At 48.1% G+C, this 70,101-nt stretch overlaps 3 protein-coding genes across 12 annotated transcripts in view; 1 reads left to right on the top strand and 2 right to left on the bottom strand.

The window, feature by feature from the left end:
- Window positions 1-10,047, bottom strand: part of nr1h4 (nuclear receptor subfamily 1, group H, member 4) — a 15,281-nt gene extending 5,234 nt beyond the window's left edge. The window contains exons 1-7 of the mRNA XM_036520378.1: window positions 9,970-10,047; window positions 8,279-8,410; window positions 3,722-4,087; window positions 1,359-1,499; window positions 1,060-1,202; window positions 879-977; window positions 318-417 (exon numbers count right to left, since the gene is read on the bottom strand). Coding sequence (XP_036376271.1) covers window positions 318-417; window positions 879-977; window positions 1,060-1,202; window positions 1,359-1,499; window positions 3,722-4,087; window positions 8,279-8,375 — 946 coding nt within the window. The 5' untranslated portion in view covers window positions 8,376-8,410; window positions 9,970-10,047. The remainder of the gene's footprint in view (window positions 1-317; window positions 418-878; window positions 978-1,059; window positions 1,203-1,358; window positions 1,500-3,721; window positions 4,088-8,278; window positions 8,411-9,969) is intronic.
- An 8,736-nt stretch (window positions 10,048-18,783) lies between these two features.
- si:ch211-245j22.3 (uncharacterized protein LOC563798 homolog) lies at window positions 18,784-23,225 on the bottom strand. Its single transcript, XM_036519639.1, has 5 exons — window positions 23,155-23,225; window positions 21,672-21,804; window positions 20,314-20,463; window positions 19,586-19,691; window positions 18,784-18,908 (listed from the first exon to the last, which is right to left on the bottom strand). Exons 1-5 carry the CDS (start codon window positions 23,223-23,225, stop codon window positions 18,784-18,786), a joined length of 585 nt encoding a protein of 194 aa, XP_036375532.1.
- A 3,044-nt stretch (window positions 23,226-26,269) lies between these two features.
- Window positions 26,270-64,201, top strand: LOC118771795 (liprin-beta-1-like). Of its 10 annotated transcripts, XM_036519835.1 has the most exons (31): window positions 26,270-26,443; window positions 41,043-41,126; window positions 42,150-42,355; window positions 45,767-45,853; window positions 45,964-46,077; window positions 46,555-46,686; window positions 47,916-48,008; window positions 48,259-48,351; window positions 49,222-49,321; window positions 50,758-50,802; window positions 52,381-52,442; window positions 52,548-52,632; window positions 52,918-53,054; window positions 53,239-53,348; window positions 53,922-53,981; window positions 54,109-54,169; window positions 54,335-54,367; window positions 54,477-54,506; window positions 55,183-55,351; window positions 56,006-56,038; window positions 58,288-58,429; window positions 58,991-59,122; window positions 59,575-59,725; window positions 60,010-60,121; window positions 60,386-60,474; window positions 60,564-60,686; window positions 60,790-60,915; window positions 61,157-61,345; window positions 61,966-62,139; window positions 62,767-62,832; window positions 62,914-64,201. In XM_036519835.1, the coding sequence occupies exons 2-31, from the start codon at window positions 41,063-41,065 to the stop codon at window positions 62,998-63,000; spliced, it is 3,105 nt and encodes a 1,034-aa protein (XP_036375728.1). In that variant the 5' UTR covers window positions 26,270-26,443; window positions 41,043-41,062; the 3' UTR covers window positions 63,001-64,201. The 10 variants fall into 10 exon arrangements, with proteins under 10 accessions (XP_036375728.1, XP_036375734.1, XP_036375731.1 ...); XM_036519841.1 differs by lacking the exon at window positions 48,259-48,351; XM_036519838.1 differs by lacking the exon at window positions 50,758-50,802.
- Window positions 64,202-70,101: the final 5,900 nt, after the last annotated feature.

Here is a 70,101-nt window from a genome sequence, read left to right as displayed (position 1 = left end):
CACCTGTACATTCACACAGGAACTTACTGCTGCACCTTTGGCTCACAATCCATCATGCTTTCCTGCTATCTGTGCTTTGATTATCTCCCTTTGGTTCTGATGTTTTCTCTCCTGTAACAACACATGTATCTATTTTCTCTTTTCTGAACTACTGAACTCATTGTATTACATAACAGATGGAAGATTGCATAATCTAATATTGACAAAAGAATGGTTGTACATATTCATCTACAGATTGAAAAGCACCGTGGCAAGTCTCACTTTTCTTATCAGTTAAGAAACCTTGGATGGTGATCTCATTTCAACACGGGACACACCTGGAATGTTTTTGGTGAACTCCACCAAAACTTGTACGTGGCTAGTGGCCATTTCTGTTAGCAGAAGGAAGTTTTCTTCTGCGCTGAACTTCTCCTGAAGCTGGAAAGACAAACGAGAGGAAGCTTTTCAACACCTCTCCTCATTACTTACACACCATGACAGCAGGTGTTAAGCAGGTACGTAGCCGTAATTAGGGCTAAAGTGCTTCATCTATGCGTGTTTTTATTCTGCTGGACTATGAGGGGAAACAATCATTTCTGAAATATGGAGAAGAGTTATATGTGTGTTTGTTGATGTAAACACATGCATAGTAACTGGTTTAATGTTTTTGCTTGGGAAGATGCTGTGTGACATGGCAAGGCTTGGCAATACTGAGCACATGCAGGAAATCTGACCCAAACCGAAGGTCCCTCTTACATTTGCAAGCAAGAACAAGATGCTGAAACATGTAAGCCATTCCAATGATCAGGACTAAAGCAGCAACTGTTCTTAAACATTGATTTTGTACTTTTAGTCTGGATTTCGACTTTGCATCGATGGTGCTGAGCTTTTTAACTCACCAGCTGTTTGGCCATGTCCTGGGGAATGCGGTGCTTATTGTAAGCATCTAGGATATAGTTTAGGAGGGTGAGCTGGTCTGGGCTGAACTCCACTTTCTCCTGTGGAGAGAGAGGTGAGTTCAGAATCAGACTGCAATGCTCTGGCAGGCATTATTCTCAGCACTCAGCAAAGGGAGGACACCTTGGCCAGCTGGGTGGTGGAGGTGACTTGCTTGGCGTCTCCGCCGTCTCCCCCCTCTGCCTCCTCCCCCATGGACTCCTCCGCTGAGGCCTTGCTGTTCTTACGCAGCCGCTTGGACTTGCACTGGATCTCAGTGAGCAGGCCTGTGAGGGTGTACCACACACACGCTGAAAGCAGCCAGCTCTGCCAGCACCCAACAGCAACATTACAGCCATATCACCGAATCTCCCTCGATGTTATGGAATGGACTCAGCACTGGTCACCTGACAGGGCTGGCTCATTAACAGGCAGACACTCACACTCGGCCAGCATGCCCATCTCTCGGCACTTCCTGAGCCGGCACTCCTGGCACTTCCTGCGCATGTACATGTCCATCTCGCAGTTGCCCCCGCTCTTGCACTTGTACACTGCGTTCTTAGTGATGCTCCTCCTGAAGAACCCTGCAGGGAGGAAGCACAGCGCGCGTTTGTGAAGCAGCGGCTCTCACAGGGGACCTGGCTTCATCGAGACCATCCACCTAAAGTCCTCCATGGGGAGTCTCGCTTGATGGCTCAAGGCACAAGCTGCTGTGTGCCATGCCTTGCAATGCCATATGCAATGGCCAATGACTCATTCGCTGTTAAATGCGCTTTGCTTTTGTTAAAGGTCAATACCAGGTGCGCTTGATTTCTTCTGCAAAGTTACAGGGTACCAACAGAGAACCCACATAATTTCTTGGCCATGAAATTCTTTACATGCTGCGCTTCGGCTGCTTCTCTCCTATTCCTGAGCAGGGCTGTGGCTGCCACGTTGCTCTTTATTACAAATGAGCACAGCTAGCTCATGTGTCATTCTTCAGAATCTATTTTTTATACCTCCATGTTTCCTAGGCCACGAGTATGTCCTTCAAAATAGAGTCCTCTGATGATCATAAAAGTGATATTACTTAAGATCAGTATTCAGTGATGAATTGGGCAAAATGTGATTGATTAGAAACCCTGCTGGAAAGAAAGTGAGTGTACATGCTATGCCCCTAGGGCCAGGTTAATATATATTGTAGTTAAACAACACATTCTGCTCATCTATAATTAAAATACCATTGATTTTGTGTGAGTTTATGCACTTAATTGGAAATCTTGTCAGCTTGCTTAACTCAGGTTTTGGCATGTGAAGCGGAACTAGTGTGATGTTCTCCTCAGGTCCTCTGTGCTGGTGCTGTTTCTGTCATTCTGAGCATGTGCAGAGGCTCTGGTACAGGTTTGCCTTTTCAAAGCACCCCTGAGTGAGAGAGGTAACAGCTGTAGGGCACCACATATTTACAGACTCTCACCCCTGTACAGGTGGCCTCCCGTCCTTTCCCCTCCACCTCAGACCTGTGCCCCACATCACAGGCCTGCTCACCCTCAGCACTGCCCCCTAGTGGTGGAAGGAACTCCCTGACTCCCATCAGATCACTGGCCTCACTGTTCAATACCTGACCTTAGTTTATGATTATAATTAATATTAGATTTAGGTTAGGTTAAGGTTGTAAACATGAGTAAGTACCTTTTATCTGGATGCATGCTCAAGGTCACAGTGTACCTGCTGTTGGTATGCTGCACTGTAAACTTTATTGCTCTATAGGTCTCCTAGAATAAGGGAGTGTAACAAATCACTACTTTGACAAAACAATCAACAGCACCAAACCAGCATTTTCTTCATTTGAATGTAACATCTGACAATGAAAGATTGTGGTTTTAATTCCAGAGTAAATGCACATTATCAGCCTGAGGGTTGTGTTAACCCATGTCAGATCTATACTTTTTAAAAAGTTTAACCTTAAAAACCAGACATTTTGACAAAATCTTGACATATTTAGGGTTATATTCTGTATAACTATGCATTGCAAGGCGTAGGATTGATGAGTGTTAAGAGGCTGTTTTTTGCTGTTATTGTAGGGGATATTGAAAGAGAGACACTGTATCAGATCCAGTATTGATTGAGAGGGTAGCTGTACTGATTGAGGTGGTGGCTGTACTGATTGAGGGGGTAGCTGTACTGATTGAGGGGGTAGCTGTACTGATTGAGGGGGTAGCTGTACTGATTGAGGGGGTGGCTGAGGGGGTAGCTGTACTGATTGAGGGGGTAGCTGTACTGATTGAGGGTGTAGCTGTACTGATTGAGGGGGTGGCTGAGGGGGTAGCTGTACTGATTGAGGGGGTAGCTGTACTGATTGAGGGGGTGGCTGAGGGGGTAGCTGTACTGATTGAGGGGGTAGCTGTACTGATTGAGGGGGTAGCTGAGGGGGTAGCTGTACTGATTGAGGGGGTAGCCGTACTGATTGAGGGGGTAGCTGTACTGATTGAGGGGGTAGCTGTACTGATTGAGGGGGTAGCTGTACTGATTGAGGGGGTGGCTGAGGGGGTAGCTGTACTGATTGAGGGGGTAGCTGTACTGATTGAGGGGGTAGCTGTACTGATTGAGGGTGTAGCTGTACTGATTGAGGGGGTGGCTGAGGGGGTAGCTGTACTGATTGAGGGGGTAGCTGTACTGATTGAGGGGGTAGCTGAACTGATTGAGGGGGTAGCTGTACTGATTGAGGGGGTAGCTGTACTGAATGAGGGGGTAGCTGTACTGATTGAGGGGGTAGCTGTACTGATTGAGGGGGTAGCTGTACTGAATGGTGCTGGATGGTGGTCCATACCTTTGCATCCCTCGCAGGTCAGGGCATTGTAATGGTATCCAGAGGCCTTATCGCCACACACTACGCATAGCTCCTCCCCTTTCACCCTCCCAGGGTGTGGTCCCAGTCTGGGCCTCTTTCCCATTGGCACAGAGACTTCCTCTATGTCTGTGTCATAGCTGTTCTCTGTGGGCACTCTCCTCAGTTCATACATCCCAGGGGAGCCGTACCACTCCTCACTGCAGGGGGCATAGCTGTTCTGACTGGAGAAGAATGGTGGTGAGGCCATGGGCGTCTCCATGGGGGAGAACTGCATGCTGGGATAGCTGCTGAAGGGTAGTACCTCCTGGTCCTGGAGCAGTGGGTTACCCTGATCCGCCAGTAAATCTGGGTATTGGACAAGACCAAACAAAAAAGTGTTGTAGAGAGACAGAATGCAATGGAAGCATGGTCTAGATCATGGAGAGCTGTCTCTCTGTACGATGACGTTACAAGACATTACAGGTAATATTACAGATTTGAGAGAGTACTACTAATGAATTAGCAGCTAACTAGACTAGCCCCTGGACTCAAAACCACCACAACATTGTAAAGAGAACAATAATTAATAAGAATATGAAGACTAGTTGGACCTAGACATGTTCACTTAACCAGACCCAGGCTATTTTCAGGAGCAAAAATGCGCTTTTGTCCAAACAGCTGAGCAGTCATGAGGATGGCATTAATTTAATCACCTAATGTAATCCAGCCTCGTTGTCATTTAATGTCATCTACACTAATTTCCGTAATAACTGTAGAAAAAATAGATCATTTTAATTTGACTTTCATTATAGCAGCAGAACAGCAAAATTTTGTCAGCAGAACTCTGTTGACAGATTTGTAGATTAATAAAAATAATGATTCAATAAGAGTTGTTCAAAAAGGAAAGCAAGTACTGCATCAAGAAAACTGAATGTAAACACATTAAGTTTTCCTGCCCCGATTCCACTCTATGGAAATCTAATGCACTGACGCAGAACGACCGCAACTAAAGCAACTCACTTCAACTCATTCGGATATTGCTGGGTAATTCTTTGTTTTTCAATCGAGTCCCTTTAGAGAGAACAATGTCAAAATGTAGACATAGTCTGGCCCATCCAGAGGCTGTCAGTCTGTTGGATAAAGTTAGTCTTGAAAGCCCAGCGTGAGCAAAATACAAAGATATTAACTACAACCAGAAGACACAATGATATGTTTCATATATGTCTAAAAAAGGAAGTCTAAAGAGAAATCCTGACAGATGGGCCACCAGCTTACAGCTCCTTTAGACAATTTCACTAAAACCATGAATTTACCAATATGTCATGCCTAAAACACTATCTGAAATGGAATCTGTTACAGACAGTAAGGCTATACCTGATATTGTATATTAAGTAGAGATGAGAGCTGATGGAAGTCTTGGCTGATGTCACACAGAGACCCAGAGCTCTGGGCCCTGAGTGCAGTGCTGACCTCCTGAAGGCTTCTTCTGCACCATGGTCATTTCCCCCAGAGACCCTGAGGTCACACAGTCCTCCTCTCCCTGCTCTCCCTGCAGTGCTCCCACCTCAGATTCCTTATTCTCTGTGATTCCCTCTGAATTTGTAAAAAAACCTCACCTGTTCCTCACTCCTCTACCTGCTTTTACTGGAACACCTTATTACGCAGCTGAGGAGACCAAAGGTTGCCTAAATTACTGATTAACTTCCATTGCTGGCAGTAGCTGGTGCCTCCAGAGTCTTAGCAGGCAGGTTAACTGCCCCCCACCTCCATCTCCAGGCATATCATCTCCAAATGATTTTCATCTCTTCTTTGCTGCTACTGTAAGGGTTGTACTGGACAGCAGTGCACACATATATCAGTTAAAAATGCAGTTATAATTGATCTACATAATCTGCGTGAATACAAATTATGAGCTAAATATGATTATATGATTTAAATATGATTAATGAGGTAATTTACCCTACAGACCATAGGGCCTGTAACAGTACTGCAGCAATAACCAACAGTGATATTAATGAGGCATATATGTTCATACTTTGTCTCCCACAGTTCCAGCTCTCACACTGAGGGGAAAACGCACTGTAATTTAATGCCAGCTAGACTGCTGGGCACCCAGAGGCTGCATTCCTTACGTATTAATGTATGTCAGTTATAAGTTCTGAACGTTTCATTTCAACCATGTCCTGAAATATTGTGGATCAAGGCTGTGTTTAACAGTAACATAACAGTACTGCCAAGCTTAATATCCAGCAGGTGTTGCAGATCACACACTGCCATGCATGGGCACACCTGGTACAGCAAAGCACAGTACACTGGAAGAATAGCTGACTGTCTTTACACCCAGCACAGCGGAGGCAGTATGCAGCGGAGGCAGTATGCAGCGGAGGCAGTATGCAGCGGAGGCAGTATGCAGCACAGCGGAGGCAGTATGCAGCACAGCGGAGGCAGTATGCAGCGGAGGCAGTATGCAGCGGAGGCAGTATGCAGCACAGCGGAGGCAGTATGCAGCGGAGGCAGTATGCAGCGGAGGCAGTATGCAGCACAGCGGAGGCAGTATGCAGCGGAGGCAGTATGCAGCGGAGGCAGTATGCAGCACAGCGGAGGCAGTATGCAGCGGAGGCAGTATGCAGCGGAGGCAGTATGCAGCGGAGGCAGTATGCAGCACAGCGGAGGCAGTATGCAGCACAGCGGAGGCAGTATGCAGCGGAGGCAGTATGCAGCGGAGGCAGTATGCAGCACAGCGGAGGCAGTATGCAGCGGAGGCAGTATGCAGCGGAGGCAGTATGCAGCACAGCGGAGGCAGTATGCAGCGGAGGCAGTATGCAGCACAGCGGAGGCAGTATGTTTGTGCACGGAGCTCCATCAACAGTAGCACATCAAGCAGACAGACAGGTATCACTTCAGCATAGGTGTAGGACACCGATTTCGGCTTGGCTGACAACATCATCAATTAGACACTTTTGGTTCAGCCTCAGGACGGAGCTCACCGTGACCAGCTTCCAGCCAAGAGTAAAATGGCATATTTCTGCAACAGCAAACACTAACAGTGTGGCCCTTTCCAGATGGAGGCAGCTTCAGTGAGACTTCAGTGGGGCAGCCAACATCAAAGGCTGTGAATTCTGCTGCTATCACACTGCATTGTCTGCAAATTAACTTCAAAGACTGCTCTTTGATTAACTTCCAAAAGCATAAGGAGCCCAGCAAAGCATACTGTCAATATTGCATGTGCAATTCCCTGTTAAACCTTGACCAACATTGGAGCACAGCAGGGGAAAGCTTTACGAGTGGAGTCATATGATCCCTCTGTCAGCATACAGTGGAGTTATCTCTCTGTTTGGTTATCCATTCCTCGTCTTTACGCCAGTGCAGTGCTGGCAGCAGCAACAATATTACTGCAGGTGCCACACTGGCTCTCTTTATCTACCCATCTCAGTGGGAGGCTGCTTTAACCAGCTTTAACCAGCAAGCTTTAACCTGCCTTAACCAGCTGTAACCAGCCTTAACCAGCAGAATCCTGAGATGATACAGGGAAGATTCTGTATTCCTGGTTTTATTTTACTGCAGGCAGAATTATGGCAAATATTCCCACCATGCCTACTACCTGAAACTTTCAGGGCAATTCACCTGGACACATGGATAGATTACATTGTAGCTGATGTTGGGGATCCAACCAACATTTGAAAGAAATGGCTTTTTGTGTGTTGGTTAAACATAAGATTCCAAATCCTAATGTTTTTTCTCTTTGGATATATGAATTGTTATTCATGCTATTTTCATGTTTGGTTTGTGCCATTGCATGTCAGTACACAGAACTGCCCCCCAGCCTCACCTTCCAGTCTCCAGTAAGCATAAAGGTGACCCTTATTAACATAAGACCGAATTAATTGAATGGGACTCAGCTTAATTCTTATTTAATTGAATTGCGTTCTCCCTTAATGTAACCTGGTAATCCTAGTGTAAATCTCTTTTTATTTCATTTCCACCTTCATCTTCTTATTGTCCTCGCTATGTCTGTGAAAATAGTTTAAAGGCCAGCAATGTGTGATTGTCTTATTTTGTGTAGGAAATCGGTGACCACAGTAACAATAAGAGAGTGTAATGCAGGACTGCATATCCAGTGCAAAATAATTCCTCATTTTGGTCATACAAATAAATCACATCACCACATTTAATCATGATTTGCACTCAGAGTGAGGATATGATAGTGCAGACTAAGTCAGGCATGGATATCTATGGCTTAGGTAGCTTTGTCTTTCCAAAGTTTCATCAAATAAGCAATATGTTAATTAAATATGTAATACGTGAGTTAAATCAATAATAGAACACGAAAGGGGAAGCAGTGTTATATCATACAATGTATTAAACTGAAAAGAAACTAAATATGAATTCTGTTCTCAAAATAGTGATTATGTTTATGCAGAGCTTTCTGTGAGGGCTCTGATCAGTCATGTAGCACTGCTATATGAGGGCTGATGAAAGAGATACTCTCAGGAAGGTCAGTCCATCATAATGAGACCGGGGAAGGGCCTCAGAGCAGGGCGCCAGTGGGAGTCTTACCAAAGAAGTGTGAGCTCTCGGAGAGCGGGAAGCCATCGCCGGGGGGAACCTGCAGGGGCCCCGCCACGCTGATGTCAGGGACCATCCACTCGCTCATTCAGGATGCTTTCCCAGGCAGCACAGACAGAACTCCTGCCAGGAGCAGTCACATGTCAGTGAGGAGCGCCTCATCAACCAATCCCCACTCTGCCCAGTTACTCTGATCAACCAAACCCCACTCTGCTCGGTCACTCTCATCAACCAATCCCCACTGCTCAGTCACTCTCATCAACCAATCCCCACTCTGCTCGGTCACTCTCATCAACCAATCCCCACTCTGCTCGGTCACTCTGATCAACCAATCCCTACTCTGCTCAGTCACTCTCATCAACCAATCCCCACTCTGCTCGGTCACTCTCATCAACCAATCCCCACTCTGCTCGGTCACTCTGATCAACCAATCCCTACTCTGCTCAGTCACTCTCATCAACCAATCCCCACTCTGCTCGGTCACTCTCATCAACCAATCCCCACTCTGCTCGGTCACTCTGATCAACCAATCCCTACTCTGCCCAGTTACTCTGATCAACCAATCCCCACTCTGCCCAGTTACTCATCAACCAATCCCCACTCTGCTCGGTCACCCTGATCAACCAATCCCCACTCTGCCCAGTTACTCTGATCAACCAATCCCCACTCTGCCCAGTTACTCTCATCAACCAATCCGACTCTGCACAGTTCCTCCACGTGCCATATGGCTATTCAGTGGCATACATACAGTACTGCATGAGAGTTACATGACAAAGCAGGTTCTTCACCCTTTGATATCTGAATGATTTATATTTAATCCATGTTGGCCATTAAATATACAGATTTCTTTGTGATCTAAACTGTGGCATGAGGTCATCAGCACATCTGAAGGAAAGTATAAAGTTCCACACTTTAAGCTTCTCAGGATTTGTTGAACTTCACTGTTCTCAGTGTATGCAGAAACTACATTCTCAGAAGATCTGTGCTTGGTCAGCATGAGTAAAGATGTTTACACATTCACATATAACCAAGAAGTATTAAGGCCTGTCACTCAAGGTTCAAATATGCAACACATAATATAGCCTTCATTAAATTCATCTGAATACTTAAAGGAGGTGATATGCAAAATCCCATCCCAGTGTGAGTGGTGCGAGTGCTGTCATCTCAGTCACGCACATGCGTGTGTTGGTCTGCAGGTATCCAAGGCACCTGGTGAGGCTTCCTGCCTCCTGCAGTAGGACCACCTGGTCTTCAGTGACCACAGCAGCAGTGCAACATCGCATGGAATTCAGATGCCGCTGCATTAGACTGTCTTCACTCCAAAACCCCTGCGTTTGATACTGTGCCACAGTACTCCACAGTTTAACTGGAAGGTTTAATTGATCCGATTTTCATAAGTATAATTAAATCAACATTGTATAAACTGGAAACAAATAGCACAGATGAATATATATGAAGAGCAGTATATTAGTGATGTCCCTACGCTAAATACCCCCTCAGGGCTTAGTTATGCTTTTCCCTGCACCAAAATGAGGCCCACACGATAACTACAGAGACTCAAAACCAAGCGCCATTCCACATAGCATGCTGACGCACTTCACACAAACAGCTATGAGACATCGTGGGGACCACATACCCCCATGCGCCCCTCTCTAATGTAAATGTGGGAGTTTGACCGTTACCTTTTCCGGTGGTGTTCGCAGGGGCGTGTGTGCTTCTCGCCTCTCTGCTGCTCTGGATAGGTTTGACGGCGTGGTGTGTGCCAGCAAGTGCCCTGGTGCTGTCGGGGCTCCAGCAGGGCAGCTGCTGGGGAGGGGGTGATGAGCAAAGGGGACAGTAGTTACTAATTAAACTGCCCTGTTCCTCTCTGAGAGGCCATGGCTGGAGCTGCAGCAGCTCCCTAATTGGAAGATAAGCAGCCCACCCCCGCCCCCCCCCCCCCCGTGGAAGATTGTTTTCACGGGAATTCTCTCATTTCAAGCTTATCTTTTCTCAGGTAGTTCTCGATCCCTTTTTTCGCTGTCTCTTTGGTTTGAGAGCATTGATTCACCTAAGAATATTCATACACAGGCCCATTACAGCATACACAGACCAATTACTGTCAGGGGTAGACAGAGAAAGGACTCAGGTGCAGACAACAGGCAGTTAAAGACATTTTATTTACTGTGCCAAAACGCACAGGCAAAGTCATAAAACCAGGGAAACAGGGTACATATACACGTGGGCTGGTGATGGAACTGGGAACAGGTGCGCAGGAAGAAGGGCAGAGGCAGGGCTCCAGGCGGCGTTGCAGAAGGGCAGAGGCAGGGCTCCAGGCGGCGGCGTTGCAGAAGGGCAGAAGCAGGGCTCCAAGCGGCGGGTGTTGCAGAAGGGCAGAAGCAGGGCTCCAAGCGGCGGCGGGCGTTGCAGAAGGGCAGAGGCAGGGCTCCAGGCGGCGTTGCAGAAGGGCAGAGGCAGGGCTCCAGGCGGCGGCGTTGCAGAAGGGCAGAAGCAGGGCTCCAAGCGGCGGGTGTTGCAGAAGGGCAGAAGCAGGGCTCCAGGCGGCGGCGTTGCAGCAGGGCAGAAGCAGGGCTCCAGGCGGCGGCGTTGCAGAAGGGCAGAAGCAGGGCTCCAGGCGGTGGGCGTTGCAGAAGGGCAGAGGCAGGGCTCCAGGCGGTGGGCGTTGCAGCAGGGCAGAAGCAGGGCAGAGGCAGGGCTCCAGGCGGCGGGCGTTGCAGAAGGGCAGAAGCAGGGCTCCAGGCGGCGGCGGGCGTTGCAGAAGGGCAGAAGCAGGGCTCCAAGCGGCGGCGGGCGTTGCAGAAGGGCAGAAGCAGGGCTCCAGGCGGCGGCGTTGCAGAAGGGCAGAGGCAGGGCAGATGCAGGGCTCCAGGCGGCGGGCGTTGCAGAAGGGCAGAAGCAGGGCTCCAGGCGGAAGCAGGGCAGAGGCAGGGCTCCAGACGGCGGGCGTTGCAGAAGGGCAGAAGCAGGGCTCCAGGCGGCGGCGGGCGTTGCAGAAGGGCAGAAGCAGGGCTCCAGGCGGCGGCGGGCGTTGCAGAAGGGCAGAGGCAGGGCTCCAGGCGGCGGCGTTGCAGCAGGGCAGAGGCAGGGCTCCAGGCGGCGGCGTTGCAGCAGGGCAGAAGCAGGGCTCCAAGCGGCGGCGGGCGTTGCAGAAGGGCAGAAGCAGGGCTCCAGGCGGCGGTGTTGCAGAAGGGCAGAGGCAGGGCTCCAGGCGGCGGCGTTGCAGAAGGGCAGAAGCAGGGCTCCAGGCGGCGGCGTTGCAGAAGGGCAGAAGCAGGGCTCCAGGCGGCGGCGTTGCAGAAGGGCAGAGGCAGGGCTCCAGGCGGCGGCGGGCGTTGCAGCAGGGCAGAAGCAGGGCTCCAGGCGGCGGCGTTGCAGAAGGGCAGAAGCAGGGCTCCAGGCGGCGGGCGTTGCAGAAGGGCAGAAGCAGGGCTCCAGGCGGTGGGCGTTGCAGCAGGGCAGAAGCAGGGCAGAAGCAGGGCAGAGGCAGGGCTCCAGGCGGCGGGCGTTGCAGAAGGGCAGAAGCAGGGCTCCAGGCGGCGGCGTTGCAGAAGGGCAGAGGCAGGGCTCCAGGCGGCGGGCGTTGCAGAAGGGCAGAAGCAGGGCTCCAGGCGGCGGCGGGCGTTGCAGAAGGGCAGAAGCAGGGCTCCAAGCGGCGGCGGGCGTTGCAGAAGGGCAGAAGCAGGGCTCCAGGCGGCGGCGTTGCAGAAGGGCAGAGGCAGGGCAGATGCAGGGCTCCAGGCGGCGGGCGTTGCAGAAGGGCAGAAGCAGGGCTCCAGGCGGAAGCAGGGCAGAGGCAGGGCTCCAGACGGCGGGCGTTGCAGAAGGGCAGAAGCAGGGCTCCAGGCGGCGGCGGGCGTTGCAGAAGGGCAGAAGCAGGGCTCCAGGCGGCGGCGGGCGTTGCAGAAGGGCAGAAGCAGGGCTCCAGGCGGCGGCGTTGCAGAAGGGCAGAGGCAGGGCTCCAGGCGGCGGCGTTGCAGCAGGGCAGAGGCAGGGCTCCAGGCGGCGGCGTTGCAGCAGGGCAGAAGCAGGGCTCCAAGCGGCGGCGGGCGTTGCAGAAGGGCAGAAGCAGGGCTCCAGGCGGCGGTGTTGCAGAAGGGCAGAGGCAGGGCTCCAGGCGGCGGCGTTGCAGAAGGGCAGAAGCAGGGCTCCAGGCGGCGGCGTTGCAGAAGGGCAGAAGCAGGGCTCCAGGCGGCGGCGTTGCAGAAGGGCAGAGGCAGGGCTCCAGGCGGCGGCGGGCGTTGCAGCAGGGCAGAAGCAGGGCTCCAGGCGGCGGCGTTGCAGAAGGGCAGAAGCAGGGCTCCAGGCGGCGGGCGTTGCAGAAGGGCAGAAGCAGGGCTCCAGGCGGTGGGCGTTGCAGCAGGGCAGAAGCAGGGCAGAAGCAGGGCAGAGGCAGGGCTCCAGGCGGCGGGCGTTGCAGAAGGGCAGAAGCAGGGCTCCAGGCGGCGGCGTTGCAGAAGGGCAGAGGCAGGGCTCCAGGCGGCGGCGGGCGTTGCAGAAGGGCAGAAGCAGGGCTCCAAGCGGCGGCGGGCGTTGCAGAAGGGCAGAAGCAGGGCTCCAGGCGGCGGCGTTGCAGAAGGGCAGAGGCAGGGCTCCAGGCGGCGGCGTTGCAGCAGGGCAGAAGCAGGGCTCCAAGCGGCGGCGGGCGTTGCAGAAGGGCAGAAGCAGGGCTCCAGGCGGCGGCGTTGCAGAAGGGCAGAGGCAGGGCTCCAGGCGGCGGCGTTGCAGAAGGGCAGAAGCAGGGCTCCAGGCGGCGGCGGGCGTTGCAGAAGGGCAGAAGCAGGGCTCCAAGCGGCGGCGGGCGTTGCAGAAGGGCAGAAGCAGGGCTCCAGGCGGCGGCGTTGCAGAAGGGCAGAAGCAGGGCAGGGAGTGAGGCAATGGCTGAAAAAGCACATGCACGGGAAAACCAAACACACCCCCACACTGACAGACAGGGAGAAACCAGCTGCGCAGGCTGGAGTACTGACAATTACAGCATACACAGAGCCATTACAGTATACACAGAGCAGGTCCGTTACAGCATACACAGAGCCATTACAGTATACACAGAGCAGGTCCGTTACAGCATACACAGAGCCATTACAGTATACACAGAGCAGGTCCGTTGCAGCATACACAGAGCCATTACAGTATACACAGAGCAGGTCCGTTACAGCATACACAGAGCCATTACAGTATACACAGAGCAGGTCCGTTACAGCATACACAGAGCCATTACAGTATACACAGAGCAGGTCCGTTACAGCATACACAGAGCCATTACAGTATACACAGAGCAGGTCCGTTACAGCATACACAGAGCCATTACAGTATACACAGAGCAGGTCCGTTACAGCATACACAGAGCCATTACAGTATACACAGAGCAGGTCCGTTGCAGCATACACAGAGCCATTACAGTATACACAGAGCAGGTCCGTTGCAGCATACATAGAGCAATTACAGTATACACAGAGCAGGTCCGTTACAGCATACACAGAGCCATTACAGTATACACAGAGCAGGTCCGTTACAGCATACACAGAGCCATTACAGTATACACAGAGCAGGTCCGTTACAGCATACACAGAGCCATTACAGTATACACAGAGCAGGTCCGTTACAGCATACACAGAGCCATTACAGTATACACAGAGCAGGTCCATTACAGCATATACAGAGCCATTACAGTATACACAGAGCCATTACAGTATACACATAGCAGGTCCGTTGCAGCATACATAGAGCAATTACAGTATACACAGAGCAGGTCCGTTACAGCATATACAGAGCCATTACAGTATACACAGAGCCATTACAGTATACACAGAGCCGGTCCGTTACAGCATACACAGAGCCATTACAGTATACACAGAGCAGGTCCATTACAGTATACACAGAGCCGGTCCGTTACAGCATACACAGAGCCATTACAGTATACACAGAGCAGGTCCATTACAGCATATACAGAGCAGGTCCATTACAGTATATACAGAGCCATTACAGTATACCCAGAGCCATTACAGTATACCCAGAGCAGGTCCGTTACAGCATACACAAGGCCATTATAGTATACACAGAGCAGGTCCATTACAGCATACACAAGGCTGTTATAGTATACACAGAGCCAGTCCATTACAGCATACACAGAGCCATTACAGCATAAACAGAGCAGGGCCCTTACAGCACACACAGATCCATTACAGTATACACAGAGCAGGGCCGTTACAGCATATACAGAGCCATTACAGTATACACAGAGCAGGTCCATTACAGCATACACAAGGCTGTTATAGTATACACAGAGCCAGTCCATCACAGCATACACAGAGCCATTACAGCATAAACAGAGCAGGGCCCTTACAGCACACACAGGGCCGTTACAGCATACACAGAGCAGGGCCGTTACAGCATACACAGAGCCATTACAGTATACACAGAGCAGGTCCGTTACAGCATACACAGAGCCATTACAGTATACACAGAGCAGGTCCGTTACAGCATACACAAGGCTGTTATAGTATACACAGAGCCAGTCCATCACAGCATACACAGAGCCATTACAGCATAAACAGAGCAGGGCCCTTACAGCACACACAGGGCCGTTACAGTATACACAGAGCAGGTCCGTTACAGCATACCCAGGGAAAGGACCCAGGTGCATAAGAAACCAGCAGTACTTACAGGCCAGAACGCACAGGCAAAGTCATAATGAAGAAAACCAGTGCAAAATTCAGTGACCAACAATCCACAAGAAAAACACGCTTTCAAAAGCGGCAGGAAAAAGGGAGAATCAGGGCCTTCGGGGCCGATATATACATGGGCTGGTGATGAGGGAACTGGGAACAGGTGCGCAGGGTGGCCTTCCAGCCTCTTCCTCTTTATCCTCCTTGATTCACAATAAAACAAATAATTCACACTATAATTCACACCAATCGTAAATAAATGATTACGCTCGCGAAAGCGCAGATTGTCTGTAGTTTGTGTGCTTGCGAAAGCGACAACGTGAGACAACGTTGTTTAATTAACAAGAATAGCATTTATCGGGTATGTACTTATGTATTTATGTAAATTACGTTAAATGCTCATGACACATCGCAGCTTTTGTGAGGTCTGTGTTCTAAACGTTATTGTTCATTGCACTCAACCTAACCTGAAAGTTTATTCTCAGTAATTTAAATCGATTTAACTAAATTTGGCTCCGTTTTGTAATTTGAATTTTTTAACACAAGAAAGCTATAACTTGAAACATTTAAGAGAAAGCTTTGGGATTACTTGCCACTTAATTATTCAAATTGCCATCCTTGTTATTTTGAGCATTTAAAGTGATTTAAATCGATAAATGCCATCCTTGTTAATTAAACAATCTCACGTTGTAGCTTTCGCAAGCACACAAACTACAGACAATCTGCGCTGTTTCGCGAGCGTAATCATTTATTTACGATTGGTGTGAATTATTCTGTGAATTATTTGTTTTATTGTGAATCAAGGGGGATACAGGGGAACAGGATGATAGATTTAAAGGTAGTGTTTCCGCCTCCCCTGTTTCCAGCTCACCCGCAGCCACTGAAAAACATACGGGAAAAAACCTAACGCCACATACCGGGGATAGCTGTTATTGCGCTAAAAATAGCTGTGCGATACATCGCGATGGCTGTATCGTTCAGCCCTAATACATAGGGCCATTACAGCAGACACAGGGCCATTACAGCGCTGGATGGTTCTGGAGTATATTCATTTTTAAATTAATTATTTATCTTTCTGTAATTTTGTTCCTTCTGTCTTTTTATTTGAGAAGCCATCGCCAGATTCTTTACAGTCCTGTATTGACATGCATCTTATTTTATTAAGCTCTATGGAAGACATTGTAATTTATAATAAATCATTAACATTAATAGGCCTCTTTAACAACATTCATGATGATTCGTGAACATAGGTCACTACATATTACAGTGACCTTGTGTACATTGATACACTGTACAGGCATGCATGTCTGTCTACACAGGAAGTTATTCTGTGTTCTCGAGACATAGAATTTTTGTAAGCTTTTATTATTAAATGAAAATAGCCAAGGTAATGAATCTGATTTTCAAATACATCTTAAAAGCTTCAGTAAAATTGTCATTTTAACACTTTCCAGGAAAGTGTTATTGTGATGTAACCCTCACTCCTAACTGTGGCTGTCACTGAGACTCACTGTGGCTTCAGGGGAGTCATGCTCCCTGACAGGAAGGCACTCTGAGATCCATAATCCATTCTTATTTTTGTTGTTGAGTCTCAAATAGCCTGATAGTGTATAGTTTCGGGCTTCAGGACAGGATGGTAGTATGGAATGACAGTAGGAACCCATTTTGGCCCTGGGAGGTCCTGTTGCCTGTGTTCCAGGGAGAGGACAGTACAGGGTGTCTGTGGAGGTGAGGACAGCCTGTATTCCTCCAGGTTACCTAACGCAGAGGAGCTGCTCCCCTCCCTCGCGTGGGTGATACCCACCTGAGTGACACGGCTGACACACGGAGGCAGAGTGCTCATTATACATTCATTGAGTGGAGAGGAAGGGAGATGATCTCTCGGTGATAGGTGTGATGGTAGATGGAGAGATGGCTGTGCGATGATGAGAGCACTTGTACAGGAAGCTCCCGAGTGGAGCTGCTTTCACACAGACCTGCAGCTCTCTGAAAACAGCTGCTTAATAATTGATGGGATGTTGCTCCATCTCCAGCCTGCTCCAAACACAGCCCTTCTGAGTCAACAGACAGAAATAAACAAAACCTTTGCCACTGACTGCCATCCCAGACTCCAGCAGGGAGGGGGCGGCCTCTGTGTGTCACACGTATCCTCAGAGGGCCCCCCCCTACGAGAGAGGGCGGGGCCACAGGGACACACAACTCACTGTGAGGGTAACCAGCTGGAATTATGCACAGTCCCCACTGATAGATTTGCAGGTAGATTTGGCTGCTGCTGGTTCCTATTATAGTACCATAATACACAGTGTTGGGTTTGTTCAGGTGTGTCAGTGATGCTGCTGTTTATCTGGCCATATTACATGTGCTAATGTGGGCTACATTTTTTTAGTCGCTCTGGATTAGTGTCTGCTACATGACTAAATGTGATATACATTAAATGTAACATATGCATGCCAAACTGATTTACAACTACAACTACAATGTGAAACGGGATTCTTAGAACATTAAAAAACACACGCACATACCCATACAAACACTGTACTTTTGTGACATCTAGTGGGGAAACATGCATTTTTTACAGTTAAACTGTCCTTACTAATCACATTTTGTAATATACAGAGCCTTTTTAGGCTGTTTTGGAGAGCTCAAGGATTATATGAATAACATAAAAAATATGTTTGTCCTCCACAATGTAGGAGGAGGATATTGTTGCGCTCAGATGTAGACTTTAGGACAGGTGCGTAAAAACCAGTTGTAGAAAAATGAAGTGGAAAAGGTTCGCACTCTGAGTGACTAAAGACAAAGTCTTTTTATTAATGAATACAGATAACAGAGCAGACGTTTCAGCCCTCTGGCTTTTCTCAATGCTTATAAGGCTGCAACTACAGACATTGGCTAAAAAAGACCCAGTGGGATCTAAGTTAACAAGAGACAGGTGTAGGGGAGGGACTTCCACCAGATGCAACTTCATTCCTCCAGACGATTTTATGGAAGGTGCTATATTTTAATGGATGTTATTCAATGGGATCAGGACCGGCTTTCCAAGACCTCAGAACAGAGAGGGGTCCAGAGGCTGGACCCTGTAACTCAGAGCAACTGGTCAGATACGCCAGGTGCTGTTTCACAGGTCAAACACACAGACGAATGTAGAAAAGAGAGCTGCTGGTTTAATGGTACTTGGTGAGGAAGGAAAGGACTACACCTTTTGTTGATCAGCAATGCTGCTTTTCAGAGTGGCGTGAGGGGTGTCGCTATGCATACTGAATAAGGCAGGAAGTGCACCTGCACCATTAATGAGTCAATTTCACAGCATTAATGTTATCTTCTTTCCTTTTATTTATATCATTCAGTTTCCCCTGACCCAGACTTTCACCACTTATCACAGTTATCTGCTCCAGTTGCTAGCCACCCCGGTCATGAAACGCCCTGCAAACACAGGCACATCCAGGTGGACCGCCCACCATCCCGCTCTTCTGATGAACAGATACAAAGCACCAAACATATGTGACTGATTTACATTGCATCTCTATATTAACATGTAGGTCACTTAATAGAAATAGTTTGCTCTTTACCACTGACCATTGCTGCAACACTGATAAGCTGCTAGAGGCAGAGACTTGATCTGCGTTATCCACTAAATACTACAATGGTTATGTATTCAGTAAAAATAAAATAGCTGTCTATGTATAAACACATTTCGAACAATCAGTGTCAGTGGTCATAACAAGGCAAAGCATTAAGTCTGTAGTTTGATTCCTGCAGGTTCTTCTCTGTGGTCTTTAGGAACAGAGAGTGGGAGCTGGACCGTGTGGTCTCTGTGGCTGAGCTGGGAAGGTTCTAGAGTGGTCCTGGGGTCTTTAGGGGCCTCTCCACCTTCACGGTGTGGGGGTCACACTCCAGCATCTCCCGGATCCACACGTCGTTCAGAGCACCCTCGATGAACTCCTCTAAGGTGATTATGGCTAAATGGCAGCCAACACAAAGAGACTCTATTTATCTTCACATGAAAATGTATAGCATCACCTTTCTCTCATCACAAAATGTATCTGTGGCTGATATTTTTCTCCAGCACAAATGTTTGTCTTTTGAAACAAGATTTTTTCATCAGTTTGTTTCTGTCTGCTGCGGGAAAGCTGCTGGGGGAAAATGTGAACTGGTGACCTGCAGTAAGATGCTTAAGAAAATCATTTTAGGCAAGATTTCTTATTTCCCATTTTAAAGCAGAGCTACAGATAGAGTGGTTATGGTTTTCAGCTGTGTCCATAAGCTTTATTCTGTCAGCAAAGCTGATGTGAGCCGGAGCCCACAGCTGGTACACAGGCCTCAGTGCAGGCAGTCCAGGCCCACAAGGCTTCTCTCCTCAGGGGAAAGGGCTGAGACGATAGACTGTCTGCTGCCCCCTGCCTATTTTTACTACAAAGGGCCCCGTGCTGAATTAGCTTCCACTGGCAGCGGCAAACCCTCCAGCGACGGATGGCAAGCGCTGCGCATGTGTCACATGCCACTGTCACTCATACTCACACTGCTGAGGGTACTGTGTACATTTTAATACATATATATGCTCGTACTGATGACAGAATTAACCCGTAGTATCGTATGAGGAATGGGATATGTTCTTGTTAACCTTGAGTGTTCTTACCGTTATTGTCTTTGTCCAGCCTGACAAATATCCTGTTGGTGCACTCCTCAGCAGTCAGGGGGTTGGGCTGCGTTATGGAGGCTGCAACGCTCATCTTATACACAGCCTGGGTTAGAGTGAAGGGGTCAGAATCATCACACAGTGTGCTGGCATTCCAACACGTGTGCTGGCATTCTAACACGTGTGCTGGCATTCCAACACGTGTGCTGACATTCTAACATGTGTGCTGACATTCCAACACGTGTGCTGGCATTCCAACACGTATGCTGGCATTCTAACACGTGTGCTGGCATTCTAACACGTGTGCTGGCATTCTAACGTGTGCTGGCATTCTATCACAAAATCCGAGAATACATGGATGCAAAAATTCCTACGACAAAAGTATGAAACCAGTGCAGTCTTGTTTATCTTGACCTAAATACAGAGTTTACATCATGTTGCTTCAGCGGTGACTGAAGAGCATTAGTGCTCCACAGGGGCGCCTGCCTCAGACATACTGCACTCATTTTAAAATGTCCTCCAGGGTTCATTCTGCACACTTTTCCCATTGGCCCAGTCGTTTGCTCTTCCCGCCGTTATGGCACTGAATGGAATCAGTCGTCAGTTAGCCTGTTTGTGAGGGAAGAGCAGCGGTCCCAGGCTGCTCAGTAACAGCAGAGTGAGTCGTATGAGCACAGGGTGATGTATAATGAGGGGAGCGGGGTCCCGCCCAGGTGAGACAGGTGTACCTGCATGATCTCCAGCATCTCTCCGTGGGTGATGGCCCCGTCTTTGTCCTTGTCGTAGAGCTTGAAGGACCAGCGCAGCTTCTCCATGGGCGAGCCCTCGATCAGCATGCTGATGGCCGTCACGTATTCTCGGAAGTCCACCACGCCGTCCTGAGAGGACGCGGGAACGAGGAGAAAAGGCCGTTCATTCTGCCTGCAGTCCACACTGTGTCTGTGACTGTATAGAGCCTGGCCTGGAGCAAGCCAAGGGGCTCTGCTTTCACTGCCAGTCCCGCTAAGCTATTTCATGCATTAACAGCTGTGTGTGTGACTCGCTGGTGTCAGTGTTTACCTTTACGTGAACAGCTTGTGTAATCCACTTACAGAAACAATCCATTAATCGCCTTTCAAATTTGAGAAGCTCAGCCAAATCCCCCTGAGTCTGCCTTTGCTGAGACTACAGAGATTAAGAGTCTCAGGTTTCTCTCCATAATTCAGGGACCTGTGCATTCTCCCCTAAGGACTCATTTACACACTGTGCAGATTGCTCAATGAATTTATTTCACCTTCATTCTGAGGCTCATTTACAATGCAGGTCCAGACTACAATTTTCAATTTGCACAATTTCTCATTCAGAGTTCTGCTGGCTAGAAGTTGTACCCAGTCTATGCTTAAATTATCATTCATCTCACTATAATTAGCTCATCTAATTGTGCATAATACATTGTAATAACATTATTGCAATACATCTGATGAAGGAAGAAATTAAAGTTACCCATCATCTGAGGTTACTGTAGAGCGTAATGTTAATGCTCCAGTGTAACCCTGACAGCCTAATGTGTATTCTTACATTCCCCCAAGGCTCTCTCACTTACACCCACTCATTTAGCACAAATATCCTCACAGAGATTTACAGGGCAGATCCTGCAAGATCCTGCACATCTGAGTTTCCTCTTACATGCAGGGCTCCTTTGTTAGTTCTGTCTTTTCTGAACAGTTTATACCCAGCCATGACATACTCATCTCTAACCTTTCTATTTCTCCAAGCCTCTGCAATGCTAACAATGTCATTGCCCTAAGTTACCATAAACATATGAGTTTACACCTCTAGTATTCAGTAAAGCACACTTCAGATATTACCTGTGCTGCCTCTCCCCCCTCTTCCCTGGCCCTGTTGCAGGGAACCCCACACCTGTGCTGGTTTCTGGGCAGAGTGTGTCACCCCCTCCCTGGTGACAGCGCACCCCTGTGCTGGTTTCTGGGCAGAGTGTGTCACCCCCTCCCTGGTGACAGCGCACCCCTGTGCTGGTTTCTGGGCAGAGTGTGTCACCCCCTCCCTGGTGACAGCGCACCCCTGTGTGCGGGAGGTGCCAGCCTACCCCGTTGTTGTCCAGTGTGCGGAATATCTGCTCGGCGTATTCGGCCGACTCCGTGCCCACCGTGCCGTTGCAGAAGTGTCTGCGGAACTCGTGCAGCGTGATCAGGCCGCTCGGACACTCGTTCATGAACTTCCTGCCAGAGTGGAGAAAACAGAGAAACCCTCAGTACTGCAGCTGCAGACTCACTGCCTCAGGTGAGTGCAGGCAACCTCACTGAGCCACTTTGCAGCCTCTCACTCCTCATTCAGACCTTTGTGGGTAAAGGTCTGTGTTCCCTTTATTGATATTGGGTAAGTGGGTAAGTATTGCATCTCACCGTTTCACCATTAACACTTGTTTAAGGCTGATTTAAGGTAAGACACAGTACCAAGACACAGTAAAATATCCATACAAAATTAAAAGGGGAAAATATTACTCCATAAGTCTTTTGAACGTAGTTCTGAAAGTCTGAGATCAAGTTGGAAAAAGATGAATATTGATAATGTGTTAATGTCTGTTTCCGTTTATGCAGAAATGGAAAGGGCACACAGGCATACATTACCGAGACATTATGTGTTCATTATAATCTGCTCCTCTAATGATGCTGACAACTGACTGTGTTAGCCAGGTAATGATTGACAGCTCACTTTCACTCCACAACCCAATCCGCATCAACAAATGCTGTTATTTCAATTTCAAAACTTGACACATCATTGCAGAAAAAGAGGCTCAAATGGCCACTTTCAGAATGGGGACCGCCCCCTCAGACCGTGCTGCCCCGCCCCCTCAGACCCTGCTGCTCCGCCCCCTCTGACCCTGCTGCTCCGCCCCCTCTGCCCCTCAGACTGATTTGCCCACAGAGTAAAACTCTAGCAAGGAAAAAAATCGTTGTATATGCTGTTGAATTAATAACACATTGTTATTAATGTTAGTCACTGCAAGAGCCCAGGGAAAACGCTACAAGTCATTGATTCCTGCTCATGGTGAAGGATACTGCCAGCTTTATGGCAACCCAAGAGTTTCTTATAAGAAATGTTATACAATATATATAATATATCATACAAACCAATTCACCATGTAATTCACCATGTTGGTCTAGAAAGCACAATCACAGATCCACAGTATCCACAGGACACAGCATGCATCCTTTCTAAGGATCCCTGCAGTTGGGTCCAGGACAGATGAAGTGACCGTACCTGGCCTCTGCTCGTCTGATCAGAGAGCTGTGGAATCACTCTGTTTTAAAACAGCTGCTTTCGCTTCACTCATCCTCCTGTGAGTTACGCCAACACAACTATCACCGTCCATTACATAACAATGGGATAATGACAACAGCCACAGATTGCTCTGTAATTCAATCAAGAATGACCTGGATTTACTAATTTACTATAATGACATACATAGATATTATTCTTCACCCGTACATTTATATATGCGTGTGTGTGTACATATATAAATATATATATATACATATTGACATTTTAGATTTTAAATAAAGCCTTACCTGAACCATTCATAGAGCTCCATGACATAGGTGCCCCCTCTTCTGCAGGGTAAGGTTGCAGCTTGCCCCATCCTTGACTTGATACAGTCTACTCCTCTACACGTAACCAACATTATATAGCCTGTCCAGCACCCTGTCACTCACTCACAGCGTAGCCAATCACACGTAACAGCACCCTGTCACTACTCTCCACATAGCCAATCACATTTAACATCACCCGGTTGCATTTGAGGAATTGGGTTTTAGGTAAAGTAATCTGCAGGCCAGGGGCTGGAGTGTGACGCAGATGCAATTATCCAGAAACGCTCTGGAGTGAAGCGGCTGGATTTGCAGATGTAGGAACAGACAGGACGACACAGGGCCTCAGCCGCTGATTTGGCTTGTTTCAGTGATCTTATGGGACATTGAACACCTTAAAAGATGGGATTTCACACACACACACACACACACTCTCTCTCACACACACACACAGTCTGACATACACACACACACACACACACACACACACACACACACACACACACACACACACACACACACACACACTCACACACACACACACACAAACACACACAGCACTCTCTCTCACACACACACACACACACAAACACATGCGCACACACACGCATACACACACACATTTTGGTGTGTATGCATAGATGGCAAAGCATACTATAGTTTTTCATAGCACTGTGTAATTGAGTTCAGAGCACGAAACTGAGTGTGTCTGTTGTGTTCTGTTTAGGATCTGTGAATAAAAGTCTGTATGTGTTTTAAATTACATCTGCATCATTACGTCTGGAGTTTCAGCCCGCACAAACAGAAACATTCACCACTGTGGGTAACACAGTTAGCCTCCTGATTTAAACTTGAAATTGAATAATTATCTAAGATGGTGCTTCAGCATAATTCAAACATTACACACACGCACTCTATTTATTTCTTAAATAACATTTTACGTCGTCTGCTCAACAAGGTAGGTTCATTAGCTATTGCTGTTGCATTAGCTATTAGTTATCTATATCTATGTGAAGCAGCTCTTCTACAATCTCAGTCTGTTTCAGTTGCTCCACCCCCTTGCATGCTCTTGGCCAATGGGCATAAAGCATGCTGCAAGTGTCTCTGGCCTCTCCTCAGGACTTGGAGCTTTTTTAAAGCCAATGCAATGGTCCTGGAGACCCGGGAGCTGCAGGGGCACTGACACGGCCAGGGGCACTGACACAGCCAGGGGCACTGACACAGCCAGGGGCACTGACACAGCCAGCGGCAATGACACAGCCAGGGGCACTGACACAGCCAGGGGCAATGACACAGCCAGCGGCACTGACACGGCCAGGGGCAATGACACAGCCAGCGGCACTGACACGGCCAGGGGCACTGACACGGCCAGGGGCACTGACACAGCCAGCGGCACTGACACAGCCAGGGGCACTGACACAGCCAGCGGCACTGACACGGCCAGGGGCACTGACACGGCCAGGGGCACTGACACAGCCAGCGGCACTGACACAGCCAGGGGCACTGACACAGCCAGGGGCACTGACACAGCCAGGGGCACTGCTCCCAATGGAGGCAATGTAATGTTATATTCTTCTCCTCAAAGCAGAGCTCATTTTCTCAAGATATATTGAGAGAGCAAGGGCCTGCAGTCCTTAGCAGAGGTGAAGAGAGGGGATTTGTGCTAGGGGATTTAATTGGAAACCATCTGAAAGTGTCCCAGCATCCCTTTAAAGGCGAACTGCAGTTAGTGTTCAGGTATACTGCGGAGAATGACGAGGGCCTGACCAGTCAAAGTTCCCCTCAAAACGAAGGTGCATGTGTCAACATGATGTAGATTCAGTGGTCCTGAGTATTTTGAACTTCACACTCAACAGTACCATCTTGTGGTGAAAGGGACTCATGGCAGTAGATAAAAAATGTACTTGTGATGTAAATGTGATTTTCAACCCCATTTTTGAAAACCCCACAACTCAATATTTTTAAAAATTATTTATTTCATGTTAAATTATCTATCTCTTCTTTTTCATTGAATTCCACATGTTGAATAACTTGCTCATTACTCACACAGTAATGACAAGCATAACCAATTTAAGGTTGAATATTCAATAATACCTCCTTTCTTCAGTGGGATGTTTGTGATTTTTTTCCTTTTCCATGAGAGAATACAGAGCCACTGACTACCATGTGGCCCTGTGAAAGTCCTGCTTTATCCACTGCAGCTCCACCTGCTGTATCTGCAGGCAGGGTTAGTATTATCATGAGCTAAAGGTCTCCTGGCATATACATTTACTTTGAAAATAGAGAGTGTTCAAGAAAGTTCTACATGTAGGACAAAATGTATTTTATTTACATTGCTTGAGCTTTTGACACTTTGAACCCTGCAACAAACCCAACCCAAGATCAGTCTGCCCAGGCCACATCCAAATGTCAACCATCATGAGAAAAAAACAAAATTGATCCAGCATCAGTGAGTCGGGGGTAAGTCCTACCTGGGTTTCCCAGATGGAGACCCCTGTAGCATTGAATTAATAGTTTTTACAGATACCTTTTCTCAATTCAATATTCAATACAGGTTAATTGAAAAACGATACAACCTATATTATTTCTTGGTTGCACACCACCTTGATCGGCAAATATTACAAGAGTAACTAACGATAAAAACTGCATATCCTCTGTAGATGTTTAAACGAGAAGAGACACTGACTTTCTAATAAACAAGATTTCAGAACACTCACACTTTTAGTTCAGTTGTTTGGACAGAAATGCCTAGAAAACAATCTAGAGCAGAATTTTAAGAAAAATGTCACAGTATTCATACTTTGAAATGGAGTTCGCTACCGATTGGCGGCTTTTATTTGCTGATGTAGGCTTACGTAGTTTTCACAGTTCATTTACATTTTGGACAGCTGCTTCTGCAACGATGGTGAGGTCTGTTTCCAACGCACAGCACAATATCAGCTGTCCGCATGAGTTTCACGGTCCCTGGAATACTGAAACCACGTGACGGCGTTTTACTACTCCATTGACTGTGATTGGCAGCCGAGCTCGGCACTTTTTCCTGGGGAAATCCAAAGTTCCACAGCGATCCGGGAGGAAGTGGGGGCGGGATGTGCGCCGCTGATGACGTCTCCAGCGCCTCGGAGCGCACTGCCGACATGGCGTAAGAGAAAAAAGACTGGACACGGCGTTTGGGAAATCCGATTTAACAGAAGGAAAACACCGAGGGAAGTTTGAAGCCTCTGGATTTATGCACTTCGAATTCTGTACCGTTGTTTTGAGCTAAGTTTTGGTAAGTGCGTCATTTTTGGTCTGAACACTGATAGTTATCTAACTCTGGATCCCATCACTTTTCAGACTTCGCTAGTTTTGATTCCTTTTAGCTGCCTAGCTAAAGTTAACTGCAAGTGGATCTACGTTGTGTTAACTGTTTAGAAAATAACAAACCGATAACGACTGACTGGAATGAGATTTGGGTGGGGCAGTTTTACCGAGATTATTTCAAATAACAAAATTTATAAATCAGTGGGTTGTGAGTTTTCTGCTGGCCCGGGCAAGCCGCTTTAGTCGAGGTTTCCCCCATTTTCTCATTCTTGGCAAACACTGCGTACATGAAAATGGATTGTTATTTAAGAATCAAATCTTGAGATTTGAAATGTTTCAGGTGGCATTTGACTGTGCGTGTACGAGAAGGAGGCTGAGAGCGACTCCCCCGAAAACAGCCGATACATCTGAATGAATCGCGAAATGGAAGATTCGAACTTATAACGGGGTGGTGCGAGTTGTTGGCTAATTGCCTAAGAGAGGGCAAAACGTCTGCCTTCGGGCTAATTGAAAGCACATGCAAAAGCGTGCAATTGCTTTGAAACAACGTCTCCGTTCGGATATTTCATAAGTCACGTAGCACGTCGCGGTGCTGAGACAGACAAAGCGGACGCGTTTTGTTTCATGCTGTAATATTGCGTGTTTGATTGACAGCCTAACTGCGACCAACTTTCCTGGCAGCGGGGAAATGTGCGTGAGCAGAGCGCGTTGAGGTGGCACAGCTGGTTCGCGGCTCCGATGCAAACCTGCCGTGTAATGGAGGTTACCTGTGTTTTAAACAGCCATTTCACTTTGGAGTGATGTGCGCAATGGCCAGCACCGTATGGAAGAGCTTTTCCACAACCTGGTATGATTCTGCGTAAGCAAGTAAATATTTATTAATGTGCCGTTGTTACGTAAGAATTTCTGCACGGTAGCGTCATTGTGCGTTGAGGTGAAGAGAGGACAGCAGTCAAACATCATTTCACCATTTAAAATGTTAAATTATCAATGAAATTCAACAATGATAAGAATAAAAGTAAATATCAGTACGGTTCTTGGTATGACCATTAAAGGAGGACCTTGCTGTGAAAATCGCCATAGTTTGAGGTTGGTTTTATTTATCTCAGAGGAAATAATTCCTCTGTTGGGTTGAACATCCACTTCCATTGTGTGTGAGGAATGTGACCCTGTTCCCCAGAGACATATATTTTTTTTCTGTGAAGGGATTTATGTGTTTGTGACATTTGTGAGAGAGCAGCCAGGCAGGGTGGCTGCAGCACAGAGCCTCAGTGGCACTTTGTGGCAGCTGGCCGAGGGAGCCGGGTAACGGCAGGCCTTTGCCTCTCTGGCAGAAGCGCCGGTGCGGTCACTTCCTGTGTGTGGAAGCTGTGCACTGGAGAGCATTCTGCACTGCCATACAGGGGCCCGCTGCCGCGACTCTGCGAAAGCAGGGCCTGCACCTCCACTCTAATCACCAGGTATCACCGCCTCTGCTGCGCTTTTTAGGGGCAGAGGAATTCAAATGCACTGAGGATGCACAGAAATGCGCATGTGATTCTGGGAGGCAGTGAACAAGTTGTTTATTTTGAGAGGAGTCTGTCCCAGGGCAGCCCGCGTTATCTGTGAGGACGTGTGTCTGGTGTTAGGCTTTGTAGCTGGTGTGAGCCAGGGAGACTGGAAGCCTGTGGTGACTGAGCCAGTGGCTGTACGTTCATCTGTATTTACATCGTTTTTTCCTAAGTATGATCAGGACACGACAGGTATTGCTTACAGCTAGTATTGCTTACTACTCTGTAGGATGGTCCTTACCTGATGTTTCCCCGTATTCCTCTAATGTGTTCTTTTCATTTCAGTTTTGGTAAAAGCATGAATTAAATGGCACACAGAGAACACAGATTTCCTGTGTGATCTGAATGTTTTAAGCAGAGGGAGATTTTTTAACTGCCCTCCTGAGAAAGATCCAGTGTTTTCCATACTGCACCCCCCTGATCCTGGTGCAAACCCAAGGATATGTTTTACCAGGGATGTGTTTTGTAAGCTATTGATAGTACAGCAGTGAAGCTGTCTGTCCATCTTCAAGCCATCTGGATAGAGAATTCTTTCTTTTCAGGGGTCTGCTTGAAATCTCCTAACCGAAAGCAGCACTATTTTTAATCAGATGGGACACTTCCCTAATGCGACGTAAACATTGGCTTTCAGATGTGGAATGTTGGTTTGCTGTTTTTTCCGGCATGTTCCCAGGCCCCTGTTAGGGACAGCGCGGAATCAGTGTGCTCTATCACAAGTGTATTTGACATGTAACTGCTTCTACCATGTTTACACGGCTCCCAGATTGGCTGCGTAAACTATAATCTTAGCAGCCTCTCTGTTTGGAAACAGGCAGGGAGTTAGTGGAATCCTGCCAGGTTCGGGGCTTGCTGGACCCCCAGACTCAGTGAAGTAAGCGGGGATCCCCCACAGCTTAGTGCTAGGCCCTACACGTGGCGCTCTGTGCTGTAATTGGGCCCAGTTGACTGTAGTGTCTGTTGCTTGAACACCACCATCTCTTAATCAAACAGTCAGTTTGCTTTAAAACAAATGTAAGCTTGTTGTTTTGTTTGACAGAATGATAGCTGTGCTCAGTAGGAGTTATGCAGTAATGCTTTCCCACTCGTACTTGTGTTGCTTTGGGTCTGTGTTTTCTTTACTCTTGTGTGACATTAGGAGGCTTAGGCTTGGCTGCAGGTGTGGGCAGGTGTCAGTCGGAGGCCCTGAGCCGCAGGTGGGAGGAGTGACCGGGAGAAGGGACAGCGCTGGCACCAGGAGCACAGCTTGGCCGTCTGTGGAGACATGCTGTAGATTTGCCTGTAAGACTCAAGGATGAGAATCTATTCTCACAGAACAAGTAGATGCTCAATACATTTAGCAGGATGTTCTCAGGTCTTGCATTCGATATTTAAAGCTGTGTTGTCTTCTTGTCAGGTGACTTTGCAGTCAGTGTGGCTTCCTGCCCTCATTGGACAGTAGGCCCTCTGTAGTGCTCACCTCCTGTGACTCTCATACCTCAGCTGAGGGCTCGCACAGGTTCGGACTGATGCTGACTGGCTCGCTGTATCGGCCTGTGAGACGCCCGTATTGGGCCAGGGGTGTTCCTCTCCCTCAGTGCCAGCTACACAGCTTGGCCATTGGTGAATGATGCCAGCCCGTGATGCAGCTGTGAGCAGTTCAGCCATATCCAGGGTCTTGTGGATTTAGCTAGAACTAGCTGATAACCTCTGAGGCAACACATTTCACTGAGCTTATTAAACACCATGATGTTTGTATACCTTCATTTGCCAACTCTCTGGCATATACTGTACAGACCTTTTAGTGGGTAGAGCAACAGCCAGCTTTGGTATGCAATGACTTATTTTCTGCTCAGTAATTTCAGTCAGTGCTCCAACAGGAAGTACCAGGAGGAGGATGTATATATTAACTCTCCATATTTGACAGCTCTAGTGCTGCATAGTGCTTAGCGTCACACCAAAAATGTGCTTCAAAGGCGTGTGTAAAGAGCAAAGGAGATTTTTTACAGTGCCACGTCTTTAGTAGTCTCTGTTTAAGTTAAACTTCCTTTGGCGAATATACTGTAATTACCAAAGCTGTCATTTTGGGCACTGACGACAAGCCTTACGTTAAAGGATAAAAATAGCTGAAAGGACTTGTTAAATTTGGCATAATTTCTGTTTGGTTGTACTGAATAATTGTTTAATTTGACACTAAGCCAGTATGTCGGGTTTGTTTGTAATGGAGAAACCCATGGAAGCTGGTTGATTTGACAGAACTGTGCCGTTATGCTATATGATCACAGCTTTCCATGCTGTTCTCCCGGGTAAACAGGATGTGGCTGCTGAGAGTTGCCTTGCTCTGCTGCTACAGGCCTTCTCCCCTCTCAGTGCTGCTGTGTACATCAATACAGCTGAGACATTCCACACATAGCTCACAAATAAAGTGATAAAGTCTCTAATCAAGGCTTTCTGATTCAGTGGTGCTGCTGGAGGAGACAGTTCTGCTCAGAGCAGCATGCTTCAGTAAGCCAGGGAAGCTTCTAGAGAAAGAGGTCGTCTGACTGAGACAGGGAGCCCCTTCGCATTCAGGCCGCTGAGAGGAGTGTAAATTTAGAGGTTTTCCCTGTCTCCTGGTCTGAAATAGCGCAGGGTTATTGCAGACCGGCGGCTAGCAGCCGGGCACTCACATGCCTGGGATGTGTTCTGTCCTGTGCTGGCTCAAAGCACAGATCTGGGATGTGTTCTGTCCTGTGCTGGCTCTAAGCTCAGATCTGGGATGTGTTCTGTCCCGCGCTGGCTCTAAGCTCAGATCAGGGATGTGTTCTGTCCCGCGCTGGCTCCCAGCTCAGACCTGAACACACTCACACAGCTCCACAGCTCTGTGACCTGGCAGGGTCTTCGCACGGACCCCGCTCCGCTGCTGACGTCATGGCTGACGGACAGGTCACCAAACGCACGTCATTAGCTGTCCAATCACAGCCATAGCCTGAGGCTGTCGGAGCGAGAGCCATGGAGAGAGAGAGGAGACGTGAGACAGGCCAAGGCCCAGTCACCTTCTCAGTGTATTTCTCTTAACAGCGGCTGTCCGGCCCCCCACCACACCCAGCCAATCAAGACATTTCTGTATCAAATTTCTCCAAAAATATGCCATTACTGGTGCTGGAAGAAATGTCTGCTCTTAGGTTGTTAGCAGTATGGAGTGCTTATCTTTGTGTGTTGACATTGGCTTACTGTAGCATGTTAGAATTGTAAAATGGCTGTTCTGTAGAAAGCCAGTGTGAGATTGCTTTTACACAGGTGGTGACTCATAGCTAAGATTAGTGCTTTTCCCCATTCTGGCTGAACTCTCCACTGCGTAAGAATCTGTAGAAAGCAGTAGTGAACGTTTGTGTCGAATCACAGTTAGAAATTCTTAAACAATTCTTAAACTGCTTAGGAGACAAAGTTCACCTCTCGCTCTCTGCTGATTGGCTGTGCTTAGAAGGCATGGCCTTTCTCCCCAGGATTCCGGGTTCATAGTGGCTGGTAGCAGCTTTGTTACAGGGTTCTGGCTGCCTGGCAGAGGATGGTTGTAGTGTCTGATCCGCAGCTTTGGTTCTGACAGTGGAACAGCCCCTCGTATGGGTCACGTTCAGCAGCACACAAGCAGCATAATCCACCCCACGCCCAGTTACATAAAGCTCCGAAATATACTTTCCCATATGTAATTGCAGGTAGGAGAGACAGACGATCACGCTTAGGACAGGGGGGTTGAGATCTAGCCTGAAGAGGTGGGTCTTCAGTCTGACAAAAGATGGCCAGTGGTTCAGTTGTTCTGACTGAAACAGGAAGCTTGCTCCTCCATGTAGGGGCCAAGACAGACAGTGGGTGTGGTCGGGATGCGAGGTCACGAGAGGAACAGCCAAAAGTCCTGAAGAAGCTGAGCGCAGTGGTCTGGCCAGCGTGGAGGGCTGGGCAATGGGGAGAAGAGAGAGCCTCTGTAGGCTGAAACCAGCGTTTTGAAGAGGAGATACAAGAGGATTTGGGAACGTTGTGGACCAGTCAGGCAGCAGCATTCTGTATAAGCTGCAGAGGCTGCAAGGAGGGAGTTAGAGCAGTGTAGGCGGGACAGAGTCAGGGCCTGTACCAGGGAGCTGGGCTGAGGAGGCTCTGAGCTGGGGTGAGTGCACGGCAGGGTGGGTCTCTGAACTCTGCCATCCTGCTAGCACAGCTGCATGCTCAGGGTGTGTTTAACATGCATTCTGTGTGGCTGCACCCACCACAGCAAACACTGTGGTCACGCCTGCTGAGTGTGTGTGTGTGTGTGTGTGTCTGTGTGTGTGTTACAGCAAGAGCGAGGACACTTTCCACCTCACACCAAACTTCAACTCCGCTGTGCGAAGAGTGAGTAAGAGTTCAGAGGTCCTTGCAGTGACTGCCGATGCAGGAATTTTTATTATCAAACAAGTGTTGATCAGACAACACAAAGATGCAGTTTGCTTCATGGTCTGACACAACCACAAGATGCTGTTTGGCTTTCATAGCCACACGCTTTTATAAGGGCAGGACTACACAAACACACTGGAGTAAATGTCTCTTGAGTGCTGTTGTTTTAACACTTCCACCCACAGAGGGACAGGAAGTCAATACCAACAGGGAGACAGTGACACAGGTTTAAATTGCTTTCCACATTTCTGAATGGTTTTTTAAAAGAGCTGTTTACTAGGAGCGACTACAAGCGGCCATTTGCTGTTCTTTTAAATAAACAGTTGCAGAAACTTGTGTATGTAGAAAAGATGATTTAATGGCATAGCTCTAAATATTTCCTAGTGTCTGATTGCGCAACTCTAAACTGAAGGGTCCATTGCCTAACTGCATTCCCATGGTCTCAGTCCTCGTCTTATTTTGTCTGAAGTGTTTGGTCTTGCTCCAGTAGTGTGCAAGAGTGTTATGTAAGCAAAGTTTCACATGCAGTATTTTTATGTTTGCCAGGATAAATGAATGCAAACATGAGGAAAATCGCTCTGAGTCCCATCGCTGTTGGAACTGCCTGTGTGAGGCTGGGGGTGAGCCAGGTGTGAGTACCTGGAAACACAGTGTCCCGTGGAGCTGTGGCATGTTTGGAAGCTTTGGGGGTTTGGAGTTTTTGGGAGGTTTGGAATTTTTGGGGGGATTGGGGTTTGGGGGTTCATGCGCTTCTCTCTCTGTTGGCAGCAGATTGTGTGGACTGGCTGTGATGACTCTGCTTTTCAGATGGTTCTCTGCAGAAACGGCTGCTTACAGGTGTGAGTGGAATGCGTGTTACGCAGCTGCTGCAGGTGGGAACTCATGTCAGCGTGGGGTTTGACCAGGGCAGAAACAAAAGCATGATCTCGCAGGGGCTTCTGAAACTGGCTTCTGCTCCAGCGTCCTGCCCTGGAGAGGCACAGCCAGCCTGGAGCCCCGAGGCCACTGAGAGAGCTCTGTGGGGATGCCTTTGAGGATGTGGGACATTTCAAATGTGATTTGACTCTTTAATGGGATTCCTGCACTAGTCTGCGCTCCGAACAAAAGAGCAGTTGAAATGAAACGGTTGAAAACGGCAGCTGTCACATGCTTGTTGTGTTGAGCTTCTCTGTGAGGTATTTGTGGAATTTTCCTTTTTTGACCGTCAGTCTCCACAGGCAAGTGATTGGAGATGGAGCCTCACGGCCCCACGTCCCTGGATACTGTGCCATGAATGTGCAGTAAATATAAAATCATCATTACAGCCAGCAGTAATTTGATGCAGGAACCCTGAGCCTGAGCTCCACACTCCTCTGGCTCTCTGCTGCACACATCTGTAAACACTTAACACAGATCATCAGGCAGTCTTTACCTTATGCGCACCGGTAACCTGATTATCCATGCTTTTTTGAGCTGTTTGCATTGATCACAACTGTCTCTGCAAGCTTTGATGGGAACAAACAGCATTTGCATGAACAGTCTATGAAGAGCCAATGGGGATGTGTTTGATATAGTAAAGTATTAAAGCACTGTAGCAATCATGGTGAAAAATTCGGAAAGTGAGTGTATACATACGTCAGTGTGTGTGTTTAATATGTAGACACACAGACACAGAAATGGTAATACTGTGCATGAAAGGGTTAATGAAATGGGCTTTGTAAGTGTTTTGCAAGCTGACATTCATGTTAATGATTTCCCACTTGTTCTCATGTGGGTCTCTGCTCTAAAATGGTGGTTTATCAGAGGGGTTTTCAGTCTTGCTTTCTGTTTCTGGGGATGAAAGGCATCCGCAGATTTGGTAGAGGAGAGTGGAAAGGGTTAATGTCCCCGGCACAGGGCTCCCGTCTCTCAGAGTTATGTTCCCTGCACTTCCCTCGCACTGTTAGAATGTGGACAAAGTCGCAGAAAAACACTGCTGTCAGTTTCTTTTTTTCCCTTCTAAAACGGGTAACCTGAAGGCAGACATTTCTCAAGCCTGTGCCAGGAAATGCCTCCTGACAGAGCAGGCCGAGGGAGGGGCAGAGGTCTGTGTGCCAGTTAGCAGGCTGCATAACTGCCTGTACCATCGAGATGAGCTCTGGCTCTCCCTCTCTTAAAGGAGCCTGTTAAGGACAGCTCTTAGTGTTCAGTGCTTTTGTTTCCCGGGAAACCGGGGCCTGAACCCGTGCTCAGGCCGTGCTGCTGCCTTTCCCTGCGTTCTCGGTGTGTGGCGTGCAGGGGAAGCACCCCCCTCTGTCCCGGGTTCCAGGCCCCGGGGCGGGTGACCAGAACGTGTCTGTGGGGTTTTTCCTCCTTCAGCCTGCAGGCCTGGAATTCCAAAGCCAGCGTGAGTCATTTCCTCCGCGCCCTTCATGCAGCAGTCAGAGTACATGCGGTGTGCCCTGCTGCCATGCACTGAAGCAAAAACCAAGGGCAACAAGGGGTCTTGCTCTTTAGTAAAATTGCAATACCACCATTATTATTATTATTATTGCCTTTCTCTGAGTGTGTTGGGGAAGGCAGTGAAGCCTCGGATGCCTCAGATAAACTTGCACATCAGCTTGAATTGGACTTGTAAATAAGATAATATCGTATCAGTATCTGAGTTCCCAGGGCTTTAGGGGAGCAGTAAGATTCACAGTAAGGATGGATTCAGACATGAACACAGCAAGTGCTATGAACACTTCACCTAGCCTCTATGTGATGATTTAGGAATCCGTATAGAATGAAGTTGATAAAATTGTTTGGTTAATCTAAACTTGTTGATGTATGATATATTGTTGAGAAATAATGGAACTGTTATCTCAACGTGTTAATGACCTATTGCCTTCCTCCCAGCCCTTCTTGTAATGATATTACTAAAAGTTACTCAGCTGTTTATATTTCATGTGTTGAATGCCTCTTTGTGTAATCATTTCTAATTTTAATCATAAAGTTGTAAATATAGCTTTAGTAAAGGCAGCGTGAGGCTTTTCTTCTAAGGGATGTCATTTATACTTTAATACTTTCCGCAACACATCACAGTTTGGGGTGTGTCTCTTTGTGACACCCAAAACGGCAGCTTCCAGCCTTTAATGGAGTGTGTCAGCAGAGCGTTTTCGGGGGGAATCTGTTGCCCTCGTCTCTGTTTGGCTCCTCAGCACAATGGAATGTAGAGAGGCCAGCGAGTGCAGCCAGACCTCCGCTTATGCAGGAGAGCGCTGGGATCCTGGCGGCCATGTCTATACGAGGCCTTAGCGAAGCACAACAAACCGCTGGATACGTGTGTGAGGTTTGTTTAAAAAGGCCCTCTGCTGCTGGCAGGGTAACCGGCCCAGTGCTGGGTTTTCCCAGGCTGTGCTCCAGCTGCTGACATAAACCTCAGACAGAGAGTCATATTCCCCAAGCAAGGGGCTGCAGTACAGCTCCATCCTCCCTCACATTTGCTACTGTCAGAGCTGAAATGGATCCAGCCTGGGTCTCGGTGAGGCTCAGTGGAACCGTGTCCAGTTTTATTGGCTAAAGGTTTGTCTGATTATTGTTTGGAATATGACTGTCCTTCTGTATTCCCTTAATGATCCACGCAAAGGTCAGTCATGAAGACAGTATTAGCTGGTGAGAGCAGCTTTTTCTGGCACATTCAGTTGCAGCAGAGGTATGCTGCTTGCTTCTTCCATAACTTTTCAAAAGGTTCCAGGGCTTTGGTCTTTCCCACAATGCTTTGCATGTTGGGCGTTCTCAGCTAGTTTCACCTGTTTGGGTTGCTTTTATTTAGGGTCAGGTAAATGGGCTGTGGAATTGAACATGTCTGTGCAGTGAGGGACGTTCATGGCGAGGACTGCACCACCACTGCTTGATTACCACAGGTTGGGACTACAGTGAACCGGCCAGCTGTGATTTCCGGTGGTATTTAAATTAAATGAGTGGTATTAAATGGTGGTATTATATGAATGAGATCAGGTGACATTAACCAGCTGTAGGTGAGGACCTTTAAAGTAACACATGCACATGAATTTCTCCATAGTGATAAAATCGGATGTTTTCTACCCAGACACCAAGATCCCAGGGCAGTAGCATTGATGCTTCTCCCCTCTCCTGTTTGGCTGGAAGGAGTCCTGTAGCTGCAGCTTGAGCTGTGTGGGAATTTCAGTCATTTTCCTCACCCTCCCATAGATGCACTGTGTGTGCTGTCTGGATTGAACTGTGGATTTCTGTATGTGAACATGACCTCTGTTTGTTAGGACACGAGTCCAGTAAACAGTCACGTTGTTAAATCAACAGCTCGCACAGCTGGTGTTGTAAGTACTCAGAGTAGGGGAAGCCCTTTGCTGGTCAGTCAAAACTTGAAGGGTCAAACTCTCTTGACTTGAGTCCAGTATTTCTAACTCCTGTTACTGTACTTTCTGCCCCCAGCAACTGATCCAGGATTAGTCTGCCCAACCCTCATCCTAATCCAATCAGTTTTAAATGGCAGAGCACATCTGATCCAGGACCTCTTTATCCAACTCTAATTCCAACCCAGCAATTATGGGGGAAAGTGGTCCAGGTTATGGTTTTGGGACAGAGCCTGTGTACAGTGTCAGAAGTAGCCATGTTTAGTGGCTGGCCTCGAGTCCCGGTTCTGCTTGGAGCCGAATATTTCGGTTGGCTCTGCAGCAGGATGTCCTCTGGTTTGGGAGAGGGAGGGCAGTGTGACTGCAGGCTTTTTGGGCGCTTTACCAAATGCCTGCTCGCAGTGGATCCTCCTAAAACAAAGAGCCCCCAGTGTTAGCACTGGCAGTGCAGTCACTCAGCCAGTACACGAGTTAAACGGCTTAATTATTCTTTTAAACTGTTTTTACTGCTCTGTCCCCAGGGACAGCGGAAAGGCAAGCAGAGGCGAGCAGTGCCACACACACAGATAATACAGTCTGTTCCACAGAGAAATTCACTCTGCGTCCGCAGTCTCTCTGTCTCTCAGTGATGAGCAGACAGCAGACGGGCAGAGCTGCATTCGCAAGTTCAAGGGAACAAATTTAAGGCTCATCCGGGTGCATTTTTGCAAATAAAGGCTAAGGCCTTTCGTAGTAGTCATTGCTACAACTTTGCCTCACCAGTTAGAACCACCTTTATATATGCCTAATGCCACAGTGCAACTTTGCTGACATCATATTATATGCATCTTAAATAATAAAATACAATTAAATAATTAAACCTTAGTGTCATGTTTCCAGCAATTCTGAACAATGAGAACTCTCTCACATCCTTCGTTTGGATATCATTGGCAATCATCATCATAGAATCATAGACTAATCTGTGTATTATCGGGATTATGAACGGTGTGTTGGTGCTGAATCTGTTGTATTGATGTCGGTTATGAATGGTGTGTCATTCTTGAATGTATTGTACTAGCGGTGTCAGGCTTCCTTGAATGCGCACTGAGCGTGTTGGCGTTTTACTGTTCCCTGCAGTGCCGTTGTGGAGGGTTGTGACTTGCTGCTGCTCAGATTTTGCGAAATGTTTTGAATTCCAGGCATATCTCCACATGGCGATGAGTTCTCTGAAAGAAAGGCCGCATTATCACCAAAATGGCCCCTCTCTCACGTCACATGACTGAGGGGGCCACAGGAAATGAGCATGGACACCGGCAAAGCCAGGGGCTTAAAGGATGCGTTTACTGCCCTTACATGTTTGCATTTAAAGTGAATGTCCTGATCTTACCTTCACTGGCATCTTAGCCTTTCCTTAGCCTGTGATTTAGGAAGATGCAGTCTTAAGGGACTGGCTGTTAGCAGTGAGGAGAGAAATTACGGACACCCCATTTGCATTTGTATGGTCTGAACAGGAGTCTCTCTGTTTCCCTACTGAAGTGTGTTGTTCTGTGATTTCTTATCCCCACAGTGGGGAACTGTTTGTTTCAGAGTTTATAGTGTTTGGCTCATAACTAGTCATGAACCACCGTGGAATACATTCATTTACAAATAGTAATGTTTTCCTTTGCCTGGTATGTTCATTTACTGTGATGTGGTGCTCGGCTCTGACATCACCCGATATGAGGCAGCACTTAATATGAGACGCTGTGTGCTTATGGGAAAAGTATTTTTTCAAATTTCTGTTTTTCCTGACTTTTGGATTTTTCAGATTTAAAACTTTTGAGTTTGTTGTAATGTTGCACATAGATCCGGTGACAGAGATGCAGAGACATTCTAACGGATATACATTACATCACATTACATTACATTACATTACATTAATTTAGCAGGTGCCCTTATCTAGATCGACTTCTAGCACAAAGAACAAAAGTGTGCATATATATCAGAGAGGCAGAGAGTGCAGAACACTTTATCACATCACTGCACCCTATCTGCACCCTATCTGTAGAGCTTATATTATATTATACCACCTTAAAACAACCAAAAGGTGTTAAAGGTTGCAGTTTGACAGTACTGGCTCCCCAAACCCTGAAAACCTGCTGATGAGGTCAGTGAGTGACAGCGGGTGATGAAATGCCACACACTGACTGGGTACCTGTTGTGGTGTGATGTGACAGTTTGTATGGTCACACTGTGAAAACCTGCATTTTAGTTTTACCTCTGGTTAGTTTTAGTTTTCTTACTAAACAGTGAATCTTTGTAACCCCGCCCTCTCTGCCCGCTCCTGCGCCTCAGCCTGACCCCCCCTCTGCAGCTGAGCCACGGCACAGAGCCCTTCTCTGCTTTATCCCGCGGAGCACCGGGGGGGTGGGGGGGGGGGGGGGGGTTTGCAGCTGGGAAAGCCCAGGTATGTGTGGAATGCCACACTGCAGGGACTTGTCAGGCATTCCTGTGTTCACCACAGAGCTGCTGCTCTCCTCCTGCTCTCCTCCTCCTGCTCTCCTCCTCCTGCTCTCCCTCTGCTCTCCTCCTCCTGCTCTCCCTCTGCTCTCCTCCCTCTGCTCTCCTCCCTCTGCTCTCCTCCTCCTGCTCTCCCCCTGCTCTCCTCCTCCTGCTCTCCTCCTCCTGCTCTCCTCCCTCTGCTCTCCTCCTCCTGCTCTCCTCCTCCTGCTCTCCTCCTCCTGCTCTCCTCCTCCTGCTCTCCCTCTGCTCTCCTCCCTCTGCTCTCCTCCTCCTGCTCTCCCTCTGCTCTCCTCCCTCTGCTCTCCTCCTCCTGCTCTCCCCCTGCTTTCCTCCTGCTCTCCCCCTCCTGCTCTCCTCCTCCTGCTCTCCTCCCTCTGCTCTCCTCCTCCTGCTCTCCCCCTGCTTTCCTCCTGCTCTCCCCCTGCTTTCCTCCTGCTCTCCTCCTGCTGTACCAAAAGCTGGCTGGTGATAGGCTACAGTCACACCATGTTATTCTGAGGTGTTTAAACAAGCGTCCACTTCTGTGTATCCAGAAAAGCAGCCTCTAGCTAACCATATCTTTCAGGAGCATCATTGTCCTACTGTTGCATTATATCTTAATAGAAATTACAGTTGCAAACTGCTTGAGTAGGAGCCCTCTGATATGAGTAAATCAATCTGATTATGTGAAAATACGCAGAGCTGGTCAGGTGAGCGTGAAAGATGCTTTGTGAGGATTAGAGAGGCCCGCAGGACCAGGCTGCTGTGTTTACTCTCACACAGCTGCGATATGTGGGAAAACACTGACCACATCAGAACCAAACACCAGCTTGCTTTCATGCTCAGTGTGAGAATTCGAACCTTGACGTTAACTCTGCAATCCTACGACACACATGGGTTATTGTGCTTTCTGTAGCTAAAGGCACAACAGTAGCTGGAATATGCAGTTATGAAGAATTGACTGTATATATTTTGCATATTGTGTCCTCTTGGCCCTTCATGCCTCTGAGAGCTCCTGACGGTTTGCACTGGTGTGGGATTGAATGCTGTCTTCTAAGCTCCGCCCGCTGGCACACGGTGACTTCCTATTGGTGCCCTGTGTGTTCCGCAGGCAGCTGGCAGGGTCAGAGTGGCTGTAAACCCACAGGAAGCAGACTGCTTTTCCCCTTAAAGGGAAACACTAAATAGATATCATCTCCCGGGTATTTGAAAGGAAATTACAGGAAATGGCTTTAATGTGTGTCACCACAGAGGCTTTCAAAGAATGATGTGGCATTTTATTGGCTGGTTCTTCCATCAGGGACTGCTTACGGCATTAACAGTTTTGCACCTTATACTCTACACTCTACAACCAGTTGTTTCAGCTGGACTCTCACTGTGGCAGTGCAGGTAAAGCACTTGGACTCTCACTGTGGCCGTGCAGGTAAAGCACTTGGACCCTCACTGCGGCCGTGCAGATAAAGCACTTGGACTCTTACTGTGGCCGTGCAGGTAAAGCACTTGGACTCTCACTGTGGCCGTGCAGGTAAAGCACTTGGACTCTCACTGTGGCCGTGCAGTGAAGCATCTTGCTGAAAGGCTCAACAGCTGCATCCCACCTGGCCTGGAGTCCAGCGGCTGGGATCCCAGTGACTCTGCCGTGACCCCGGCATGACCCCACAGCACTGTGCTGTCTGCCTCGTCTGTTTGCATGCGTGGATTGATGACCTGAGATAACTGCTGGAAATGAACTCCACAGTGCTTACCAGCATTGTCTAATAATTACAGAAAAACTGAAGTCTGCCGATTCTCGGGAAGAGATTTTCCTGCATGTGATCGATGTTATTCTGTGTGTTTTCCCAAGGTGCAGCAGCAGCTTGAGACATGATGTCTGACGCCAGTGACATGTTGGCGGCCGCTTTGGAGCAGATGGACGGGATCATCGCAGGTAAAACGGCTTTATCTGGGCGGAAACCAGACACCTGGAGGGCCCTGAAGATCTGACGCAAACATGACCTGTGCTTTGACCTTGTTTAGCTTAGAGTGTTTTGTTGACTGCTTTGAGTTCTGTGTATGTCTACGCTAGCCGAGCAGCATTAGTGCTTATAGCCCTGGAGTTCTGGGTTGAAACACCATGCCACCAACATCGATTTGATGTTCACAACCTTAGTATAGCAAATTATGTGATTTTTGCTTTGCTTTTTGTAATTTTGATCTCAAAATTACATCCAGGAAAAGTAAAGCTTAAATTGGTTACTGGCAGTTGGTTTTGAAAAATATGAGACATTAAGAGGGTTAGAGTTGAGATATTATCTGCGGTGACCTTAACCTTGTTAATCTGGATTTGAGCTTTCTGTTGCTCCAGCAGTGGCTTAAATGGTGTTATTATTCAGCCTCAGCCCAAGTCTGTGCAGGGCCGTGAAATTCTGCCCAGCGCCTCCAGGTGAAGTGGGGTGTTTGCGGTTTGGGGCTGAGTATGTGCGGGCAGAACGGGCAGTGTGTTAATTATAGAGCTGCAGTTTCCTGTGGAAGCTGGCTGCTGGGTCACATGGCCTCCTCTGGCCCTCCGTTACCCGGACGTCTGTGACCTTTAGCTTCTTTTGATTGGCTCAGCTCTGCCTCAGGGCAGCAACAGTATCATCTCCGCTAATCATTTTAATAATGTGATAATTTTGCACGAATCTGAAGACATTCATGTCTACTTTCCTCTCCTTTTACTCTGAAATGCGTTATTTTTAGTGCGCTGCGGTCTGGCCTGATTAAACAGACGGGGTGGTTATAGTATCTGATGTGAGCAGTGGTCAGAGTGAATTATGTTGGATGTGAAACCGCAGATTAGAGCTGTCTCACTTCTCTTCTCCCCTCTGTGGCTGCTCTTGGTCATTTTGTTGATGATGTTTTGACTGCAGCAAGCCGCCATTTTGGCTCAAACATGCCTTTGACCAGTGTGGGTGACCTCATTTCCCTATAGGCTCCAAGGCGCTGGAGTACTCCAATGGCCTGTTTGACTGCCAGTCCCCGACGTCACCCTTCATGGGCAGCCTGCGGGCGCTGCACCTGGTGGAGGACCTGCGGGGGGCGCTAGAGCTGATGGACCCGGAGGAGAGGGACAGCCTGCGCTGCCAGATCCCGGACTCCACTGCAGACAGCCTGGTGGAGTGGCTGCAGGGCCATCTGGTGAATGTTCCCATCATGCACCAGTTATACCCCACACTGCGGCACTTACCCATCATGCACCTGCTACACTCCACACTGCGGCATTTACCCATCATGCACCTGCTACACTCCACACTGCTGAATTTACCCATCATGCACCTGCTACACTCCACACTGCTGAATTTACCCATCATGCACCTGCTACACTCCACACTGTGGCATTTACCCACCATGCACCTGCTACACTCCACACTGTGACATTTACCCACCATGCACCTGCTACACTCCACACTGCGGCACTTACCCATCATGCACCTGCTACCCTCCACACTGCTGAATTTACCCATCATGCACCTGCTACACTCCACACTGTGGCATTTACCCATCATGCACCTGCCACATTCTCTCTATAATACTGCCTTATGTAGTGTGTTTACTCAGATACATCTCATGGTAATCTGTCATGTTGAAGTGCCTTATGGGGTTCGAGAACTCTCCTCCATGTGGGATCACTCTGTTTGGTTTTACTCGTAAATGAGCTCAATGTTGCTTGGAAGAGCTGCTGTTTAGCAATGCAGTGAACTGAAGGATGGGAGTTTCTATTTTCATCGTGCAGTTACATTGTACAGATTGCACTGTAGATTTGGTATGTCTGTCTTTCTGTCACAGTTGATTGATAAGATGCTGTGTCTGTGTTTCAGCAGGGCTGAATGGGTGTGTCCCATTCTGGAGAGTCTCTCTAGGGTTATTTCAGTGGGTGGTCTCTATCGGGTTATTTCAGCAGGCAGGCTCTGTGGGGTTATTTCAGTAGGCGGTCTCTGCAGGGTTATTTCAATCTTGGTGATGTAACTGCGTTCAGCTGAAAGGAGTAAATGTGGTGGAAGAGAGCCGGACAGCGACAGCATCCAGGCCCCTGGGCCCTCCCTCTATCAGAGGCCACCACCCGAGTGGCCGGTGCAGCTACTGTGCGATTTGTACTCAACACTTTGCTGTTTAATGTGGGAAGGAAGGCCTTACTTAACCTCAGTTCATACCGTTTGTCCTGGGAGAGTCACTGTTGTGAAACACTGTGCTTTGATGAGCTCTGTGATGTGTCTCTGAGTGTTACCTCATCTGAGGTGACTGAAAACATTTAAAGCACAGTTGCCCCAGAGCAGTGGTTGATTTTTTTTTTTCCTGTAGTAGTGCAGAGACTGACCTAAAAATGTCTTTAAAGTGACACCATACATGAGCCTGACCTTTGCACCCCTGCAAAGTTTGCCATAAATCTCCAAATTATGAAAAACGTATTTTGACCTAACCGCTCGGGTCAGATATTTATAGAAGACTTCACCTCAGGCTTCTCTCAGGCAATTAGCAGTGTCCTTGTCTGGCTTGTTTGTGCAGGTTGGTATTTAAATAAATAAGCAGGAACTGTGTCCACTGAAATGAGCTGTGTTGTGACTGCCCTGGGGCGGCCAGCGTCAGACTGACAGCGAAGGATAAACGGCACTGCTTCCGTTTGATTCGCCGGGGTCTGGCCCAGCCCGCACGCCTGCGTGGGATTGGCCAAGGTGTTGCTCACAGCTCACTTGCGTCAGTGTCTGACCTGCTGCTGAGGAGGTTGAGGAAACATGTCTCTGGTTTCCCTTGAAAGGAAGGAAGTTGCTTTTCCAGTGTGCAAGTCCAGTACACTTCACAATGCAGTGAGCTTATCTGGGTGGTGGCTTGACCTCATCATTTTAAGATGATCTCTGATATGCTTTTGTCAGGCATTCTTTAGGCGTACCTCTCCCCAGTTATGAAAAATGATGCGTCTCTAATCTTAGAGTTGGCATTTGTGTACAGGAGTAGGCTCATCTCAGAGTGACAACCTCTGCATGCTGATTGGAGGATAGGTGCTACCCTGCTGATGTCATCTGAGTAACAGCCAGGCGCTGATGACAGCCTTGAGCTCAGCTTACATTCCAAGAGAATGCCTTAACCACTGAGCCTCCTGGGAGCCCCAGCAGACAGGCCGTCTGTTAAATCTGACTGCATCTATCCAGGCTGTCACATGTGACACCCCCTCAAGGTCTGCAGCATGAAGTGCATGTTCAGGGCTTGAAGACTCTGCTGTAAGGAGGCAAAACGCCTCAGCGTGAGTGTTTTCCATCAGGAATGTTGCTCAAATTGCACACAAGGAAAGTGCTCCCTGAGGCAGAGACTGACCTTTTCAGTAAGTAAGCTAAATTCATTCCTCTGCGCAGTATTGCAGAGGACACTCTCGCACCCCCCTCTAACACATTCATAGATTATTTGGTACATTGGGTTCAGGGTACAGGATTTCAGCAGGCCAGGCTTGTGGAAGCATGTTGTTGAGCAGTTGAACTCTCTGATGTTCTCATGTACCCTGCCGGTGATCTGAGTCCTGTGGGTGTTTAGGTCTGTTGCACTCCATATATGGATGTTCACATATTTCCATATATGGATATGGTCTTGTGCTTCATTCCCGTACACATCCTTTAAGCCTGCCTGGCTCCACAACACAAGTGGACTAAACATTAAATGGAGGCTGAAGCTCTACGGATGCTAGCTTGTCACAGCACCTGAAGTCATGAAAATGTAGATGTGTCCAGGCCAGTCTGTAGAAAGAGCCTGTGGAGTAGACCCAGTCTTTGCATGTGATAAATATTCTGACCATATCTTATCTCTGTTTATAATACCCTTTCTCTGACTGCAGTAAAATACCTTACCAGTTTTAGATGAAATCTGTTTTGAGTGTGGGGATTGAGGGGAAAATCTGTTAGGCCAACACATATCTGCCAGATTGTGAGGGTTAGGGGTGTTTGGATTTTCTCTCTGGTTTGGTGTGGGGGGCTTTGAGAAAATAAATGACTGAGATGATTGCTGTGGATAAAAATAAGTGCGTCTAAGTGCATCGCTGACAGACACAGGCACACTGAGGGCAGACTCCTCTCCTCACAGACAGCGTGCCTTCAGAGTGTACTGTCAGTGCGTCTGCTGAACTGAAAGGCAGGGGAATACTGGCAGTTGATGCCGGAGATCATGAAAAGCGTTACTCAGCCTGCTTCCTCTCCCGCAGCCATTTATGGAGTAAATGCTTTACAGTCACATAGAGTCTGCAGTGATCTCAGTCGCATGTAACGCCTATAGGGAAAACCGCTAACTGCCGAGATAATCGGTTTCATTTAGAACTGTCTTTCCTCTGTGGGAACGAGGACCCTTCCCCTCCAGTTCTGTCAGATTTCCAGGTTTTTGCCCATGAGTTCCAGTCTTGAGTTGCACTAGGTCTGCAGAATACAATGGCTCGCATATATAGACTATATATAATACATGGAATACAAAATATCAGGAAACTTGAAATTGGCTGAAATTGCCATCATTAAGTATAACCCTCTTACCCTTCGGCAAAGTCATAGTGAGTTCTCCTTTTTGTTGTGATCCTTTCAGACGAATGGGCACATCTCTCTGGGTGCTGATGTCTACCAGGACAGGCTGGCTCGGTTGGAGAGCGATAAGGAGTCCCTGGTGCTGCAGGTATGTGCTAACAAATCACGTCTCCAGCATAACACTAAGCATACTGTTGGAACTGTAAGGCAGATATAGGGCTGTGTAATAGAGACAGTTGATTGTTTTATTTCCTGTAGGTGAGCGTGTTGACAGACCAGGTGGAGGCGCAGGGGGAAAAGATCAGGGACCTGGATCTGTGCCTTGAGGAACACCGGGAGAAGCTGAATGCCACTGAGGACATGCTGCAGCAGGTAGGCTGCCCACTGTCTGCCTCTCAGGCCTGAGGCTTCAGCTGCGTACTAATCAGATTCAGCTCCACAGCTGTTTATCTTCTCATTGGATAATTTAGTTTCCTTAACGGCGAACAGAGTTTAAGATTCAAATTTTAAACATTCTCATGAAAGCAGGCACCCATACCATAATGCCGTAAGGAGCCTGAAGGCACAAGCGTAAGATCCTGAATAATGCATAATGTGTCATAAGTGAGCTGCCGAGAAGCGGGGTGTGACCAGAGGCACAGCATAGGTACAGCAGAGGTACCGGAAGACTAAGGGGTGCTGTGACCATGTTAGAGAAGCCCTGAACTTCCCTGGCTCTTATTTTCTCCAACATGATCAAACTGTTAGTCTGACCAGAAAACAACAAGTGCACCTTCTCGTTTTAGGTGGGCTGTTTTCCTCTGTGAATGTGGTTTCTGCAACATGCTGTTTGGGTTGTATTCCTGCCAGGAACTGCTGAGCCGCACGGCCCTGGAGACACAGAAGCTGGACCTGATGGCGGAGGTGTCCAACCTGAAGCTGAAGCTGACGGCCGTGGAGAAGGACAGGCTGGACTATGATGAGAGGTTCAGGGATGGCGAGGTACAGCCACTAACACAGCGTCTCCACTAACAGTGTGCTGTGCTTCCTGTTACTGCCCTTTGGGAAAATGACACACCACTGCATGGCTACATCAGCAAGAGCTTCCCACAGCAGTGACTGGTCTTACCAGCTTAGTGTGGCCTTTGCTGATTTAGTGTAGCTAAACTCTGTATATCCCTTATCTAATTGTTTTAATAAGGACATGCAAAGATAGGAAGAATTAAAAAGAACATGGAAATAAACCAGTATGGGAATGTCTTTTTTTCTTGGAACATATGTAGTGACTTTTAATTCAATATCGCAGCATGTCTGCAACAGCTGTGACCTACAGCCGTAGCTCTGTGGCCTGTCAGCTCTCTCCCATTGGAATAGCCTGTTACTGCCCACATTACGGTGAATGCACCAAATGGGAGCTGAACAACAGGCTTTTCTTGCCATTCTCTCTGAGAGCTGGATTAAAGTTCTTCCGGTCCCTTACAAGTCATTTTGCCAGAGAAGGCCCAGGTTTCCGTGCAGAACGCTGGCTTCGTTTTGTTGGGTTGTGGGTGGTCAGGCGCTGATCTGTGCAGCTGTTTCACAGTGTGCGGTAACGATCACAGTGCTGAGCCGATTCGCCTTCTCTTGGCTGCTTGCTGCTGTGTGGGACGCTGCTGCTGTACTGTACCGGAAGCTGCTTTGCCAAAATCACTGCAGTGCAGGAGTGAGAGTGGTGTCAGGACAATGCAGACAGTGTTAGCTGAGGAGTAGGAGGTCTCTCTCGGAGCACATCAGGGGACGAGTGAAGACTGGGTTTGTGCTGAAGTCGCCCACTCTCCCCTCCGCTCCACTGTCTTCCTGTCTCTCTCTGATGGACACCCCTGGCCCTGCTCATATTCCGTCCCTGGCTGTGTTCTAAGCTGTTGTGTGAATGGTGGATGTTAGGTGAATGGCCCTTTATTTTATTATCTTAAGTGCAATTTCCTCTGAAAGGCCTGGATGTGATGTCTCTATTGTAGAAATAGAAGTTGTGTCTGAGTGACACAAAGGCTGTAAATATACAGTACATTCCCAGATCAGTGTAGAAAGAGGGCATGATTGTCTGTTTTTATGCAGTAGTTTGTGGCTGTTTGGATTACTACATTATCCATGAGCAGGTACCTTTGGTAGTTCTGAATGCATGTACAGATCATAGTGACAGTGCTGTCACCTGCCCTCTCTGAATGCTGGGTAATGTAGTTCTTTCTCCCCAGAGCTTGATCCAGGAGATCAATGACCTGAGGTACCGGGTGTCAGAGATGGAGACTGAGAGAATGCAGTATGAGAAGAAGCTGAAATCCACCAAGGTGAGCACTGACTGTGAGAGGTGACGACGGGCCACCGTGCCTGCTGTCCCGAAAGGTGAGCCAGGGACCTCGTCTAAGACTGGGCAGTTTTGTCCCCAAGATATTTTGCACTGCATCGCTGGGTCTTTAGTTGTTACCCTCCTTTAAGTGTTCATTTCAGTTCTCTCCTTCCTTCAGGGGCCTTTTCTCTTATCACTCTTCTTTCATTCTCCTGTTTTTTTCTTTTCTCTTGACTTGCCTCTGCTGATAGTCACTAATGGCCAAACTGTCGAGCCTGAAAATCAAAGTTGGGCAGATGCAGTATGAGAAACAGAGGAAGGAGCACAAAATCCTCACCCTGAAGGTTTGCTATTTTCAGCCACGCTGCCCGCCCTCTGTGCTTTTGTACTGTCCTCTGTGGGACCTCAGTCTTCTGCTTCTGTCTTCTGTTTGATTTCTCACTGTCCTCTGTGACCTCCCACTGTCCTCGTGCTGATCGCTGTTCTTTACAGGGTTTGTCTTGTTTTGATGTGCATTAATATATGTTAAATGGTTTACTGGTGTCTGAGGTCCTTGGAGGTTGTACTCCTGTTAGTCTTAGTAATGACCTCAAATGGTTAATACTAGGAGTGTTAAAGACAAAGAAGAGCATAAATGTGGTCCTCTCTGTGCAGGAGGAGCAGGTCTCAGTGTGCAGGAGGAGCAGGTCTCAGTGTGCAGGAGCGGCAGGTCTCAGTGTGCAGGAACGGCAGGTCTCAGTGTGCAGGAGGGGCAGGTCTCAGTGTGCAGGAGCGGCAGGTCTCATCTGCAGGAGGAGCAGGTCTCAGTGTGCAGGAGGAGCAGGTCTCAGTGTGCAGGAGCGGCAGGTCTCAGTCTGCAGGAGCGGCAGGTCTCAGTGTGCGGGAGGAGCAGGTCTCAGTGTGCGGGAGGAGCAGGTCTCAGTGTGCAGGAGCGGCAGGTCTCAGTCTGCAGGAGGAGCAGGTCTCAGTGTGCAGGAGGGGCAGGTCTCAGTGTGCAGGAGCGGCAGGTCTCAGTCTGCAGGAGCGGCAGGTCTCAGTCTGCAGGAGCGGCAGGTCTCAGTCTGCAGGAGCGGCAGGTCTCAGTGTGCGGGAGGAGCAGGTCTCAGTGTGCAGGAGGAGCAGGTCTCAGTGTGCAGGAGGAGCAGGTCTCAGTGTGCAGGAGCGGCAGGTCTCAGTGTGCGGGAGGAGCAGGTCTCAGTGTGCTCTCTGTGCAGGAGGAGCTGGCCATGCTGAGGAGGCAGTTGGAGACGCGGGACGGGGAGCTGACGCAGCTGAGGGGTTCAGTGTCGGAGGCCACAGAAAGTGGGGAGAAAGGTGGGGAACCCCACACATGGAGCACTGCACAACTGCTGTTCTGTGTCACACTCCCCAAATGCCAGAGGTTACTCTGAATGCACAAAAACAACCTAAATTTGGCCACACCTAAGTCAAGTATGTACAGCTGTATTTGAAACAGTTTTAGATATATCTGAAGTACTAGGTGACTGTTCTTTAAACGTATTTATTTGAAATTCATTTTGAAATTGTTTCAACCATATAATATCTGGAAACAAATTTGTTGAGAAAGCATTTAAATACCTGAGCTACAAAACTTTTTTTAACATTGCAAAAAACATTTCAGATGTATATTATTTCAGATACAAATACTTGTTTTGCATGTATTTGACTCAGATCTAACCCACACCCCCCACCCTACTCGCACACAAACACACACAAATATACCCATACATTGTAAACATTTATTAACTGAATCCTCTTATTGATAACTGTTATTTTTGGGCAGATATTTCTGTTGTTTGGTCTGTAAAGTCTCAAATAGACAAATTTATATGTTAAATGTTTTATGTCAAGGGGAAGCACAATGTTATATATGGAGCATCAAAAGAACCTTATCACTTATACCACTTATAAACAAATTCATTAAGGCACGATCAGGAAATCAGGAAAGTCTGAAATGAAGTGGAATGAACAGGACAGTCACTATGTTATGAGCAGCTGCGGTTAGCAGCGGAGACCAGCAGGGGGAGCACTGAAAGGCTGATAGCATGGGTGGCCCAACTGGAGTGGTCGGTACATCAGCCAGGTCACCAACAGGCCTGCTGCAGAGACCCAGCAGTCACTAACAGCTCAGGAGATGGAGAACGATCCTGTCTCCATCGCGGTGAGGTGGAGTGACTCACACTCGTCCAAATCATGACGTGTTTGGCTGCGAGGTCTTACCTGTTTAGTAACGCCTGGCTACCGCCCCCCAGCCAACACGGCACACTGACTCAGCCCAGCCGCCCTCCAGCGGAAGCTGTTCTGCAGATAAGCGCAGCGTAAGCGCAGCTCAGCGGCTCCTGCGGCTCTCCCTTTATCTGCAGCAGACATTTTACAGGATAGATCACCTCAGCACCCGTCTGCTGAACAGCTCACAGCCAGCAGGAACACGCAGTATCGAAATCTGTCCTCTGCCTTTACAAAAACACACCTGCATGAACAGCGACGAGCTTCTTTTGATGCTCTCTATGTTCAGATCCCCATTATCGCTGTATGAGACATGATGCTGTCCACGTTCTGAGGAGGCTGTACAGTCAGGGTCATATCCATACATCTACAGTCCATACATGTTCCATTCCATACATACATATAGTGGTCCCTGCAGTCCTTTTCCACTATACTGTGTTGCTGATGCAGCACAAAGACAACACAGGGCACATCCCATAATTTCCACACCTAAAGTGTGTGTCTGATGGTTGTGTCTTGCGCAGTCTCCCACACAGATGAGAATTATAAACGGAAGCTGAGAGAGAAACGTAAGGGTTTCTGCACATTCTCTTCTCCTTACCTGTCTGCTGCCCTCACAGTCTGCATGCACGGGCAAGGCCCGTCCCAGGCCTGTCCCAGACCCGCTTATTCACCACGCAGGCTGACTCACGCCCTCTGCTCACTGCGCTCACCGTTTGGGAGCTGGAGCTGTTCTGTATGCAGAGATTTACTTCAAAATGCAGATGGACCTTGGTCTGGCGAGTTTTGTTTTTGACACTGTATTCAGCTTGTTTTTGTATGAGCATAGATGTTTAAGAAAGGCTTTTAGAGTTATGCGTTCTTATTTTTAATGTAAAGTTAATGTTAGCGTGGCAGTGTGCTGTTGTCATGAGCAGTGGCTTGTGACCTCAGTGTGCCCATGCCGGCTGAAGGAAGGGGCGTGTGACACTCCACCTGCCAGGAACACACGATTCTCCCTGTAACTGCACTGTTCCCCTCACTGGTGTTTCAGACCCGGGGCTTACTGCAGCCATGTCTAATGCCTGCATGTACATGTGTATTCTCCATGGCATTTTAAGGGTTATGTTTATTGATTTACAAGATTAGAGGTTAAAGTATTTATAAAGCCTGGAAACTTCCATCATGGAGCAACTTAAGCAGTTACAGAACTGAGAGTGTAGAGGTTCTAGTTCCAGAAAGTGCTATTTCAGAGAGCGTGGGTGAGTTTGTGGGGGGGGTCAGTGAAGCACTGCCAGCTGCTGCTCGGGCTGGCAGGTCACTCTGGCGTCTCTGATGCTCTGGAGTAAGTCAGCTTTTCCAGGGTCCCTCTAAACCTGGAAGCACAGTAAACTGACTTGTGTGCGAGGATGAATCACTGTGGTTTCATGTTTATTTCACCAGCAAAGCCTGTTTATACTGAGCTGCTGGAATAGCAGCAACTAGATTTCTCATCCCGGTTCAACGCCAAATGTTTTTACAGCCAGGAAAAGAATAACAATCATGACTGTGACGCTGACTCCCAAATAATTCATCTTCACACACAGAGCAAGAACTCATCCCAATTTAATGTGTGCCTCTTGGTCTTCTACAGTGCGTTTTCCTATTGTGACCTGCGGGGAACTGGGCGTGATAGGTGGCTAAGTTCACAAGATTGTGAGAATTGATCTAAAAGGTTCAAATGGAAAATCATGCAACCTGCCATCTTACTCCAAACCAGTGACGCGGTCAGTGGTGGCCCCACCCAGAGACTTCCCTTTCCTCTCCCCTGCCCCGCCCACCCACAGTCTCCTCCCCCTGTCCAGTGCTGTCCAGCCATCAGCTCCAGAGCTCTCAGCACTCTTTCCTTCATTCACAGACAGCAGCTCTCTGCTAACACACAACGTTCTGGCAATGTTTCCGCACCGTTGTTGCATTATTCTCAGGTTCCTCTTTCGTCACAGCATTGAGATAACCCTGCTGGCTGGACTCGGCGCTCTCCTGGGCATGATGTGTGTGTCCCGTGCTGTGGCTTCCCTGACAGTGTGTATCAGTTTGACTAACGCGTTCCCTGAGACAGCAGGCCCGGCTGCCTCAGGCTCTGGTCTACATGGCTCACTGTTACCTGGCTGAAATGCCGTTGTTTTCAGACTTTGAGGTGCAGAAGATGAAGAAGGCAGTGGAGTCTCTGATGGCAGCCAATGAGGAGAAGGTAGGCACCTGCTTCACTCTCGCTCCTCCTGCTTCCTGAACCTCCTCTGTTTTCGGGGGGTGATATTTGCGCCCTGTGACACGACGTCGGTCTGTACGTCCTCAGGACCGCAAGATTGAGGAGCTGCGGCAGTCCCTCACGCGATACAAGAAGGTCCAGGACATGGTGATGTCTGTGCAGGGGAAGAAAGGTGATCCCTCTCGCTCAGCACAGCTATCCCCCCTAGGGGGCGCTGCTGAGAAACAGACACAGATGTGGACACAGACACCTTGTTCATGGGTCTTGGGAATTAAAAAGAGGCTGGCAGTTTCTTTCAGCTCCACTGGTTAGTGAGTCTCCACCCTGAGCTGCAGAGGGTCCGTGCACAGAGCTCTTTGCAGTACTAAACAGTAGTGACACACTCAGCTTGTATGTGCAGGTGTCTGTGTGAGGGCGCTCTCTGTGGGAAACGAACGCTGCTCTTGTCTCCATGCAGACAAACCGAAAGATGGAGAGAGTGAGGAGAGCCAGAGCGACAGCTCGGTGTCCGCACCAGCAGCCGACCCCATCGCCGTGGCTTCGGAGAAGGTCACCACGCCCGGCATCGAGCAGACCGGGAAGAGTCTGGAGGAGGTACTGCTGGGAAGCCATGAGCATAGTCCGGCCACCACACATAGCCGGGGAGCGCCTCTCTACCACCCCCGGTGGCAGGGAGGGACTTAAACTCACACCTGATTAAAAGAATTTACACAACATTGGGAAATAACCAAATGAAGCAGCAAGTGATCATGTGATACTGTCTCTGAATTCTCTGCAGCCTGGAGCCCATGCTGGCCCAATCACTGTGCCCACATCCATCTCCCCCTCCCCCAAGGGGACTGAGGAACCAGACCTGGGGGGGCAGCCAGAGCGAGCAGCACCAGACAGGTGGGTCTGCTTCACTGTCGCATCACACACCTTTCCCTCCAGCACTTGTAACAGACAGATATTGTAAGTAAGGCCACTGTTAGAAAGCTAATGAATCACTTCCTCCAGGACCAGGGTTGCAGAACTGGAAATCCTAAAGGGAAAACTACTTTAAGGAGACAATCTTAGACCTAATGTCAGGGGTGACTCAAGAGCATGTCTAGGATCAGTTCACTACACGATACTACACTTCCACCTCTAAACACTGTGGCTTTAAAGATGAAGTCAGTGCTTGCTTGCAGAATCCACAGTGCTGTGGGGACATCAGTGTTTCCCTGCAGCCCCCAGGTGGAGCCATGTTAGCATCCCACCACTGTTAGCATGTTAGCATCCCACCACTGTTAGCATGTTAGAATCCCACCACTGTTAGCATGTTAGAATCCCACCACTGTTAGCATGTTAGCATCCCACCACTGTTAGCATGTTAGCATCCCACCACTGTTAGCATGTTAGCATCCCACCACTGTTAGCATGTTAGCATCCCAATTCTGTTAGCATGTTAGCGTCCCATTGCTTCTCTGTTTGTCCCCTTAGTGAAGAGGGGGCTCTGGAAGTTTCTGTAACCGTGGAACCCTCGTTAAGTGACAGCCCAGTGTGAGTATGTGACACGCTGGCAGGTGCCCCCGAAGCCGTGCTGTGCCAGCGGTAGCCGTGTGCCGTAGCGCTAGTCTGAACGCCGCCTCCGCCACAGTGCTGACCGCTCTGCATCCTGTTGTTGCAGTTCTGCAGACCTTCCCAAAGGAGGCAGCCTGGACAACCTGACCGATGAGGCCTCTGAGAAGGTGAGGCTTATCATGGTAGATATTGGGAGTGTTTCTCATCCAGGAGGGAAGCTGGGTAATTCATTCATATTTGAAACAGACCTGGGTGAGGTCCTTCAGGGTGTGCACATACATACATGCATGCTGCTAATGCTGCTCCTCTGTCTCTGTCCTGTGCTGATGTAGAAGCAGGTGGCGGTTCACCAGAAACCAGCAGAGGTGAGCGTTTCCTTCTGTTTCTGACACCTTAAACATTGCACTCCTGTCCTCTCTGATGGACCCTCTTTTCTGTCCTCCTTCCTCTCTGGGGCTGTCCTGTCCTCTTTAGATGGCCGAAAACCTCTTCCTACTGCTCAAGGTTAGCATACGGACAGCCACTCTTAATGACTGTGTGTAGGAGAGGTCTGTGTGTCCGTGTGCGTGCGTGTGTGTGGACCTCTGTGTGTCTACGTTTAAGTCTTTGTGACCTGCTGTGCGTGTGGTGTTGTTTTTATTCATATTTTTAATTGTTTTGATTCTGTCTTTATTTTGGTTGCTGCTGTGTCCTTGTGTTATTTTACTGTATTTCTTGGCTTCTCCTGCTTTTATTTTGGTTCTATTTTGGAAGGCGCCTTGAAGGCAATCACTGAGAAGCACTGTATAAATGTGGTTATTATAGTTATTACTATCCCAAAAATATTTTTGTTGGAACAGCTTTCCTTTGATCATTTGCCTTTCCTGTTAAGAGCACTTAAGCTGAATTAGTGATGAAACGGTGAGCTGTAACAGGGCATCTCGTCTAACTGCCAGACTGATAATGCAGCTTTATGGGGTCACAGGACCTGCCTCTCATCTGAAGCAGAGGCCCATTGCCCCTGCCTCGGGTGATCAGACTCGCGGTGTTGCTGTCATAGTCTTTCAGTTTGAATTCTGTATTATGCTGCTCTTGTCTCTCCTCCATGTTATTTTGGTGGTGCCTTGGTGTAGAGCTTTCAGTTTCCTCCCTGCTGATGAATGCAGGTGCGCTGATACGCAGCCCTCTGTCGCTCTTGCAGAATAAGGCCTGTGAGGAGATCAGTAAGATCAGCACTCTCCCGCCCAAGTCCCCCAGCGGCCTGAGTGCGGCAGATGACAGCTTCGGCACCAGGAAGGCCCGCTCCTCCTTCGGCAGGGGCTTCTTCAAGATCCGGGGGGGCAAGAGGACAGCCAGCGCCCCCAACCTGGGTGAGAGACGAACCCCCTGAGTGGTGGGGGCAGGGTTTACACTCTCCCCCGTCAGTGCAGATAGTAGCAGTGATTGCAGAAGAGCCTCTCTCTCCATGGGGTTTTCTCTGTCTTCCCTCTCAGGTCTCTGTGTCTGTGTGCTGTCCTAATCTGCAGGAAGTCTGCATGTAGTCCAGGACTTGCGTATCTCACAGAATTTAACGCAGGTGTCTGGGAACCACCAGGGCTTTTTCAATGACACGTACTGGTGCTCGGTCAGGCCTGTAAAGGAAAATTGCAGTTTGTATGTCATAGCTGATTTATTGGGTCACTACATGCAGAAATTGGCTTAAATCCCTCTTTCTGGTTGATATTGTCATTATGTGTTTTTGGTTTTGACAAAGTAAGAATATAAAGTTGTCAATGTCAGAGGAGGCAGATTACCCAGCAATGGCGTTATTTCTGGTGCTTGTCCTGGTGTTTACTCCCTGTAACTCCCAGTAATGTTCATCTCTTCCCCTTATTCTTGTGTTTGTGTTGATTTGTCCTGCATTCTGCCACTGACTCACTAGTGTGGCTGTGTGCCCCACCTCCCCTATGTCTGTGTCCCTGTTGTGTGGTAACCTTTGACCTCTGCCTTGTCCCTCCCACTCCCGCCGTGCGTGTGCCATGAAGACCGCAGCCGGAGTGCGAGCGCGCCCATGCTAGGTACAGTATGGATCCTGATTGGCTGAAGGCCTGCAGGATGGCTGCTCTGGATAACAGCCAACAACTGAGTGTGCCCCGCCCCCTTTGTGCTGTCCTGCCCACCCCACCCCTGTAGTTTAATAACCCCCCCCTCCCCTCCCCACCTACTGAACCCTTCCATATTGTGTGATGGAGGACACTCCCATTTGCAGTGCAGTTTGGGCCATTCCAGTCTCTTGGATCAGGTCCATTAGTTGCTCTTTTCTGAGAGTTGAGAGAGTTCCTGCTTTAAGAGTTGAGAAGACAGAACAGTAGGATAAAAACAGAAGCTTTAAACACAGCTTCCTGTTGGAAGCAGAAAACTCCCATCTTGCTTTTGAGAACCTTTTACTCAAGTGGTATCCCACTTCTGCCAGCAGAGTGTTCCCCACCAGACCGGCATGTACTGAACTTCAGTCTCTCATGTCACTACAAGGACTTTGTAAAGTGAAATCTGTCAGATCACCACATACATTACGAGTGCTTCCGTTTGTGGCTTTGTGTGACACCTCTCTGAAAGAGTGTAAAGTCAAAGTGAAGTCACATGACCATGCCTCGCGGTCCTTATTGCACTGTCCTTACTGTGCAAATCACAGTAAAGGGTGGCTGAGCTGCAGCGGTTGTCCTGTACCGCAGCGCTTTGGGTGATGCAAACTGCGCTCCATGGCTGTCTCCTCCCCCTCTCACAGAGGCCTCTCATGTGACCTGCAGGAGGAGGTCTCATGAGAGGAGTCCTGTTCCGACCCGAAACGCGTGCGAGTGCTAACCAGGAGAAAGCCTTTCTGGCTGTCTGCGGCTTGCACTGTCTGAGCTTTCTGCATGCTCTTTGTGTCTGTGTCAGTTTGTCTGTCAGGTGGACTGATTTGTACCACTGGAGGGGAAATCCTCAGTTTTGTTCAATGAAAACTTTGTGATTCCCATAGTGAGTTGTGTAAGTCACATCTGCACTAGACGGAGGGACCTGGGAAAAAAAGACTCCATCAGTTAGTTTAACTGAAGAGCAGTGTGTGAATTGGTGTATGTCTGCACTCATTCATTTTTTTGACCCTCCCCTTCCCCCTCCTCCCCCTTGTCCAGTTGTTGTTATCCACGACCAAATGTCATCTGCAATGATGCCACATAAACGAAACACTCTTACCTCTATGTAGAGGTCTCCCTCCGGGAAACGGGTTTTCTCATTTATAGACATTGTGGCCCCCCGACTCCATAGGAGCCCCTGAACCCTAACCATCTATACCCCTCTCCTGATTCACCTCCCCCCTCAGCATCTGTTCACTCAGTGCTGGGTTTTTCTCCAGCCAGACTCACTCAGACGTGTGCCTCTCACAGCTCACCTGGCTCTCAGCATGCAGTCAGTACTTGGAGCAGAAGTTTGCGTAACAGCATTGGCACTTTGTGATGTACCTGTCACACTGTAATACACATTACGCAGTTCTCTGTGGAAGGAAGCTGTGGTACCTTTTTAAAAAGGCAAACAGGGCACAAACTTGTTCAGATTGGCGACAAAGTTGTGATGGAGGAATGAGACAGAGAATGTTATATGAGCTGAAGCTGCTCTTTGAACTAACAGAGGTGAAATGAGGGGGATTTCTATTCCAAAGCACTGCCAATAAAATGGCTGATAGTTATTTTCATCCACTCAAGCCTGAGTGCTGACGAGGCGAGGAATGGGCAGTGCATGTGTTTGCAGTAATTATTATTACACGTATATAATATCCATATAGTTCTGCATTTCACAGAAGATTTGCATGAAATTATTTTAAATGCAGTTTTCAAAACTGACTGAAATGTGCATGAAGGCCTTTTCAAATACAAGTGTTCAAACTCCATGGCTTTCAAACACTGCACATTCCCTGGGATGAATGGGAAGAATGATAGTTTTATTCTCCTTTCTGCTTCAGGTGCAGCCTTCGTGCTCTCAAAATCCAGCACTGAGTGTTGCTGTGTGCCCAAGTGTAGACAGTCTGGGATCATGTTGGGGGCTTGCTGGAGATGTAGCTATGCTCATGAGCTTTAGGACAGTTGTGTGTAAATGTTTTTGTGGGTTGTAGGAGTTCTGGTCTTTTCTCTGCTGATGGCTGATGTGATTGTAGCTTCCTAGTGCTGTTGGATTGTGGGAGCTGTAGTCCCTGTTGTGCTGATGACCTGTGTGATGGTAGTGCCCCGGTGCTGTTGGATTGTGGGAGCTATAGTCCCTGTTGTGCTGATGGTGTGATGCTGCGTGTCTGCAGCGGAGACCGAGCGTGAGGGGACGGAGCACCTGGATTTGGCGGGCGTGCCCCAGCGGTCTGCAGACAGCGACAGCACACACACCCTGCCCTCCTCTCCCGAAGGCAAGAAGAAGGCCAGAGGCATCAAGAAACTGTTTGGGAAGTGAGTCAGTCTGTACTCTCTCCTCCATTTCAGATTCGGTGGGCCTCAAAGGGCTGTCCTCGATGGGAGAGCATTTCAACAAGCGTTACTTTTTCATTATTTACCTTCCAACATTTTGAAAAGTGTGTCAATAACAAAAGGAACATTTCTGAAACTGTGCTGTTTAAAGTTAATGACAAACTGTTTTTTATGTTTAATCAGGTTCTAACCATTCTAACCATTAACCATGATGCTTCCCATTTTTTTATACATACGCACCTAGAGGAATTTAAGGGGAAATGTTTATGTAAACATTGTGCATCTAGCTCCCTTAAAATATGTTACTGAACCAGTTCATTTATGAAAGTTATACACCATCGGTTTTGCACAGTACAAATACTGAACAACTTTAAAACATTGTCACCATCTGTGCTACAGAATGGTTTCTCTAAGTGAAATATAGGCCTGTTTTGTGGTTTTAGCCCTGCAAATATATGTTATGTACTGTATCTCATATATGATAATATATAATCTATATCACATGTAATGATAATGTATGAAATACGTTGTTGCTGTCTCCAGGCTGAAAAGAAGCCAGTCTACTACATTTAACCCTGATGATGACCTATCAGAGACGGAGTTTAAGAGGGGCGGAGTCAGAGCCACGGCAGGCCCCCGGCTGGGCTGGTCACGTGACCTACAGCACGCCAACAAGTAAGCAGGATGAACTGTTCCCAGATCAGGCGGAGTGCTTCCTGTATGTCAGATCACCTTTTCCCTACAAAGCTTACAAAGAAGAGTTTAAGTGGAGAAGTTAAGACGTGATCTACACACGTTTCTGCAAGTTAATTTAGTTTAGCCTTTCTACTCAGCGTAATGGCCTTTGTTGAATATCCGTGTTGTCATGGGAAATTAAGCCAGCACAGATTTTTTCCTCCAGTTCGTCTCATTGTGTGTAAATGGGTGTGTGTTGTAGAGTGAGTGAGGGCGTGCGTGCGCGCGTGCGTGCATGTATCTCAGAGATGAAGGTGTGTGTCTGGGTGTGTGTCCGAGAGGAAGGTATGTGTGTGTGTGTGTGTGTGGGAGAGGAAGGTGTGTGTCTGGGTGTGCACAGCCTGGGGGAGGGGAAGCAGGGTGTTGAGGTAAGGGTGTGTCCTGTTTTGCAGTGAGCTGGACACACCCTTCGCCAGGTGGACGAAGGAGCAGGTGTGCACCTGGCTGCAGGAGCAGGGTCTGGGTGTCCATGTGGGCCTGGCCAAGCAGTGGATCACCTCCGGCCAGACGCTGCTGCAGGCCTCCCAGCAGGACCTGGAGAGGGTGAGTCCCGCCGTACCGCTGCCTCTGCAGGGAGCAGGGCCATTACGCACTGTGCGCTTTATAAACGGGAAGCTGCCCTTCGCACTCCTGGACCTTGTACTCTGTGGATGCTCACCTGCTGATCTGCAGTTTGAGTTTGCTTATGACTTACATGACAGCAAAATTGTGACATCAAGTGTAGCTGACCAAGCAATGGAACATACATGGTATTTGACCCGTGTTGAGACTGTGCTGTGAGACTGTTTGTATATTGACCCGTGTTGTGACTGTGTGTCTCTGTGCAGGAGCTGGGTATCAGGCACCCCCTGCACAGGAAGAAGCTGCAGCTGGCCCTGCAGGCGCTGGGCTCCGAGGAGGACGACAACAAGGGCAAACTGGACTACACCTGGGTGACCCGTGAGTGGCTCTGCTCATTTTGAGAGAAGTACACTGGTGTGTGCAGAACATGCAATTTCTAATAACGGCTGGTTAGGTCACTGGCTGGCTGATCGGTTGGTTGATTGATTGGTTGGTCAGTTCTCTGGGTGATTGATTGGTTGGTCAGTTCTCTGGTTGAGTGGTTGGTTGGTTGGCCAGTTTGCTGGGTAACTGGTTGGTTGGTTGGTTAGTTCTGTGGTTGAGTGGCTGTGTGATGGAGTCTGAGCTCGCTCTCTGCTGCAGGGTGGCTGGATGACATCGGCTTGCCCCAGTATAAGACCCAGTTTGATGAGGGGCGTGTGGACGGGCGCATGCTGCACTACATGACGGTGGTGAGTTGATGAGATGAGTGTAGGAGGCTGGTGAAACACCTTCTCCTCCTGTTTCCTGCTGACGGAGTTCCCCCTGCTCTGTGCCCCAGGACGACCTGCTGTCTCTGAAGGTGGGCAGCGTGCTCCATCATCTGAGCATCAAGAGGGCCATCCAGGTCCTGAGACTCAACAACTACGAGCCCAACTGCCTGCGGCGCCGGCCCTCTGACGAGGTGGGGAACACAGGGACCACAGTGCAGAGGAAGGAGGCGCTGCTCTCACCCCACCCCATGTCCTGAAAACTAAAGGTTCCGTATGTCCCTCTCTCCCCCCCAGAATAACGTGAGCCCGGCTGAGATCTCCCAGTGGACCAATCACAGAGTGATGGAGTGGCTGCGCTCGGTGGACCTGGCGGAATACGCGCCCAACCTGCGGGGCAGCGGCGTGCACGGGGGTCTCATGGTGAGGAGGGGGGAGGGGGGCGAGGGGCAGGATAGCGTGGGGCCCAATCTGATGGTGGGGGGGTGAAGCGGGTACACAGAAAAGTGTGGTTTGGCTTAACTCAGGGAGCGCTCTCATTCAGAGCAAGCCAGTCAAAATGAAATTAGCTGATCTTAGTAGACTGCAAGGTAACTAGCTGATGTTACAGTGGTTGATTGTAATTACAGTCCTGTTTACTAAGCCATCGCCCCATCTGTCCCAGGTGCTGGAGCCGCGCTTCAACGTAGAGACGCTGGCCCTGCTGCTCAACATCCCGCCCAGCAAGACGCTGCTGCGGCGCCACCTGGCCACGCACTTCCACCTGCTGGTGGGGCCCGAGGCACAGCAGCAGAAGCAGGAGCACCTGGAGTGTCCCGACTACACCCCCCTCACTGCCACCGCCAAAGTCAAGGTAACACCTCCTGGCCTCAGCCGGGAAAGGGCTAATCAGGAGAGGGGGGGGGGGGACTCATACCGCATACCTAACCCAAACCCTAACCCACATACCTAACCCTAACCCAACTGCACCCCCCTCACTGCCACCGCCAAAGTCAAGGTAACACCTCCTGGCCTCAGCCGGGAAAGGGCTAATCAGGAGAGGGGGGGGGGACTCATACCGCATACCTAACCCAAACCCTAACCCACATACCTAACCCTAACCCAACTGCACCCCCCTCACTGCCACCGCCAAAGTCAAGGTAACACCTCCTGTCCTCAGCCGGGAAAGGGCTAATCAGGAGAGGGGGGGGGGGGGGACTCATACCGCATACCTAACCCAAACCCTAACCCACATACCTAACCCTAACCCAACTGCACCCCCCTCACCGCCAAAGTCAAGGTAACACCGCCCACACTCAGCCATTTTCACGCTGCACATTTCAGGGAGGGAGAATACATGAACATTTTTTGGCACATTGTCGACAACATTTCTTCATATTAAGAAATTTCAGAACATGTTTTTTAACCCCATGCCGTTGGTCTGCATTGGTGTGTGTGTGTGTGTGTGTTTGTGTGTGTGTGTCACTCCTGCAGCCCAGGAAGCTGTCGTTCGGCAGCTTTGGGAGTCTGCGGAAGAGGAGGCAGGAGGACAGTGAGGAGTATGTGTGCCCCATGGACGTGGAGATGCCCAAAGGCAGTGGCTTCCAGAGGGGCGCCCGTGGCATGGAGCTCCGGCTGTACGAGGATGAGCTGGACCGGCTGGAGCAGGTGGGGGGGTTAATCGCTGAAATTAAAACACACGGGGAATTTAAAGGAGATGTTTGTGCTGGAACACAGTCATGGGGGAGTGAGGCTACTACATTATACAGTATACCACATACTGATTATGCTGTTTATGTAAATGCAAATTTATGTCCCCACACAAAGCATAGAACTGAGGGAGAGGAAACAGTTGTGTTGGATCCTTTAGTTAAAATTCTGTGCAGTTGTCAGTCGGTGGCCTGTGAACAGAAGCTCCCCATGTGCTGTTCAGTCCTTTTAAACGTGTTGCAGTACGTTTAACGACCATGCTGGGCCTAAGACTACTGCGCTGCACTGGGCAGGAGGTTAAACCTATGTAACAGTTAGGACTCCAGTAGGATATTACAGCTAGTCTTGTTATCTAAAAATTTAACCTGGCTTGTGTAGTTAGGAAACCTAAACCTTCCTGAAGAGTTTTCAGCAGCACAGCCACTGATTTATGCGCTCACACCGTTCTGCATGTGTCTGAAGCTCAGGCAGCAGAGCCACACTGGCTTCTCACGTCATGCGTGTTGGGCTCAACGCTCACAGGGGTTCTGTGGCTCAGCCAAGGGTGAGTAACGGGGCGTTTGTAACCTTTGCGTCTGTTATCAGATGGAGGATTCGGAAGGAACAGTGAGACAAATCGGCGCTTTCTCTGAGGGCATCAACAACCTGACGGTAGGTGTCCCTGCCCTGTGTCGGCCGCTGGTCTGTGGTGCTGCTGTAGGTCAGCAGTCTGACGCTCCCCTCCCCTTGCAGAGCATGCTCAAGGAGGACGAGTTCTTCAAGGAGCTGTCCACCTGCTCGCCCAACGCCAGTGTGACGGACGACGACTCCAACGTGTGAGGGCGGGGCCGTCGCCATGCCAACCGAGTGCTGTGAACAGAGCTGACTGTGCCAACCCCCCTCCCCCCTCGCCCACCAGCAGGCCCTCAGCCTCGGACACACCCTGGGGCGGGCCACATATCCCCAGAGTATTACGATTTATGATTTTAACAGTTATAAAGATGTCGGTAATCTGCCTGGTAGCTTCCCTCATTTCTCAGTACACTGTGGAGAGCAGAGGCCTGGTGTGTGTGTGTATGTGTGAGTGTGTTTATCCTGCTCCTCAATTGCATGAACCTCCCCTCCTCATTTCAGTCCTGCACCTCCACTTGCAGAGGAAACCCCTTCACTCTCACCTTTCCTCCGCAAGTTATTACTGAGAGAGTACAGTTTTAGAGAGATTTTTCCTACCAGCTGGTTACTGGAGTTGTTGGATCTGTATGCGGGCTGTACTTGTGTTTATTTCTTTTGATAATGAGTGGATATTAGCTGTGCAGCCTTGTGGCCTGTGTTCTCAGTGCAGGATGCAGGCTCTGTTTCAGGACACAGGGAAGATGTTTTATTTAGCCATGCGAGTATTTGCCCATGCTGACAGCACTGACAGACTGAGGGAAGGAAAGCAAGTGCTGACTTTTAGCTGAAACCAATGCAACCCGACGTTTTGTATCAGCTGCTTTCGAGAAATGAGTAACGCCCTAGTTTTAACTTCATGCCAAAGTACACAGTTACTCTCCAGCACAAAGCTGCCACAGTTGGACTTATAAAGTGCCCATGTTACCTTCTTACTTGACCTCACTTTTTTAACATCACCTTTCACTGATAACCCTGTGCTTCTCCCTGTCTCAGTGTTCAGTGTCTGTGCATGCAAACTCACCCGAGTCATTAACACCAGCCCTGTATGTAAATCCCTGTTATTGTAGTGTACCTGCATGTTATTTAAGATACTTGTCATTTGTTCGCCATGACCGTTGTGTAGAGAACTGCTAAAGACAGAATATTATCACTAGTGTTGTTATACATATCTGTAAGGGGTTACCATGAGGCATACTTGGATTGGGAATTCTGAGGGTCACAGTAGCATGTTATCAGAGTGGAAAGAGAACAGTGCGAGAATACCAGAGAGCAGTTGTATTGCTATGCAACCCATGTTAACCCATATCAGTAATGCCAATATGTACCGTGTACTGTTACATAATATGCATTTTTAATGAGTCAATAAAATTTCAACAGAATCAACTGTGTCTTCAAATATTATATAATTTTTTAAACCATTTTCTTAGAATTTTTATCATGCTTGCTTCTGATTGGTCCAGGTGTATCACATGGTGATGGAGTCTTAAAGTACGTAATAATCCAGATATAAACCTGTGTGAATGGAGCAGTGTCGCCACCTCTGAAATTCCTCGTGCATACTGCCATCTGTTGGCTGAACAATACTGCAAATCGTCAACAGATGCACTGAGTTTCAGCTTAATTCTTTTTCACATGCTGAACACACAGGGCTCTGCAGACGAGGATGATACACAGTCATGTGTATCATTGTTTGCTCTGATTGATTATGTACATGTGTAATAAATTTACGGAATTACCAATGTCAGTACTGAATGTTTGATTGAAATGGTGGCAGAAAGAAGAGCTCCAAGGTTGTGTTCATCTTACAGTACACTGGTTTCCTGCAATTGTGACCTGTATATTGTGGCTTCATTTCATTTACTCTGTTTTAATTACTGTCGTAATTGAATAATTTACAGGATTATTAAGGAGCAGTGTAACTGCAGCACGAGGGCTCACTGTACGTGAAAATACATTTAAGGCATTTAATAACGATGATGGGGAAATTATTTTCCGTAGGCCCACATGGCGCCTAGTTTTGACTCTTCCACCGCCCACTACCTTCTCTGCACGGATAGCAGGAAAACAGTTGGGCAAACCCGGCTGTGGCACCGGTTTAAGGATTTGGCTGAAGGATAAAAATGAGCTGCGCTCGGAGGTGATGCTTCTTTTCATCAAGAATGAATGAAGGATGTATATCGTTTATGTTATGTTATTATGGATGTTTTGGTGAGAGCTTATTCTATCATTAACCTATGCAAGCTAACACAGCTATTAGCTGTGGTGTTTTTCTGGATTAGTATAAATTGCACTATGCGCTTTGCTTGACGGAAAATAACGTTACTTAAGGTCCAATGCTTGAGCCCACGGTTCGCTGCTGGTTTACAGATATTTTAGTCTGTTTATCCTAGACAGTCAGGCAGGAATACGGAGGTGGGAGGGAAAGCAGGGCGAGATGCTGTAGTGTTTTCACATTGATGACCGTGTTTCCAAAACTGCTGGGTTTTAAAAGCGGATTTTCTTGTTTGATATTGATATTTATTGTTAACTCGACGGACGGCGCACCCCGTGTGTCTGTGGTGGTGAGAAATACACGGGCACGCGCGCGGCTGGAGGCGGCCTCGCTGCCGCTGCACAGTGCGCGGGAAAGGCGCGCTGCTGGCCGCCAGAGGAGGACGACGGGAAGAAGAACAACTTTCGATGGCGGAAACATCGAACAGAAGGGAGGCGTTGGTGGCTGTGGTCTTAAAGCTGTCCAGATAAGAGCGAGGGTCAGAAGTGTGTCAGGCGGCTTACAGCGTTTTCCCGGCGCTGGGAAACGCGGTTTTACGGTAGTTTGTTTGGGGCCCAACGCGGCCAAAGCGCCGAGTCTCATAAAACAGCATTTTGGAGAGTCACCTGTTAGCCGTCGAGTCACTGAAGCCGGAGTTGGACCTTTACGTTTGTGCTATTTAAAAAAATGAAAACTAAACTGAATAAACCACCACTGTGGCCCATTACCCAGAAGCAGCTGACCCGTGAGGATATCAGAAGTGTCGGTAAGTTCACCTGTGCTGCCTTGGACTGGGTTTATTATACCTCACACTAAGGTTACACCAGCTGTTTCTATATGACAGCCATGGTCATCGATTGTTCTCGAAGCACGGGGTAGCGAGGTCGTAACACATGTGCCGGTGCGGTTATACTCTCCACGTTAGGAATGATGCTTCATGGCTGATTATGCTGACAGCTGTCTGCAGATGGTGGAACGGAGCAGACAGGAGGCTCCAGTATAATTAACGGATTCGTGTAAAATTATTTTTGGCGAGAATTGTTTGTAATTTTGCACCTCGGCATCCTTTTGCTGGAATGTCTTTGTTCTTTTTATTGGTAGAGAGGGGATGACTTTGGCAAAAAGAACACTTTATTGAACAGATTTATTGAATTTAGTAGCTCCAACGATGATTTTGGAAATCTGGAATTGAGTGACTGCCTGTAAACTCCGCCTCCTCACACACACAGATTAAGCATTCAAGCAGGAAATATTTTTTGTTAATTTCCGGTCACAGGAAAAAAAAAAAAAAAAAAAAAAAAAATATATATATATATATATATATATCTAAGTTCAAATTTATTAGGCCTATGCCTTTTTGTTTCTTTGGTTTACAGGTTAATAAACTACACTATAATGCCTACTGTAGACCACAGAACCTTGTTTTCTGATTTATCAGCCTTTCAGTTTGTTGATTTAAGCTGTGTGGACAAGCTGTAGTACCCAAAGTTCTGGTATGGCTGAATTTAGAAATCAGTTGAAACTTTTCACTGATTGACATCACTCCTAAGCAACATGAAGACAGGCAGATGAGCCGATGTGGAGAGGGAGAGCTGAGAGCCGCTGGGTTGTGGTGCAGACTGTGTGCTGCTTCTCTGGGTGATGATGAAAAGCATGCTCAGGACTGACCCTTTGACAGCTGCAGGGGTTGCTGCTTTCTTACCCTTTCCTTTTGTGTGTGTGTGTGAGTGTGTGTGTGTGTGTCTGTGTGTGTGTCTGTGCATGTGTGTGTGTGTGTGTGTGTGTGTGTGTGTCTATGTGAGTGTGTGTGTGTCTGTGTGCGTGAGTGTGTCTGTGCATGTGTGTGACTCTGTGTGTGACTCTGTGTGTGTGTGTGTCTGTGTGTGTGTGTGTGCGTGAGTGTGTCTGTGCATGTGTGTGACTCTGTGTGTGTGTGTGTGTGTGTGTGTGTGTGTGTGTGTGTGTGTGTGAGTGTGTGTGTGAGAGTGACTGTGTGAGTGGGTGTGTGTCTATGTGTGTGTGTGTGAGTGTGTCTGTGCATGTGTGTGACTCTGTGTGTGTGTGTGTGTGTGTGTGTGTGTGTGTGTGTGTGTGTGTGTGTGTGTCTGTGTGTGTGTGTGTGTGGTCACACATCTAAAGGAAAAGACATGACATACTGATGGCTCTAGTGGCACACTGACTCAGTGCCGGACTGTACCTTAAAGGTCACAGCTCAGACCTTCCTGCGTTGCTTGTCTTTTGCTTTGTTATGAGGAAAGCATAGATTAATTGCTGTAAAAGTGATCTTTGTAACACAGTGCACAGTGCAGTGGCACAGTGGTAAATGCACTGCCTTGTGCTCAGCAGGTGCAGAGTTAAACCCCAGCAGCAGAATCAGGCCGCTTTTTGCTTAGACTGCATGGGGAGGTGCTGGGGTTGAAGAACAGCAACACAGTTTCCATGTTCTGCAGGTGGAGCAGGGACAGAACGCTAGACTAAAATCCGAGAGGTCCTGGGTTCTGTACTGAGACTATTGACCATGTTTGTGTATTTTATGTTCCAGTGTAAACAAGCAGTTAGCCCAACATAACTTGCCATTACGTTAGTGTTCAATTTAAATGGGTTAATCCTCAAAAATGATTGATTTATAATTTAACAAAAATCAGTCATATATCCTGCTAGACGATATGTTTGGGATTGTAGATGAAAAGCATAAAACTTAAGGTTTTGCAATGTACTACAATTTACAGATTACTACCTGTCATGCTTAAAAATGACTGATTTTTTTTTTAATACACAGAAATGATGACTTAAACAGGAGTAGATTAAATGTCAGACACAAGCTGCATTTGAAAGAAGATACAGCTACAAGAGTAACAGCTTTTCGGTTTATTGACCACCCTTATACGCACTCTAACTGAATTATTCTTGTGTGCTGTAATTAACAAAATACAGTTGCATGGGTACATTTTCAATCACAGAAACCAGCTTTCCAGTAACATCTGTAAGCTATCAACCTTTTTATGGGTCTTACAGTGAAACATGAAATATTAACTCCAGCCTGAATCAAATGCAGAATTACAGAGCAGATTTACCATGGAGCCCCTGTCCTTTCACACAGTTTCATTGCTTCAATAGAGGAGTAAATGCTATAACATGCTAATGATACGGTAAAAGCTACAAAAAAGAATTCAAAACAGTCGCAAACAAAAGCAGCTGTGTGCACTGTGCATCCAGTGGTATTCAGAGGCAGGGACAAAGCTGCATACACCACACAACAAACCAAAAACTATCCAGAAAAGGTGCCTTTTATACCAGGGTTCTGGGCAGATGTGTGATTCTGGCATACATCAGGACTAAAGAAATCAGTTGTAAGCCTGAATGGTATAATGGAGAGAATAGTTCAGTGTTGTCAGTAAGATAATGTACACATTTCCATCCTCATATTGCAACATGGTGTGCATATTTAAGCTCGTTCATTTTCTCCCCTATGGGGAGAGTGAGGCATAAACCTGCTCTTACTGAAGCCAGACTCGTGACTGGGAGCAGCAGCAGTGGCTGGGTTAGGGAGCAGCAGCAGTGGCTGGGTTAGTGAGCAGCAGCAGTGGCTGGGTTAGTGAGCAGCAGCAGTGGCTGGGTTAGTGAGCAGCAGCAGTGGCTGGGTTAGTGTATGTTGGGTTTTATGTGGGTTTGGAATCTGGAATTACTCTGCATCAGGCCATTGCTCTACACAGACGAATGTGAGTGAGTCCATAGTGAGTGCCTTAGTCACTCAGACATGCTACTGCTAAACCTCTGTACTGACAAACCCAAACAACACAACACGACACTCAGATGCAGACACATCCTTCCCCAGATCTAAATACACGCTTTCACTGTGTTAGAAACGCACAATCTCAGGTGGTATCAGACATGAGACCACACTGCATAACATTTTTTCTATCATATGTGCATTATGTTCCAGAAGCCCACATCACATGAGTTTCCGTATGTCAGGCAAACACCTCTCTGAAGCTCCTCCCTCACCTTCAGGGTTCCACCAGTGTCACTTCCTAAACCATAACAATCAACAGTGCAATCAGTGATGCAGAGTGATTCTGCTGCCAAGCCCTGATCCTGGATCAGCTCTTATTTCTCAGTGTGGGTTAAGGTTTTAGCAGGTTAGTAGCAGGCTTCCCTGGCAGTGGCAGTAATGTGTGTCAGGAGTTCCTGAAGCAGGATACCTCAGTATCCCTAAGCCCAACCCTGGGGCACGGACAGTGGGGTCAGGTTGAAGGCCAGTTTCAGCCTAACTGCTGTTGCTCTTTTTCCTCCTTACACTGTTCATTTCAGAAAGTGTGGAATTTAGGAGAACCGCACCATAGAAAACTTGCTTAATTTTGTGATGCAGAGTTAGAGAGCAAAACTGAGTCTGCATATCTTCATGGTTCTGTGTTTTGGTCCCTCAAACAATAAGGAATCACCAAGGACCCACAGGTGGCATTTTAAATGGAAAACCTTCATTTTCTCAGTTAAACACAAAATCAAAATCAATTAAAAAAAAAACAAGAAATAACTAATAAACTGGCTAATCTCTGGTTTCCAGACCCCTCTATTCCTTTGTGAGAAGGAACACATCCCTCCCAGAGACAAGAAGTAACTTCAATGTTGAAATTGGTGACAAAGTAACCCCCCCCCCCCCCCCCAATCACTGTGGTTGCTACAGACAGCAAGACCAGACAGTGCCAGATCTAAAACCAGAAATGAAGTCTGATATATTGTAATGTTTCTGAAAGATCACTGCTAGGTTGCCTGTGCACTTAGTATTGAGGTATTGTGGTCTTAAGGAAAACTGTTACATAGTGTCCACTAAAACTATTCCTACCCTGTGCTTAGATTTATAAGTATTAGATTTGTATGTTCTGTTCTTATTATGTATCAGCTAAGCTTTATTGCTGATCCTCTTCTGGTTTATCTGAAATGAGTCCTGTGTTCACCTTAACCTCCACCTTAATATATTAACTTTAATGTCACTCTAGCAAGCGCTATAGAGTGCCCAG

This window comes from Megalops cyprinoides, chromosome 25 (genome assembly GCF_013368585.1).
Source record: "Megalops cyprinoides isolate fMegCyp1 chromosome 25, fMegCyp1.pri, whole genome shotgun sequence".
Classification (NCBI taxonomy): Eukaryota; Metazoa; Chordata; class Actinopteri; order Elopiformes; family Megalopidae; genus Megalops; species Megalops cyprinoides.
This window is presented reverse-complemented; position numbering and strand designations above follow the sequence as displayed.

Excerpts from the sequence above, each read along its gene's own strand:
- si:ch211-245j22.3 (XM_036519639.1), bottom strand. The coding sequence starts at position 23,225 with ATGGGGCAAGCTGCAACCTTACCCTGCAGAAGAGGGGGCACCTATGTC. Across the intron at positions 21,805-23,154 it reads GAGCTCTATGAATGGTTCAG|GAAGTTCATGAACGAGTGTC; the intron begins GTAAGGCTTTAT and ends CCACTCTGGCAG. Across the intron at positions 19,692-20,313 it reads AGATGCTGGAGATCATGCAG|GCTGTGTATAAGATGAGCGT; the intron begins GTACACCTGTCT and ends ACTCTAACCCAG.
- LOC118771795 (XM_036519835.1), top strand. The coding sequence starts at position 41,063 with ATGATGTCTGACGCCAGTGACATGTTGGCGGCCGCTTTGGAGCAGATG. Across the intron at positions 50,803-52,380 it reads ACGGAAGCTGAGAGAGAAAC|ACTTTGAGGTGCAGAAGATG; the intron begins GTAAGGGTTTCT and ends CGTTGTTTTCAG. Across the intron at positions 60,475-60,563 it reads TGCTGCACTACATGACGGTG|GACGACCTGCTGTCTCTGAA; the intron begins GTGAGTTGATGA and ends TCTGTGCCCCAG.